At 37.3% G+C, this 72,089-nt stretch overlaps 3 protein-coding genes across 3 annotated transcripts in view; all 3 read left to right on the forward strand.

Annotated features, from left to right (window-relative positions):
• Positions 1-33,906: 33,906 nt before the first annotated feature.
• btr12 (bloodthirsty-related gene family, member 12) lies at positions 33,907-50,454 on the forward strand. The gene is made up of 7 exons (XM_059354660.1): positions 33,907-34,577; positions 37,446-37,637; positions 37,730-37,825; positions 42,222-42,455; positions 45,852-45,999; positions 47,393-47,419; positions 48,867-50,454. Exons 1-7 carry the CDS (start codon positions 34,092-34,094, stop codon positions 49,403-49,405), a joined length of 1,722 nt encoding a protein of 573 aa, XP_059210643.1. The 5' UTR covers positions 33,907-34,091; the 3' UTR covers positions 49,406-50,454.
• Positions 50,455-55,966: 5,512 nt separating this feature from the next.
• On the forward strand, positions 55,967-60,539 carry si:dkey-46i9.6 (E3 ubiquitin-protein ligase TRIM39). The gene is made up of 6 exons (XM_059354658.1): positions 55,967-56,997; positions 57,884-57,979; positions 58,065-58,295; positions 58,980-59,127; positions 59,849-59,875; positions 59,958-60,539. The coding sequence occupies exons 1-6, from the start codon at positions 56,089-56,091 to the stop codon at positions 60,509-60,511; spliced, it is 1,965 nt and encodes a 654-aa protein (XP_059210641.1). The 5' UTR covers positions 55,967-56,088; the 3' UTR covers positions 60,512-60,539.
• Positions 60,540-64,217: 3,678 nt separating this feature from the next.
• LOC131989441 (E3 ubiquitin-protein ligase TRIM41-like) overlaps positions 64,218-72,089 on the forward strand; it is a 9,485-nt gene continuing 1,613 nt past the window's right edge. Inside the window, exons 1-4 of the mRNA XM_059354661.1 lie at positions 64,218-64,796; positions 70,130-70,225; positions 70,309-70,542; positions 71,984-72,089. The exon at positions 71,984-72,089 is cut by the window's right edge and continues 42 nt beyond it. Coding sequence (XP_059210644.1) covers positions 64,218-64,796; positions 70,130-70,225; positions 70,309-70,542; positions 71,984-72,089 — 1,015 coding nt within the window. The remainder of the gene's footprint in view (positions 64,797-70,129; positions 70,226-70,308; positions 70,543-71,983) is intronic.

Genomic DNA, 72,089 nt, shown 5'->3' on the forward strand with positions numbered 1-72,089 from the left:
AAAAGTAAAAAGTAAAAAGTAAAAAAAAAAAGGCAGTAAAAGTTGCCAAGGACTTACCATCAAATAACAGTATTTTATTTTACAGATCATTTCTTTAAAAATGTGGATAATATAGAGTAAATGTCTGGATTTTAAAGACACATATCTGTAGGATGATATTTATTTTTCCTTTAATATGACAGTAAGTGTTTGGTAACTTTTGCTACCTGACTTTTTACTGTTTTTATTTTATTTTTACAGTAATCTAATATAATTAAACATAATTCAACTAAAAATTCATTCATTCATTTAAAAGTTAGATAAATTAAATAATATATATTAAATAAAGTGCAAGAATAATGCAAAAAAATTAAAAAAGTTTTTTTTTTACATTTCTTTAAATACAAAAAAATCTAAATGAATGCAGGATTTTTCAGCAATAAGTTTTTTTTTGTATTTTTACATATAATTCACTGTAATTAAACATTCAAGACCATTAAGGAATTGAATAAAAAAATCAATTTTTTAAAATCTATTTATCTATTTATTTTATGATTAGTATTTGTAATAAAATTAATTTATTTTTTATGGCATTTGCACTTAATGTAAGAAAAAACCTGTAAAATAAATATGGAAATAATAACAGCAGCTCCTATTAGTTTAAATCCATGTATAGAATAGTATAAATCATATAAATAAAATAAATATTAGGAATAAGAAATAAAGTAAAATTAGGAATAAAAAATGCATTGTGTACTTAAGACATGTATCATCTTGTTTTTAAAAAAAAAAATACAACAGAGACGAAAAATAAATAAATATTCAATTGCACTTAATGTAGAAAAAAAACAAGAAAAGTCCTGTAAAATAAAAATGAAATTAATAGAAATAATAACAACAGCTCCTATTAGATTAAATCCACATATACAATAGTATAAAAAATTAATAAAATAGGAATATATATATATATATATATATATATATATATATGTATGTATATATATATATATATATATATGTATGTATATATATATATATATATATATGTATGTATATATATATATATATGTATGTATATATATATATATATATATATGTATATATATATATATAAATTGTTTACCTAAGACATGTACCAACTTTTTTTGCAAAAAAAATACAGACAAAAAAACAGTGATTATCTAAAAAAGACAAGTGAAACAACACAGTAAATTTCTGTAAAAATAACTTACATTTTTTTTTTTACAGTGTACCATTTATTTTTTCCCACTGCCGTGACCTTTGTGTCAAGAGAGAAATTGATTGACATACTGCTAATAAAGTGAAATATTGACAGCCCGATCGATTCTCTAACCTCCACCCTCCTTTTTTTTTTCCTCCTCCGCCCCTCCAGAGAAGGCAACAGCGGCGAAGCCTCAGGAACAGGAGGAGGAGGAGATCGACATCGACCTGGAGGCGCCGGAGACGGAGAAGGCAGCGCTCGCCATCCAGAACCAGTTCAGACGTTTCCAGAAGAAAAAGAAGTAGAGTGACTGATTATCAGAGAGAAAATGAAATAAGAAAAAAAAAAACGATTAAAAAAAAAACACTTTCCGCAGTTGTACAGAAATACAGTAAATGATTGAGACGAGTGGTTAGGTGGGGGGAGGGGGAGGGGGGGTTCAAATTGTTCAGGATTTATCGTCATATTATGCAAAGTGTCATGAAACGCCTTTTTGCATGAGAGATCGATTGACATCAAGGGTGTGGACTCTGAGAAAGAAGAGGGGGAAGATGAGGGAGTAAAAAGGTGGAGATTTGGAATTTATAATCTAGCATGACGAAATATTGTAACCCTCTGTCACCAGATTAACCTTTGCAAATGTCCCTACATATCACCCGTGTGTCCCTCGTCCCTCGTCCTCGCTCGTCCCCGCAGCAGCACACAGAGACAGACGTGGTGCTCACACTTCTCTCTCTGCTGACTGACAGAACAAGCACACGTCCTTCAACAACAACGCACAACAACAACTAAAAAAAAACCCAACAGAAACAAAAAAAAACAGAAGCACACTCTCTAGTTTCTTTCCTTTCCGCCTCCTTTCTTTCTTTCTGTCTCTCTGCGAGGATGAAAATAACACCGAGTAACTGTCTCAGGTGTAAAATCACCTCTGTATGGCCTCCCGTGTGGGCCTGATATTGGATTGCCTCCGCCAGTCTGATCTCACAGGTGACGGTGGCGGCGGCGGCGGTGGTGGTCATGGAAACTGGCTGCTAACTCGCACAGTCGGAGGCAATTTGCTGCAGGCGAGATCAATATGTGATGGAAAGTAGACGCACGGCGAGCTTGCACGAGTCGTTAACACCTCTCCCAGCCAGTGATTGACACATTAGTGATCATCGGGTGTTTATGTGTCTCCGTCTTTTACAACCCCTCGCTGACACCTGATGCTGTTTAATATCAACCAGCGAGCCCGCTTGGAAAGCCATTCAAATATTCATACCTACTCATCTTAAAAACAACTCCTCAAATTGGCTTTAACGAAGCGTGTTGTCACCAGAGCTGGAGAGGTTTCAGCAGCGCCTCTGTCACCGATAGTCCGAGGACGAGACGTAATGATAAATAATTCCCTCTGTTTGTTTTTAATTTGATTGAACTAACAATGGGCTTTGGCACGGGAGAAGGAGACGTCTGGCAGTGTGAGATGATGTTTTCTCTCACACATAAAAACAGACTTTTCTCAGTGCCAGATTCAGTTTCATGTGCTCATTTCTGGCTGGTAGCACTTTCTCAGATGAGGCACAGGATTAATTTTAGCACGACCCCTGCAAGTCACGTGGAAGGAGTTTGCTCAAGTCATCTTTCCATCAATTCATTTCTATGCACCTTTTGCAAGATTTGCATTAGAAATAGCTTGATGGAAACACCAATATCCGATAAAACTTTTCAAAAATGTGCAAAAGAATTTTCCTGCTCGCTTGAGGTTGTTTTGTCTTTTTTGAAAAATTGTTAATGGGATAATGTTTGAAGAAGAAAACACTTTGTCTATTTTACTCTAAATGAGACCATAATTACCAAAATAAACATCATGCTGTTGAAACTAACAATGACTCCATAAAACTCATTAGAAAAATGTTTACTAAGGTAATAAATGTAAGAGAAGTGGGTTAATTTTCTCATAGACTCCTATACAACAGACTTCTTTTAGCAACCAGCGTAGTTACCCCTGCTGGCCATTAGACAGAATGCCGGTTTAAGGCACTTCAGCAGTGGTTCCACTTATTTTTTAGCCAATCCCCATAGACCCCTATGTGAAAATTTTAAACTTTACAGCAGAAATAAACATGTTTACAGCCTGGTACAAAAACATGGCTAATTTCCCTGGTCATGGCAACTACGGGGGTAAAAATTTTTAAATAAGTCATTTTATTAAGGCGTAAAGTTAGGCAAAATTAGAAGCCTTTACATTATAAAGAAATAAATAATCTCATATCTCATCTGTGCAAACTCCTTCCACTGACGGACTGAAATGCAGTTTGAAGCATTGGGAAAACCTCGTAAGGGGCCCTTGAGTAAAGGTCTGCCCCTTTAAAACGAGGGTTTAAAATGACTAAATAGAAAACAACATAGAAACTGGACACTGTGTGCATTGTTTTCATGCCACACTTTTATGGCCTCTTCTATCTTTGCACAACCAAGAATAGTTCAGACCAACTCTGAATAGTTTTGACCTCCAGCAGGCCCCCGAAGCCACGGATATAGAAAGACTCCTCCATACGACATACGGCATCGTATAGCTTCTCCGCCGTAACTCCCGACGACGACATTTAAACGGTGTCTGTCTACGGCTGAGAGCGCTCCACCACGCTCGGTGTCGGGTTACGCAGCGCACCCAGAGTGTAACCAAAAACCCTGTGCATCCTTAAATAAACTCTTGATAATGATTGGGAGCAGATGCCAGCAGCGAACTTGAGCCCCGTCACCTTTAGATTAGACAGAAAGACAGAGAGAGACACTGCAGCTGTCGGACCGAGACGGAAAGAAAGACACTAAACGAGGCTGCGGCAGTAAATATGAAGCACACTGTACAAATGAATGATTCTGAGAATAAACACACACACATACACACACACACTTACCCTGCTCCATCTCCTCTACCCCTTCAATGTATGTAGCACACTGAACTGCTTCGAAAAAGCCAGACTTACTCCTCATCGCTTTAATAATAATCTCACTAATTACTAGAATTATTATTGGAATGTAACCTCTTTTCTATTTTGAGGACCACTTCCTCCTTCCCTCACAGAGGAGATCTGTAGATGACATCACCTGAGTTTGATATCAAACCTCTTTTTACACCCTAACTGGATCTGACAAATTATTACCTGACACACACTCCATAAAACGGATTTAGGTGGATTTGACTGGAACAGACACCTCCAATAAAAGCACCGCTTGTATAAAAATGTTTGGAAATGAAATCTGTGCGGGCCTGTCCGCTGTAGATACATTTGTGTTTGAGCCGATCGGATTAAAATAGAGTTAGAAAACAGCTCAGATAAGCTTGCCGGACACCGCTGAGATTTAACCTCCTTTATGCGCCTGCACCTGCCTCTTTTATATCCAGCTGTTCGACATCACTCACACTACACACTCGGTTAGTGTTTGTACACAGACAAGATCCATTCTGAGACCTGAGAACATGCATTGGAAAATCCCATTGGATTCCTGTCGAGGAAGCCAGGAAACTATCAGATCTTAAGATAAATGGACTTATTTTGAGGTTTTCAGGGATTCTAAATTGGCAAAATGAATGTTGGCTATCAAATCAAAGAAATATCAAAATACTGAGCATCATTAACTTCACATTTAACACCTTATTCTGCACGTTAGGATTCTGACTCATCATCGTAGGACCCGTTCAGGATCCAGATCCGTGTAATAGAAAGCAGAGTCTCTGTCTGGAGGCTGTAAATAGCTACCTGTCAGAATCTAAAGAGGCTTAATTCTGCTTGGCAACAGACACAACTCAAGAAAGTCACGTCACGCTGGTCATTTCAATGTGAAATGTGACTTGTGATAAGCCTTGTGGATTTGAGGGTGTGAGATCATCAGGCCGGTTAGATAAAGGTGACCCTGCAACTGAAAGGTCACAGGTTGGATCGTTGCAGGAGTCTGCAGACAGGTTTCCTTACGGCATTGGACATCTTTTACTTGTAGTGGTAGCCAAGGATTAGTGTGAGCTAAATGCCTCGGCTTTAAATGTCACGTTTGCAGATGGATGCACAACTGAACAGGCCTACCAGGGCCTCCACTTACAAAATATCACACAAAGAGACACGTATCAGCCAGGAAGGGACTCAAAATGACCACAAAGACACATAAAACAACTACAAAGAGACAAGGAGAGACAAAAAAGGGACTCACGACTACTATGAAAATGGGCAAAATCTGCTACAAAAAGACTCATTGAGTATGAAAACATTAAAAAAACAACTACAAAGACACAAAACTACAAAGAGACTCAACAACCATGAAAAGGGTTAAACAACTACAAAGACACAAAATGACTACAAAGAGACACAAAAAACTACAAAGAAATCCTAAAAGACAACAAAGAGACACAAAATAACAACAAAGAGACGCAAAACAATTACAAAGAGGTGCAAAACGACAATAAAGAGGCGGCAAACCACTACAAAAGAGGTGCAAAATAACTACAAAGAGACACAAAACAATTTCAAAGAGACGCAAAATGACAACAAAGAAGCGCAAAACGACAATAAAGAGGCGCAAAACGACTCCAAAGAGATGCAAAACGACTACAAAATAACTATAAAGATGTAAAACACATATATGCTCCTCTGTAAGTCAGCGCTCCATTGTCTCATAAACCTCCCATTATTTTGCTGGTGTTTAGGGGTAAAAAAGAGGTTTCATACACATTCAGTATTAAACAGAAAGCTGATAAAGCCATCAAAGTTCACTACGCTCAGTCATGAGTTTGCATGTGGTCAAATCTAACAGTACACTTTAAATCCCCTAATTCTGTTCATGTGTAACTCTTTACGACTATCAGGCAGGGATATCACTTTTTTTCTTTGCGATATCACGACAGCCGTTACCTTTACCGATCCAGTAATTTGTTTCTCCCGAACAGCTAATTAACTGTCAATAAGCCATTTGTGTGGATGCACTTTGCTAACATTATCACGTGACAGATGCTGCTACTTCAGCATGTTGTTCAAAAATGTGCAAGATGTTTTCAGGTTAGATTTGTCAAGGCATCATATCACATCTTAATTTGCATTTCCGAGTCAGAGTTTGGGATCATTTTAGACTCCCCCCTATACTGCGCCACAATATAGCTTCTGAAGGTTTCTTTTTATTTCTTTGTCAATGCTGCGTTTTCGCTTTGCTTTGTTCGCCTGACCTCATTTTATTTTCCCCCACCCCCCTCCGGAAGGCAACCGAATGAGGGGCTTCGACAAGCACAGCATGGTCGCCATGAATGAGGAGGAGAGGACGTGGTGGAATAAAAAAAGCTTGTCTTATTGCTGTGATCATGAATAGTTTGTCCCAACATCCTCCTTAAAAACCTCGGCAGACAAGAGCTCGGCAAACAGCGGCCAAGGCTTTTGTACATACCATTTATACACTTCAACGTCTGTACAGTGTCTCCCCGAATCCACGCTTGCTGACTTAATATCCTCCTCTGCTTGTATATGTTTATCTACATCCACTTCTTATTATGCTTGACAAGAATATAATGTACTTGATAGTGAAAAAGTAATTGGTGCGGTATGCCAACGGCGGGTATTTGGGCACAGCTTTACAGCCTAGAAATGACATCAAAGCCATACTTTAGAGAACAAAAACATGTATATTTAGATAATCTTTCTCTTGTGCATCCCTTCTGTTCCGTCGTCTGTAGTGCCGCAAAGCAGTCGAGCAAACCCAGAAGAAGAGTAAGATCCAGTGCATCCCCGCTGAAATAACCATGCTGCAGATAGGAAGCATGTAAAGTAGGGTTTTAGTTTGTGTTCGAGATGATTGTACATTCATAATGTGGCGTTGCGGTGTGGGCTTACCCTTCACAGCGTGGCCAATCAGTGACCACCGTCCTTTCAGGGAGGCATCTGCCAATCAGGAAGCTCTACAGGGCCCCATCCCACAACCCACCAATCTCCTTATTGCCTCATCACTTCTTCTCCCATGATGATTTACGCTTTATTTATTGCTGGGTATATTGAATTATGTTCCTATGATTCGTGTGGATACCTACGTTGTTGTGAACTTCCTCTGACTTGTTTTTTTTGTGTTTCCTGACGTGAAGGCATGTGAAGTCCATATTTGTATGTTTTAGGCTATAAATTCCCTCTTGTGTATTTTGACATTTCAATCTATAATGTGTTATTGGGCTTTCAGAAATGGTGGCTAAAGGTGAGAATGCACAAGAACACTCCCTGTACTGTGTTTTCTGCACTAAATAAAATTTGCTGCATATTGCTTTGAACTCTATACATGTTGCTTTTGTCAATTTTGTCAATTTCTTGCATTAAACACATGAAACTCATTCATTAATGTATATTAATCTGGAACAATTCATGTTAAAATTGATTTTTTGAGTAACTTGGGGCATGATTAACATGTAAAGACTTAAATATCTCTGAATAGAACTACAGCCAATCAGAGCAACGGAGCGTGTAAGGTACTCTGTAAAAAAATTTTTTTTTTTTTTTTTTTTTAAATGTTAAAAAGACTGAGAGCAAAAGTTTACACTAAAACCCTAAAGTTATTTTATAGATAGTTATTTTATAAATACAGATAGTATACAGTAAATATCTGTATATAAAATATACAATAGAATAACAATAATAAGGGTTTTTTTTTTAACTTAATATGATTTCTTTTTTTACCGTTTTAAGTTTTACTGTAAGAATTTCAGCTATATGATATGAATTTTTTGTATTTTTTTTTCTTACATAGAATGTACTGTTATTTAACATTCAAGACCATAAAGCAATTGAATAATCCTGTAAAAAAAAAAAAGAAAATCTATGATATCCCATTATATTAATTTACGGATTTCAACGTCGATTCATCTATTAATGTAGAAACAACCAAACAACTGGTTAAAGAACTAACATCAGAGCGCAGATGGCACCCAAAACCAACAAAAAGTTTACAGCTATTAAAGTTTCAGGCCCTAAAACATACACTACTTCATTTACTCTAAATGGGACCATAATTAACTAAATGAACACCATGCTTAGGGTTGCAAAGGGGTGGAAAATTTCTGAGTTGGGGATTTTCCGAAATATTAAAAATAAAAACATGACATTTCCACAGATGTATTTGGAAGTAGACTTTTATCACGTTTTAATTATTTTATTGAACAATCAATTGTTAGCAGCCTGCAATAAGCAGTGTGCTGTGTGCATGTGACTGAGGAATAGCAGATATTCAAGTGTACTTGCATTAAATGTGGTTGTTTTAATCGAAATTATGCTAAAATATATTTTCCCCAACTACGTTTTGTAAATTCCCTGTTTATTCTCGTTAATTCCCATAAATTCCCGTTAATTCCCCTGGAAAGGAATTTTGCATCTCTAATCATGCTGTGTAGAAGAAAACTTTAAACTAACGAATGAGTCCAAAAACTAGTTAGAAATATGTCTGCTAAAGTAATAAATCAAGTGAGAAGTAGGGTCATTTTCTCATAGACTTCTATACAAGCTGACTTCTTTTAACAACCAATGGAGTCGCCCTCTGTTTGCTTCACTTTTCAGACCTGGAGGTTACGTCAAAATCTTAACAGTCTGTTACCAAACATTAAAAACACTGACAGTAATAATGAAGGCCCTTTTTATCGACCCCATTATGTTCCACTCCTGCAGGTGGATTACATGTTAACCCATTTAAGCCGTGAAAGCATTACCACATTTCTACCATTAAAACCGGGGGCGCTGTTGCGTTATTCTACCATTAAAGCCGGGAAAGCGGATATGTCGTTTTGTAGTATTTGTAGTTTTTCCATTTATTTTCGGTCTCTTGGCCAATGAAATGCATCGGAATACATGTGGGAGTGTCGCAAAGCAACATGGGACTTTTCCAGAACTGAAATCATGGCGGAAGACGACTATAGTGGAGGGAGCTCAGATATAACAGGTATAAGCTCTCGAATACTATTCAATTAAATACTAAATCTATTATTTAGTAGGCGTTGACACTTCTGTTGAATTTCCAGAAAAACTTCAGGTTTTAGGGGGTTATTTTAAAATCGCCCATAGGTTTTACAGGCATTTTTTCCAGGCGTTTTAGGCCTAAATTGGTTTAATGTAGAGCTCCTGATGTAAACGTTATTTTCTTGAAGAACATGCTCCTGACCTGGACCCTTCAGGGGACGCCAGTATTGCTATGAGGGTCCCCGCAGGAGCTGGTTTCAATCTAGTCCCCTCTGGGTGCTGTTCCAGTTCAAACTGGCTCCTGAATGACGCCACAGAACGTGGCTCCTTCATCACGCTGCTGGAATTTAGGAATTTGGAGCACTCAATTATGCACAGGGTAAATAGGACGCTTTGTCTTTGCATATCCCCTTGACACACATGAATGCGTGCATGGATGTGTCAGACCACCGGGGTCAGAGGGGCTGTGCATGTGTCAGAGGTCCCGCATAGAAATAGATTTGTGAAATACAATTAAAAAACTGTTTTCTTTAAAAAAAATCCCTGCAGCACAGAAGATCCATCCAGAATCCACGCAAGATTAAATATGAATTATGGTCACGATCTCCCCCCTCTCTCTGTTCCAGAGTTATGGGTTTTGAAAAAGGGCCAGAAAAGTATGGATTTTTTTCCAGAAGATTATGATGTCAAAGTTGACCTTTAACCTTTTGGATATAAAATGTCATCACTTAATTTCATGCTTAATTAGCGTATGAGTTCTTGAGTTACAGCCAATAACGGTGATTTGTGTGTATGCAGTGACCTTTGAGCACCAGATTCTCATTAGTTCATCCGTGAGTCCAGGGGAATGTTTGTGCCAAATCTGAAGAAGTTCCCCGGGGCACAGAAACCATACTGTCTCACTGGCATAAAATCATCATATAACCATCATATTAAAACAAGAACTGCAGCAAAAAGAAAAAAATCAGACGATGGATCATCTTCTTGTGGGTTTTTACAAACCAATAGAACTAAACCTGGACCCTAACCTCATCCTACTGACAGATAACTGCTTAACTGCTTAAATGGTGGCATGTGTTTTATTTAAAATATCGGCAAAAATCCCCTGTTTATCTAACAAAGAAACTGTAAAAACAGACAATATGATCAAAATTTGAACTTTCCAACAGTACTTGAATCATAGGTTGTAGATCATAGGTTGACGATTGTTTCCATTAGAAAAAGTAACCAAAATGAAGCTTAACATTGTGATATTTCCGTCAAAATCTCTTTATTCTACATTTCTTATTTAAAACGTTTCCAAAAATAAAGCGTTTTTAATAACTAGATCCTGTTAAAAACATTAAATTCTGCTCCTCAGCAACACTGTGAAGCCATGATTGATTCTGCTGAGACAAAAGGTCACATGACAAATATTCACTGAAAACCTGTTTACACAGAGCTGAGAGGAGAGGACAGGAGGAGCAGGGAAATAGTTCAATATATATAACATGTGGAGACAAAATGTTATTTTTCCAATGTTCATGACACTTGTGGACACTTGGAAAAGTGTTGTGTTATAATTTCCATTTTATTCCATTTAAAAAAATAATTTATCAGAGAAATTCAAGTTGCTTTTTTCTCTTTTTTCTTTTTTTTATAATTTATGTCATTATAACTGTGTAATTCTGCAAAGAGACATGTTTGAGTGGTTCCCACTTCTAGCCATGATTGTGCTGATTCCATAGAGCTGCAGGACTTATATATTTCATATTTATTTCACATATACTGCAGTGAAATACAAGGCCACAGTGAGTTAAGTATGAAAAGAGCAAAAAAAAAAAAAGTTTTTTCAATATTAAGCAAGCGAGTAAATCATCCTTCTTACTCGATTTACGATGAAAAATCCCACAAAATAGGCTTTGTGCCAAAGGCAATTTTTGTTATTTGCTTCTAAAAAAAGCTCCCAGCTGAAGTGCACCCTGGGTATCTTTTCAGGGGCCTAATATGCAACTGAATGCTAAAAAAGGCTAAATCATCTAAAATCTAATGCAGAACATAAACATAAAGACTTTCCAAAGAGACACAAACACACATCTTGGGTCAAAGTTCCAGGTTTGTGCCGTCCACCTCCATTATACTGTCCACTGTCTGCACGCTACATAAACAGACACTATTTTTGGGGGATTGCTACAAAATTCTAGACATTACTTTATGTGGAAATAACCAGGAACCGTTCATGAGAAAAGCCTGACAGACGAGGAGAGAAAGTACACTTTATCACACGAAAACATCTGGAATTCACTTGAACTTTTCCAAACAACATTTCCATTATTCTTTTTCCAGAGTCCATCCTGCATATTTATGTTGGTATAAAAGGTCAAGAATATACATCATCGTCATCTTATTTTTATTCTGTCCGACTTAATGATGATCAACAACTCAGCCGGCAGGATTTTTTGGCAACAGAGTTCTGGATGTATAAGAAAAGAAAACAGCTCCAGCATGTTTAAATTCCACTTCAGCCTCTGGCCTCAACTTCTCTCGACCGCTGTGGTGGTTTTATTTATTTTATTTATGTATCCTTAGTGTTCTGACGGCCCTGCAGACTTTTTCTTTTCTTTCCGAGGCTGAAGCAGACAGTCTGGTCTCATCTGAAACTAAAAGACCTAAGGAATTGATTTGTACCAGGTCATGATATCTTGTTGGAAAGGGAGTGAAATAATGATCCAAAGTGACATTTTTATAAAGGGATAAACTGAGATGGGCATTTTCAAAGGGGCTCCCTAACCTCTGACCTCAAGATATCTGATTAAAAACAGGCTCTATAAGTACCCACAAGTTTTCTCTTTACAGATATGCCCACTTTATGCCAATACCTTAGTTTTACCTAGTTTACAGTACAAATGTGATATTTTTCGCCTATTGTATTTGAATATTTCTGCAGACTGGGGTCCCTAAACAGCCTGTAAATTGCATAAATTGGGAATGACTGGAAAGCTAAGACTCTTGTGGATTCAATGAGCCCAATTTTATTCATGTGTGATGATTTTAGTCCCAGTAGTAGCCAGTTCATTGCAGTGAAACTTGACCTCAGTGTATAAAAAAGAGCTGCTGTGACCTCTTGGGTAATCACAGTATCATGAAACTTTGCAACCACAAACTAGAGACCTAGAGCATTTAGAGGATGTGAAGCTTTCCTAGGTATATTGGCAATAAGCGGGTTATGGTTGTTATTGGTAACGATCTTTTCTTTCATTTAGGTTTGAGATCTTCTTACAATCATTGCATCCCGTCTGAATGGTTTAACCCATTGACACCTAAAACTTCCTGTAAAACCTCTGGGCGATTTAAAAATAACCCCCTAAAACCTGAAGTTTTTCTGGAAATTCAACAGAAGTGTCAACGCTTCTACTAAATAATAGATTTTTCAGCCTCTGTAGCAGATAGAAATGAAATTCAAAACGTATTTGAGAGCTTATACAAATACTACAAAACGACGTATCCGCTTTCCAGGCTTCAATGGTTTAACTCATTTTTATTACAGATTCATGACTAGAACAACTTGGCACACAGTTCTGAGCTGCATCTCAAATCAATCTTCAGGTTTACAGCTTTCAGAGGATTTCCACCAAGTTGCACCTACTGTTGACCTGCTATCTCCCCATAAATATCCTCCACCCCTGTTTAAAATAGAGGGCAAACTGAGAGCATGGACGTTAAATATTCATACGGTGGCTGTGCTGGTGTCCTATCAATGTTCACCCTCCTGAGAATATTCTTTTCATTTTAGGATCAATTTCTGTCTCGAAGACCAATTCCCCTTTTTGTCAATTTCCTGGTAAAAGATCAATAAAGTTCTAACACAAAAGCGTAGACCCCCAACCCCCCCAAAACTCAAGTTGACGGCTTTTTAAGTTCAGTTCCACAGATATGCATTGCTCCATGGTAGCAAATTACAGCAAGGAAGCTACGCCTCCTTATCACATATTTCACTCTAAAGGGGACCATAATTAACTGATTGAACATTCTGCTGTATTGAAGAAGACTTGAAACTAAAGACTGAGCCCATAAACTCTTTAGAAAGATGTTTACTGAGGTAATAAATCAAGAGAGAAGTAGGGTCATTTTCTCATAGACTTCTATACCAGCAGACTTCTTTTTGCCGCCTGCTGACCATTAAAAAGAGGTCTGTATCAAACATTAAAAACACAGACTAATAATAAAGTCCTTTTTTTTTTTTTTTTTTAAATCGACCCCATTATGTTCCACTTCTGCAGTTGGATCAATTTTCCTTCTCGAAGATCAATTTCCCTTTTTGTCAATTCCCTGCTAAAAGATCAATAAAGTTGCATGTATGTACAGAGGTCAGAGGTCATTTGTGGAGCTAAAAAAGGTAAAATAACGAGGCCTGTCTATATTGATGTTTGGAATCATTGCTCAAAAGAAAAATAAAAATAAAACTCCTCAGCTGCTCTTTGATGTTTGTCTTTCACCACAAAAAGAAAATCCTACAAAGAATCATTGTTTTCAACTGAAAGGATTTGGATTTCACATGTTTATTGAACCACATGATCTCTAGCCTCAAAACGTCCCACATGATCACGTGACAATGGTCCCGGCCTTCAGTGTCTTTATCAAGACAAACGCGGAGAATATTTTCAGATTGTAAGAGATGACGAGAGACGAGATGGGATGAGACGGCATCAGATTAGATCAGATCACATCTGACGGGAGAAGGGTTAACGTTGCCGAGCTCGGCTGTTTAAGCTGTTTAAAGCAGGACATGGTTTAAAGAAAATCTGACATCGGCAGCTGAATGCACGTGTCCTCATGTCTCAATTACATCTGAGAGACGCGTTTGAGTCATCGGGGCAACAAAACCCGTGTGACGCATGGAAAGGTATTACCTGGTACGGATGTGATACAGATATTAGAGTGAAAGAATCCACACACACACACACACACACACACACACACAGACACACACACACACAGCAACAGGCAGCAGGGACTGATTTCACATACGGTCACACATTTCCAATGAAGGGAACAGAAAAAAACAAGCTAAAAATGAGAAGCATAGAAATTGTGGTTCTATTAACCACCGGGATGGTTTGGCTTTCCTTCTCTGCATTGATTTGTTTCACTTTCATGCAGCTGAATACATCCACACTCGCATGCAATAACAGTCTTTAGAGTGTGTTGATGTGAATGAGGACATCCTCTTCTGCACAAGAGGTGACGAATTTCATCATTTAACTCCGTCTGAACCCCATTAGAACGGATGTTTTCTTTGAACGATCGACAAAAACACACAGTTTATCAGAGAAAGAAACTGTAAAAACAGGCATTATCGTCAGAATTTGAACTCCCCGACAGTCCTTGAAGGGAGCATAGGTTACGAAAGTTTCAGTGAGAAAAAGTTTAAAAAGTGTCAAAACTAAGCTTAAAATTGTGATATTTCTGTCAAAATCACTTTATTCTACATGTCTCATTTTAAAAATAAAGCGTTCATATCATGTTATCATATAACCATCATATTAAAACAAGAAATGCTGCAAAAAAAATCTGACGATGGATCATCTTCTTGTGGGTTTTTACAAACCAATAGAACTAAACCTGGACTCGAACCTCATCCTACTGACAACTAACTGCTTAACTGCTTAAATGGTGGCATATGTTTTCTTTAAAATATCGCCAAAAATCCCCCGTTTATCTTACAAAGAAACTGTAGAAACAGGCATTATCATCAAAATTTTAACTTTCCTACAGTACTTGAACAGATCATATGTTTACACTTGTTTCCATTAGAAAAAGTAACCAAAACGAAGCTTAAAATTATGATATTTCTCTCAAAACCTCTTTACTCTACATGTCTAATTTAAAACATCTCCAAAAATAAAGTGTTTGTAATTGCTAGATCCTGTTAAACACAGTAAATTCTGCTCCTCAGAGACACTGTGAAGCCATGATTAATTCTGCTGAGACGAACGGTTACGTGACAAATATTCACTGAAAATCTGTTTACACAGAGCTGAGAGGAGAGGACAGGAGAGGCATGTATAGAATGTGGAGAAACATTTTTTCCCCCAATATTCACGACACTTGTGGGCACTTGGAAATGTGTTGTATACATAAATTGAATTTTATTCAAATTAAAAAATAATAATTTATTAATGAAATTCAACTTTTTTTATGTACGTCATTATAACTGTGTTATTCTGCACAAAAGACGTTTTTAAGCGACCATAATGTTCGATTGGACTTAAAATACATGACTGACTACTCCGACCATAAGTTTTACTTTGTTCCATTTTTTAAATGTTTGAAATCTTTTCAAAGTGGGGTCTGTGACCTAATGTGTATCTATATTGGGGTCCTTGCCAAACCATTTAACAACATCCATTTTCAGGGTTGAAATGTTTTCACTGTGACACTGGAGAGGCTTAAAAAATGGAAAGCAACTTGGGAACTGCACATGTGGATGTTTTATTGAAGTATATATGCATGATGTAAATATTTTTATTTTACTTTTTTATTATTCAGTGGGTTGGATTTTTCCCATGTATGTCTTACATTCTTCTATTTCATCTTATCTTATGCTATAGTTATGATTATTATCAAAGTTGTTTTCCATTAATTATGGCATTTTTTGCTTTATATAGTTATTTGTATATTTTGTGATAAATATCATTATTGTGAAGCACTTTGTGCTCATATCTTGTATGATAGGTGATTCACAAATCAGGTTTATTATTATTATTATTATTATTAATATTAATAATTAATCTATCATCCTATTTTTATGTTATTTTTACTTTTATTATCAAGTGTATTTAATGTAGTTTTCCTTTATTTATGGCCTTTTGTTGTTTATTTATTTGTTATTTTTATAACAATATATATATATATTTATATTTATTTTTATTATTCAGTGTGTTTTATTTTTCCCTCCTATGTCTTGCATTCATCTTATTTTATGTTATATTTATGATAATTATCAAGTGTATTTAAGGTTGTTTTCCATTAATTATGGCCTTTTATAATTTATTTATAATTTATTATTTTTATATTTATTTTTATTATGCAGTGTGTTCTATTTTTCCCTCCTATGTCTTGCATTCTTGTATTTTCATCTTATTATATTTATGATAATTCTCAAGTGTGTTGAAAGTTGTCTTCCATGAATTATGGCATTATTTATTTTTTAATCATTTAATTATTCTTATCATACAATCTCCTTATTGTGAAGCCCACATCTCGTGTGAAAGGTGCTTTAAGAATAAGGTTTATTACTATATTATCATTACCTTATTACTCGGTGTGAACGAGTCATTTAAGTGCACTGATTTTCACTGAGCACGAGCACAGGAAGCACTCTAATGGTTATTGATGCTGATGTAATTAACGTGTTATGTCACTGATGATCAATCAATCATACGGTCTGCACCAACACTCTTACATAACGGTTCAGCAGGGCCAGGGGGAGCTACAGAAACACCTTTTAAACTGCAGGCGTGAGCTCCTGGAAGAGAAACTGGGATTATTAAGAAGTCTGAGTGTGTTATTAGAAGTGCTGAGAAACGATCAGATCCAGGATGATTTCAGCTGTGGGTTTTGTCCTCCGGTTGCCGGGGCACAGCGAGGTTATCAGTAACATAGAAGAGTGAGACACTATTGTTCACACTGAGTAATAAGGTAATGATAATATAATAATAAACCTTATTCGTAAAGCACCTTTCTCACAAGATATGGGCTTCACAATAAGGAGATTGGATGACAAGAATTTAAGTAAATTAATAAATAAAAAATATAAAATGGCATAGTTCATGGTCGACAACTTTCAACACACTTGATAATTATCATAAATATAACATACAATAAGATGAATGCAAGACATAGGAGGGAAAAATAAAACCCACTGAATAATAGAAATAAATATAAATATATGTATAAATAAAAAATAAAATAAATAAACTACAAAAGGCAATAAATAATGTAAAACAACTTTAAACACACTTGATAATAATAGTGAAAAATAATAATAATCCTGATTTGTAAATCACCTTTCATACAAGATTTTCAGCACAACGTGCTTCACAATAATGACATTATATCACTAAATAAATAAATAAATAAATAATGGAAAGAAACGTTCAACACACTTGATAATTATCATAAATATAACATAAAATAAGATGAATGCAAGACATAGGAGGGAAAAATAAAACACACTAAATAATATATATATATATATATATATATATATATATATATATATAAACTACAAAAGGCAATAAATAATGGAAAACTACTTTAAAAACACTTGATAATAAAGTTAAAGTTAAAATAACATAAAAATAGGATAAAAGATCATAATAATAATAATAATAAGAATCCTGATTTGTAAATCACCTTTCATACAAGACAACAATCACAATAATGACATTATATCACAAAATAAATATATAAACATAAATAAATAAATAAAATAAATAAATAAATAAATAATACTGCCATAGATAATGGAAAACAACTTTCAACACACTTGATAATTATCATAAATATAATAAAATGCCAATAGAAGAGAGCAAGACATAGGAGCGAAATATATATATATATATATATATATATATATATATATATATATATATATATATATATATATATATATATAAGGGTGCATGAAAAAACACAATTCATGAATTTTGATGTGGCTGGGTGCTAAAAGTGTTCCAATATATGTAGAATCAACACATGCAAAATATTTTTCCAGTACATGATTTATGGATGCCACCGCACATCTGTTTTTGTTGGATAAAGTGGTTAACAGTACTCACTGGTCGCCATGGAGATCTGAGGTAAACAATACTACAGCTCAAGAAAACTGAGGTAATCTTTCTGCTTGAGGTGATCTTTCTGTGTTGGGTATGTATTATTACATATTAATATCATATCTGTAGTTGTGTCTTTGTATACTTATTTATCATAAGTCATTTAACTCATATTTATAGGTATTTGGTGCTCATTATATCTAGCTAACATTAGCTAGCAACAGTTTGCTAACCACAGTTAGCTATCTATGTTTGCTAAGCTATTAAGCTTAACATCAACAGTATTCTAGAGTGGACAATGTCATATTCAGAGTATAGACAATAATAGTAATAATAATAGTAATTATAGTAGTAATTATAATAATAATAATAATAATAATAATAATAATAATATATTTATTCATAAGCGCCTTTCAAAACACCCAAGGACACTGTACAACAAAACATAAAATTATTAAAAAACAGTGGCAACAAAATAAAACATCAGACAAACTACAAAATGCCATACATAATGGAAAACTACTTTAACACTTGATAATAAAAAGTTAAAATAACATAAAAACAGGATGAAAGATCATAATAATAATAATAATAATAATAATAATAGTCCTGATTTGTAAACAAAGTGCTTCACAATAATTACATTATATCACAAAATATATACATAAATAAATAACGCCATAATTAATGGAAAACAACTTTCAACACACTTGATAATTATCATAAATATAATAAAATGACAATAGAAGAATGCAAGATATAGGAGGGAAAAATAAAACCCACAGAATAATAAAAAGAGAATTCCCCCCAAACTGGGTTTAATATAAAGTCAGAGTGTGTTATTAGAAATGCTGAGAAAAGATCAGATCCAGGAGGAGGAGAATGATTTCAGCTGTGGGTTTTGTCCTCCGGTTGCCGGGGCACAGCGAGGTTATCAGTAACATAGAAGAGTGTGACACTATCCGCACCGACTATCAATAATGCTCACTAGCGCTACCGTATCCCCTGAAGGAGGTGAGAGCACTGATACCCTCTCGGAGAAACTGGAGAGCGTCGGGAGGAAGGCAGAAGATGACACAGAGTGAGCGAGGGGGGGAAGGGGGGGAGGAAGGGGAGGAAGCAACATGCTGAGATGAGAGAAAACTATATGGAGTGCACGCTGCAGAAGAGCCGCAGAAGAGAAAGAAACAAGCCATGAGACAGGTGTTTATTTGCATGGCGGTGCAGGTTTTCTTTAAGTTAGATTAGAAGGTAGAAACAGTGCAGCCAGCAGACTCTCTGCCTGCCTGATGCTGGATTGCAGGGAGAAAACAGAAAGCAGCAGCAGCAGCAGCAGCAGCAGCAGCAGAGAGAGAATAAGAGGAGGGTATAGCTTCTATTTATAAACCCTGAAAGAAAACCCCTTGGATTGGGTTATGGAAAATAAGACAGAAAGAAAGAAAGAAAAAAAGGGAGACAGATGGATGAAAAAAAAAGATGAAAAGAGAGAGCTGGAGCTGCCGGAGAGGAAGAGAAAAGGGGGGAGGAAGAAGAAAAAAAAGGGGGGGAGGGAGGAATACATTTACCTTGACTGACACTGCGACAGGGAGAGAAAGCAGAATCCCCCACTCCAAGAAATTGTAGCTCCACAACATCATGCGACACAATCTCTGCAGTGCTTTAGGGCTACACTGAATATCACAGCGTGCACACACACACACACACACACACACACACACACACATGCACAAATCACTAATGCAAAGGTGCTGGTTGCAAGCCAGCAGGTAAGTATTTGCAGCAATAATAAAAATAAAAGTTATGTGTTTTTGGACAAGTTGGGGAAAAAAGGGAAAATTCTGCTTCCGAGTGTTGAGTTTCTCAATAGAGACTGAGTGAAATGAAGACATGTCAAAGGATCAATAATATGCAACAGATAAATAGAGATGCAGTGACATTTACAGGAAGTGGGCAGGATCAATATCACGTCTCATGGAGCGGGATCATTTTTAGAAAGGGCTTCTTTAATGTCTCATTGAGTGATCAGTGCTGTCAATACGCTGCAGTGCAAAGGAATCAATCACAGCAGGAGCTCGCTGGTTGATGGATTTGAGGGTCATGATTCAAAGTTGTGCAGCAGCAATAGAAGGGGATTACATTAACTGCATCGGGATATGGGTTCTACAGCATTTTGATCACTTTTAGATATCTGTCTAAAGATATCAGCCAATACAGAGTCAGCTCTATAGGGTAAGAATGCAACGTGAATGTAAAGTGTCTGGGGTTCCCTCTCTGCCAGACAGAGGCTGCCCACTAGTGGTGGAGATGAAGTACTGCAGCTTCTAATGCATTTAACATTTCTGCCTGCACTGCATTGAAAACTTTAACTGTTTAATGTTCTCTGAACCCCAACAAGCGGTTTCAGGGCGTTTTATTGCTCTTTTTACATGTTACTCACTGTGACCTTTTGTTTCACTGCAATGTATAAAATATATATACAATCTATAAGTCCTGCAGCTCTATGGAATCAGCACAATCATGACTGGAAGTGGGAGCAACTCAAACATGTCTTTTGTGCAGAATAACACAGTTATAATGACATAAAACCTAAAAAATGAAAAACAAGTTGAATTTTTCTGATTAATTAAAAAAAATTGAATAAAATGTAATGTATATATACATATACTTTTCCAAGTGCTCACAAGTGCCATGAATGTTGGAAAAATAAATTTAAGTCTCCATATGTTATATATATTAAATTATTTACATGTTTCTAGCCTCTCCTGTCCTCTCCTCTCAGCTCTGTGTAAACAGATTTTCATTGAATATTTGTCACTGTTCGTCTCAGCAGAATCAATCATGGCTTCACAGTGTCTCTGAGGAGCAGAATTTAATGTTTTTAACAGGATCTGGTTATTACAAACGCTTTAGTTTAAATGAGACATGTAGAATAAAGTGATTTTGACAAAAATATAACAGTTTTAAGCTTTGTTTTTTGTGTTACTTTTTCTAACAGAAACTTTTGTAACCTATGATCTGTTCAAGGACTGTCGAAAAGTTCTAATTCTGACTAAAATGCCTGTTTTTACAGTTTCTTTTTACGTTTTATTTTTGTGCAGAACAACACAGTTATTATTAGTATAGAAAGTTTTTTACTAACCCAACAAGCAAACACACATGGCCAGGAGTGAGATGTTTGTTTCCTTTTTCTTTCTTTTAAAAAATGTAACATCTGTAACCTGTGATCCGTTCAAGGACTCTCGGAAAGTTCAAACTTTAACGATAATGCCTGTTTTTAGTTTGCTTAGTTTGTGCGTTTTTCTGTATTTCTGCAGAATATCCAAGCGCCCTTCTAGTTATTGAATTATATTCCCTTCTTTTAGTTTGTGCTGATTTATTAATACAAATTTTGACCCCTTTAGGTTGGACTTGTTTTTTATTATTTAACCCTTTTGGACGAGTAATATGTCACTATCTTCTACTTTTCTAAATATAATAGTTCTATGTTAATTGTTCCCTTTATTTCCGACTAATCTTTTGATGCGTTGGATATCCCAAAGTACCTGAAACTCTGCTTAGAATTTAAAATGAGAACTTAATAAAAATGGTTGCTCATTATTCCTGACTCTGCGTCATTGTAGGTTGTTTGATGAAAATGCACATTTAAAAAAAAAAAAAGAAGAAGAGTGATAAATGATGTTGTCACTATGGATGATTTGAACACTGCAGGTGATTTGATAAATGGAGGTATTTTTATTAATTTAACTACTCTGTCATTTATCACTAAACACATCAAAAGTGTCATTTATCACATCACTAATTATGGTCTCTTCCCCCTGCAGAGCTGCAGAGAGCAGCTATTTGCAGGTTTGTCTCCCATGAAGTTGGATGTTTTTGTGTCATTTTTAGTCCAATTCATCCTAAAATGCGATCCTGCTCAACTCAAATGTTGCATGATATTTTATAAGAATTAAATGTTCAATCGTCACATTCTGTCTATTCAACACTTTCTCCAATGAAGACATACAGTTGGCAAATAGACAGAAAGTTCAAACTGCATTTAGCATTACTAAAAAGAAAAGATGCAAAACGGCTAAAAGTAGAGGTAAAACAATAACACGGACACACAAGGTTACTAAAAATAGATGCAATAAATCACAAAAATATGCAACACAACTAAAATAGATGGTAACGAATCACAAAAGGATGTGAAATTACTTTTTAAAAAATAGATGCAAAACCATTACAAGGACATGCAAGATGAATAAAAATAGATGCAAATGCACAAAAACAAGATGTGAAATGGTGATAAATAGATTCAAAACTATCACAGAAAGATGTGAAATGACTAAAAGTAGATGTAAAAAAAACATTAACAAGGACATGCAAGATGTCTAACAATAGAAGCAAATGCACCAAAAAAAGATGTAAAAGGAGTAAAAAAAGATGCAAATAAATCCCAAATATATGTGAAATGAATGAAAATAGATGCAAAACATCAGAAAAAGATGTGAAATGAATGAAAATAGATGCAAAACATCAGAAAAAGATGTGAAATGACTAAAAATAGATGAAAATAAATCACAAAAACACGTGAAACGGTATAAAGTAGATGCAAACAATTCCCAAAAAGATGTGTAATTACTAAAAGTAGATACAAATAATTCCAGGAAAGGTGTAAAATAACTAAAATAATTATGAAGCTATAACAAGAACGTGCAGGAAAACTTAAAATAGATGCAAATGCACAAAAAAAAATGTAAAATGACTAAAAATAGATGCAAAACAATCAAAGAAAGATGCCAAATGACTAAAAGTAGATGTGAAACAATAAGAAGGACATGCAGGAAAACTAAAAATAGATGCAAATGCATCTAAAAATCCAGAAATTATGTAAAGGTAAAGGGTAAGGTTAATTGTAAATACAACCATGAAAAGGTTTGAAACGACTAAAAATAGATATAAAAGCAATTTCAAAATGATGTGAAATGACTGAAAGAAGATGTGAAACAATAACAAGAACACACAAGATAAAAATAGATGCAAATGCACCACAAAAAAAAGAAAAAAAAGATGTAAAAGGACAGTTGGTAATAAATCACAGAAAGATGTTAAATTACTAAACATATGTAACTAAATCCCAAGAATATGTGAAATAACTAAAAATAGATAGTAAAACCATTACAAGGACATGCAAGATGAATAAAAATAGATGTAAAAGCACCAAAAAAGGACTAAAAATAGATGCAGATTAATCACAAAAATATGCAAAACAACTAAAAACAGATAGAAATAAATCCCAGGAAGATGTGAAATAACTAAAAAAAGATTTAAAAAAAAACCATTATTGTCATGGTTGACTAGAACTGGACCTATGATGCAGACACTGAGTCAACGAAAGAGTTGCAACAAAAATCTCTTTAATGAAGGTGAAGGAGTTAGCTGGGGCTGGAGCTGGAGCTGGAGCTGGAGCGGTGCAGTGCTGGGGCTGGAGCTGGAGCAGAGGTAGTTGTAAGAGTCCGGGGGGGAAGCAGGCAAGGGCAGGAACTGAGGACAGAGAATTCGGTGGGATTAGCAAGCAAGAATATCTATAAACAACGAGAACTACAGAGCCAAAGTTCGTCTCACTATTACTGAGCAAAGTTGACAATCTGGCGACGAGTGCTGAACTGAACCAGGCTTATATCCAGGGGAGAGTGGAAGTGGCTGATAGTTGGCAGGTGGCTTGATTGAAGATGGCTGATGGTGAGCAGGTGTGCAGGTGGCTGATAGTTGGCAGGTGGCTGATTGAAGATGGCTGATGGTGAGCAGGTGTGCAGGTGGCTGATAGTTGGCAGGTGGCTTGATTGAAGATGGCTGATGGTGAGCAGGTGTGCAGGTAAGTGGTAACTCCAGCTCCGCCCAGCTCCAGACAAACACACACACAGAAGACAGGGAAACCAAGACAAGACATACGCCCACAAAAGGGGAGGGAAAACAGGGAGAAACACTAGGATCCTGACAGTACCCCCCCTCCAATGGGAGCCTCCTGGCGACCCCCAGGCTTGGTAGGATTGGCATTGTGAAAGTCCCTCACCATATCCGGGTCGAGAATGAGGGCCCGAGAGATCCAAGCCCGCTCCTCTGGGCCATATCCCTCCCAATCAACCAGATACTGGAACCCCCTACCTCTGCGGCGCACGTCCAGGAGCCTGCGCACCGTATACACAGGGTGATCATCAATGATCCGGGGAGGAGGGGGAGGAGCGGGTGGAGGGCAAAGGTCACTGCTGCGGACAGGCTTCAACTGAGAAACATGGAAGGTGGGATGGACACGGAGGGACTTGGGGAGCTTGAGGCGAACAGCAGAGGGATTGATTATCTTGACAATTTCGAATGGACCAAGGTAACGGGGGGACAGTTTCCGGGAATCTGTCTTGAGCGGGATATTCTTTGAGGATAACCAAACTGACTGACCTGTGTGATACTGGGGGGCTGGGAGGCGGTGTTTGTCGGCTGCTTGTTTGGTCTTGGCAGAAGATTGGAGAAGAACGGCTCGGGTCTTGTTCCAGATGTGTTGACAACGACGGAGATGATGCTGAACTGAAGGAACTGAAAGTTCTTCCTCCTGGGAGGGAAACAGAGGAGGCTGATACCCAAGTGATGCTTCGAAAGGTGACATACCTGTGGCAGAGCTGACCAAGGAATTATGGGCGTATTCAATCCATGGGAGGAAGGAAGCGGGGTTAGAGGCAGTGATGCAGCGCAGAGAGGCCTCTAGGTCTTGGTTTGCCCGTTCCGTCTGTCCATTCGACTGAGGATGAAAACCAGAGGTTAAACTGACTGTTGCACCTAGGCCCTGACAGAAAGCATGCCATACCTGTGATGTAAACTGCGGTCCCCGGTCAGAAACAATGTCAACAGGGATGCCATGGAGGCGAACAACATGGGTGGTAAGTATCTCAGCAGTCTCTTTGGCTGTGGGCAGTTTGGGGATGGCTATGAAATGTGCAGCCTTGGAGAAGCGGTCAACAATGGTAAGTATGGCTGTGTTACCCTGGGAAGCTGGGAGACCAGTGACAAAGTCAGCAGAAATGTGGGACCATGGGCGACCGGGAACAGGTAGAGGACAGAGCAGACCAGCAGGAGATGAGTGGGAGGCTTTACCACGGGCACAGACGGAACAGGCTAGGACATAGGATCTGGTATCCCTATCCATCGTAGGCCACCAGAAGTGACGTTTGAGGAGGGATAAAGTTCGGTTGATTCCAGGATGGCAAGAGAACTTACTGGCATGCACCCACTGAAGAACTGAGGACCGGACGGAATCAGGAACAAACAGCCTGTTGGGAGGGCCTCCTCCGGGGTCTGGCTGGGTGCGTTGTGCCTCCTGGATCTGAGACTCTATCTCCCAGGTAATGGGTGCCACCACTTGAGAGGCAGACAGGATGGTCTCGGGCTCAGTTGACGTCTCCTCAGCACTAAACTGCCGAGACAGAGCATCCGGCTTGATATTGCGGGAGCCAGGACGGTAAGTAAGGGTGAAGCTGAAGCGGCTGAAGAAGAGGGACCAGCGGGCCTGCCTGGAGTTGAGACGCTTAGCCGACTGGATATAGGCAAGGTTTTTGTGGTCGGTCCAGACCATAAATGGCAGCTCGGATCCCTCCAGCCAATGCCGCCACTCCTCGAGAGCCATCTTGACAGCCAGTAACTCACGATTACCTATGTCATAGTTCCTCTCGGCCGGGGTCAAACGTCGAGAGAAAAAGGCATAGGGATGAAGTTTACCATCTGGCTCTCGCCTCTGGGATAACACCGCCCCGACTCCCATATCAGATGCGTCCACTTCCACGACGAACTGTTGTGCTGGATCAGGTTGGATGAGGACTGGCGCTGAGGTGAACAGACCTTTCAACTTGGAGAAGGCCGAGTCTGCTTCGGGAGTCCAACAAAACTGCACAGAAGAGGAAGTGAGGCGAGTTAGAGGGATGACCACACGGCTGAAATCCCGGATGAATCGCCGATAGAAATTTGCAAACCCCAAGAACCTCTGTAGTTTCTTTCTGTTCTCTGGAACTGGCCACTCTGCCACAGCTCTCACCTTTTCTGGGTCGGTTTGAAGTTGTCCCTCGCCAACAATGAAGCCCAAAAAACTGACCTCCCTGGCGTGGAATTCACACTTCTCAGCCTTGATGAATAATCTGTTCTCCAACAGCCGTTGCAAAACGAGGCGGACATGCTCCTGGTGTTCCTCTATGGACTGAGAAAAAATGAGAATGTCATCCAAATAGACGAACACAAACCTATTCAGGAAGTCTCTTAGAACGTCATTGACAAGAGCTTGAAAAACGGCTGGGGCATTGGTGAGACCGAACGGCATCACTAAATACTCAAAATGACCTAATGGGGTGTTGAAGGCTGTTTTCCATTCGTCTCCCTCCTTGATCCTCACTAGATGATACGCATTCCGGAGATCGAGCTTGGTGAAAACTGAGGCCCCCTGCAGAGGGGTGAAAGCGGCGTCAAGCAGAGGTAAGGGGTATTTATTCTTGACAGTGATGTTATTTAGGCCACGAAAGTCAATACAGGGTCTCAGAGTCGAATCCTTCTTTGACACAAAGAAAAAAACGGCCCCCACAGGAGAAGAGGAGGGTCGGATTATACCTGCCGCAAGGGAGTCTCTGATGTACACCTCCATGGCCTCACGTTCAGGTTTAGACAGGTTGTAGAGACGACTGGAAGGCAACGGACCACCAGGGAGCAAGTCGATGGAGCAATCATATGGTCTGTGAGGGGGGAGAGAGAGGGCTTTGTCCTTACTGAAGACCTCTCCCAGGTCGTGGTAGATCTCAGGGACCTTGGAGAGATCTGGTGGATTGGCAGGTTGTTCAGGAGAAAGTGGGTTGACCCTAGCTGGGGACAAAGCAGATTGCAGACAGGTTGCATGACAAAACGGACTCCACCCAGAAATCCTCCCTTTGGCCCAGTCAATGTCAGGGTTGTGTTTTACCAACCAGGGGTGACCAAGGATTAATGGAGTGGAGGGAGCAGAGATTATGTAAAGTTGAATGGTTTCTCTATGGTTGCCAGACAGGACGAGTGTGAGTGGTTCCGTCAGATGTGTAACACGAGCCAGCAGGCGTCCATCCACAGCCAATGCAGTCTGGGGTTGCTCCAAAAGCAACAACCTTATACCTGTCTGTATCGCCACCTGCTGGTCCAAAAAATTCCCCTCTGCTCCAGAATCTACTAGGGCCAAAAGAGGCAACGACAAAGCAGGACAGTAAAGAGTGGCAGAGATCTGAAAACGGGACTTACGGACAGAGGGGGATCTTGCTTGGCCCACCAGTACCCCCAGAGCTACTGACGGGCCCTGTCTTTTGGTCGAATCGGGCAGTGAGAGATGAAATGACCTTTCTTGCCACAGTATAGGCATGCGCCTGCCTGACGGCGCCGTGAACTCTCCTCCTGGGAGAGATGGCCCCGGTCAAGCTGCATGGGCTCCTCAGGTGGTATTTGAGGGGAGCCCAGAGAGGGGTCCTGAATGGGAGTGCAGACCAGAGAGGCAGATGTAGGCTGTGGTTTGGAAACTGGGGACATCGCAGCTCTCTCCCGACGGTGGGAGCGGAGACGGTCATCGATCCTATTAGACAGAGAAATCAGAGTCTTCAGGTCAAAAGGCTCATCCCTGGAAACAAGTTCATCTCTGATTTGAATGCTTAAACCCTTCTTGAAGGCTGTCTTCAAGGCATCATCAGTCCAATCCACCTCAGCAGCCAGAGTCCAGAAGTCAATGGTATAATCGGAAACTGGACGTAGTCCTTGAGAGAGGGTCATTAGGCGCATGGAGGCATCAGACTGGTAATCCGGGTGGTCAAACACACCTTTAAACTCCTCAACAAAATCACCATAACTCATGTCATTAAATGTTTGCCGGGAAAACCTGGCTTCAGCCCATGCCAGAGCCCTGCCCCTTAACAGACCACAAATATACTGAATCCGGGAGGTGTCTGAGGTGAATGATGTGGGTTTTAACTGAAAAACAGACGTACACTGGAACAAAAAACCTCGACAAAGACTTGGCTGACCTGAATAAGGATCTGGGTCCGTCGCTCGGGAATCCTGCCGTGCTGGTGGAGCAGAGGCTGCAGGATGGGCAGAAGCAGTTGAAGCTGATGAAAAAGCGGAGAGTAGAGCTGAAACCTGTGCGGTTAATGAAGATACTTGCTGGGCAAGAGCCTGGTTGTCCGCGGACAGGACGCGAATGCTGTGTTCGTGTTGTCCAATGATCACACCCTGATGACTGACAGCTCGCTGGACGGGGTGTGCTTCAGAGCCGAGGTCTGCAGGGTCCATGTCATGGCCAGATTGTTCTGTCATGGTTGACTAGAACTGGACCTATGATGCAGACACTGAGTCAACGAAAGAGTTGCAACAAAAATCTCTTTAATGAAGGTGAAGGAGTTAGCTGGGGCTGGAGCTGGAGCTGGAGCTGGAGCGGTGCAGTGCTGGGGCTGGAGCTGGAGCAGAGGTAGTTGTAAGAGTCCGGGGGGGAAGCAGGCAAGGGCAGGAACTGAGGACAGAGAATTCGGTGGGATTAGCAAGCAAGAATATCTATAAACAACGAGAACTACAGAGCCAAAGTTCGTCTCACTATTACTGAGCAAAGTTGACAATCTGGCGACGAGTGCTGAACTGAACCAGGCTTATATCCAGGGGAGAGTGGAAGTGGCTGATAGTTGGCAGGTGGCTTGATTGAAGATGGCTGATGGTGAGCAGGTGTGCAGGTGGCTGATAGTTGGCAGGTGGCTGATTGAAGATGGCTGATGGTGAGCAGGTGTGCAGGTGGCTGATAGTTGGCAGGTGGCTTGATTGAAGATGGCTGATGGTGAGCAGGTGTGCAGGTAAGTGGTAACTCCAGCTCCGCCCAGCTCCAGACAAACACACACACAGAAGACAGGGAAACCAAGACAAGACATACGCCCACAAAAGGGGAGGGAAAACAGGGAGAAACACTAGGATCCTGACAATTATATGCACATGCAAAATGAATTAAAATAGATGCAACTGGACCAAAAAGATACAATAAAAATCCAGAAATTATGTAAAATGACTAAAAACAGAAGGTAATAAATCACAAAAATATGTAAATGACTAAAGAATGAGGCAAATACACCCAAAAATTTGTAAAATGACTAATATCGGATGCAAAAAACTATCAGAAAAAGATGTCAAATGACTTAAAATATATGCAAATAAAATGATGAGAAATAGATGCAAAACTATCACAGAAAGATGTAAAGATGACAAAAAAACCAGAAGGTAAAATGTAAATACAACCATGGAAAGATTTGAAACTATTTTTGACTAAAAATAGATAAAAACAATCTTAAAAACATGTGCAATGAGAACATGTGAAGACGGACAGTTGCCAAAGAATCAGAGTTCAAAGTGGCCCAGCGAGGTTCACAGAGAGAGCTCTGGCTGTAACTTCAGACAGACACACTGGTGGAGACACTCAGCTGGGAGTCTGTCTGTCCCCGTGAGGACGAGAGGACACGTCGCTTCCTCTCGGCTGCTGGACGGCAGGTCACAGAGATCGAGGACAAAACTTTGTGTACATGCAAAATCCATTTCCTCTGCTGCCGTCTGCGCTCCCCGGAGGGCCGGGAGTCTGTGGGCGTCGGAGGATTGCATCACATCTTCATCTCACTAAGTGCAGCTGCAGACGAGTTCACCCCCAATCTGATCACAGCTCGGCGACAGACAAGAAGGAGTTTACTCCTCCGAGAATTAAGATGGAGAGCGAAACAACTGATTTAGATTCAGCAAGCAGAACAAAAACAAACAAACAAAGATATCAGGTAAACATCAGAAAATCTGAAAAAAACAGTAAAGGTCAAATATTAGTAAACCACAGTAATATATATATATATATATATATGTATATATATACACATGTATGTATGTAGCTTTTTTAAGTAGCCAAAAGAAGGTTAAAAAGTGTTGCAATAACTAGATCCTGTTAAAAACAAAAAATTCTGCTCCTCAGAGACACTGTGTAAAAATGTAAATAGTTCAGTATGTATAACATGTGGAGACACAATCCGCAGCTGTATTGAAAGAAAACTAACATTCACAGCACGGCAATTCGCACACAGGTATGGTGCATTCAGTAGCGTCTAAACGGCTTGGGTGCGTTCAAGAGTGTGGGACATATGAAAACTTACAGATAAACAAGTTTTTACTGAATGGAACTTAGTTCAATAAACAAGTTAACAAAAAATTAACAGCATGGGCTTTCTAACAACAACAAATGTCACAATTTGTTTATCTTGGGTCTTGAATACCTGCAAAAACACTCAAGACTGTAAAGTAGTTCACTGTGTTATTTTATATTTTCCTACATTTGTTGTACTGTTGAGTAAAAATTGTTTTTGCATTTTTCTTTGTTACATACTTTGTATGCAAATAATAAAATATTGAACTAATCTCTAGTTTCTTTAGTTTTCAGTACAGATGCTTTAAAACTGGCAGTTTAAAAAAAAATTGGAAAAACATCCAGAAAATATGTAAAATAACTAAAAATAGATGCAAATCAATAATTAATAGATGCAAATCAATAATTAATAGATGCAAATGCACCAAAAATATGTGAAGTAACTAAAAATAGATACCCATTGAGTGACCCATTGACATCCATTCATATGGAGATATTTGTTTTGTTGCACCTCTACAGCACAGAGCCGTAGAAATCACAGTGTGATAACAAAGGCAGAGTGTGTGAGGATGTCTGGGTGTGTCTCAGTGAGAGTGGGCGGGACTCTCCGGCAGGTTTCAGGAAGCAGCAGCACCTGTCGCTGTGTGTTCACAGCAGAGTGTGTGAAGTGAAGGGTCAAACTGCTCCACGTCAGACAACAACATGCAGAGTAAGTTACACTTTATCTCACACGTCTTTTAACATGATCATGTCTTATTTTGACTTCATGGTGTCTTGTGTGAATCTCTGGGTGAGTACAGATTTATAGAGTCTGTTTAGTGTCTTCAGGAGAGTAGAAAACAGGAAAGGAAAGGGAGTTCTTCACAATAAAAGCATTTTAAGTGACATATATTAATGAAAAAAATATTATATTTATAGCTGACTTACAGTCCTGGATTGTCTGATATGTTTAAATCTTTTCTTGTTGATTGTTACATAACACAAACATGTAATAATCTGCTTTACTGTCAGCACATTTAGTTCTACAAAATGTATTAAATACTGATGTAAATTCTTTTTCACAAGCTTTTTAATCTCCAGTATAAAAGCCAACACTGTTTTTTTGTTGTAGCAGCTTCAGTTTTAAGTTTCCAGTGTTTTCTTTCAAAGTGAGGCAGTAATCTGCTGTGAGGCAGAAGGTCCGGAGTTTCTGCATTCCTCAGATACTTTGTCACCTGCCTCTGGACACAATGACGCTTAAATCCACTTCCTGCTGTTGTGAAAAGACTTTGTGTTCTCTTTTATGACGTGATTCAAGGGCCAAAGTAGCAGCAGCAGATAGTAGCTGTACACCTGCAGTCAGACTGTAGGTTTTCATTTAATGTCACAGACGTGCAAAATGGTTGAAAAGAGATGTAAAACCAACACAAAAAGATGCAAAATGACTAAAATAGCTGCAAATAAATCAAGAAAGATGTTAAATGATGCAAAAAAGATCCAAATTAGTCACAAAAAGCTGTAAAATTACTAAAAAAAAGATCCAAAATGAATCTCAAAAGATGTAAAATTACTTAAATAGCATGCAAATAAGTCAGAAAAAGGTGTGAATTTACTAAAATATATGCAAATAAGTCAGAAAAAAAGATTTTACACGATGTAAGATAGACGCAAATAAAACCCAAAAGATGTGAAATTATGAAAAAAGTATGCAAATTAGTCTCAAATACTGTAGTCAGTGGTACGCCTCGAAAGGTTTCCATCAAATCTCTTTTGAAACAGTTTCACAGTAATTCACACTTCAATTCATGTCAAATGTGATCTAACTAACCATTACCCATGTGGGTGGCTATAGATATGCAGAAACTGCAAAAAGATGTAACAATACTAAAAATACATGCAAATAAATCACAAAAAGAGGCACAACGACTAAAAGTAGATGCAAATAAATCAAAAAGAAATGTTAAATGACTAAAAGTAGATACACAACGACAGGGAAAATGATTAAAAATAGATAAAACACACAAAATAATGCAAAATGGCCTAAAATATAGTGAAATTACTCAAAAATAAAACAATCACAGGGACAAGCAAGATGACTTAAAATAGATCCAAATAAATTACAAAAAGCTGTTAAAGACTAAAAATGTATGCAAATAAGTCACAAAAGATGTATGAAATTACTATAAGTAGATGCAAAACAATCCACAACAAAAAGATGTGAAATGACAAATGAAAAATTGTTGCAAAACAACCTTAAAAGTGAAAATACTAAAAGTAGATGTAAAACAATCACAAGGACAAGCAAGATGACTAAAAGTAGAGGCAAATAAATCACAACAGGTGTAAAATGATGACAAATAGATGCAAATTACTCACAAAAAGTTGTAAAATTACTATAAATAGATGCAAAACAATCACAGACATGCAACATTACAAAAACATAGATGTAAAACCATGACTCAAGAGATGTGAAATTACTAAAAATAGATGCAAATAAATCCCAAAAGGTGCAAAATGACGACAAAGAGACGCAACATTACTAAAAAGGGATGCAAAATGGAGCACTTAGTCTGGAAACATACACTGAAAAAATTGGAATAACATTTACTTAAAGAAAGCTAGGCAAGTTTTTCCACACAGAAAGTGTTTGTAATCTTTACTCAGGCTGTTTCTAAGTAATATTTATTTAATAGAACCACTTTTTTTTAATGAAAATACACAAGTACATTGCAGATTCACTGATGTCCCTCAATTACATTTTACTTGGAAATATCAACTAATTAAGCCAATGAACTGGTTTAGTGAATATTACTTGGAACGAATGATTCAATTTACATACAAAACTGAGGACACAAAATAACAAACAATCACTAATTAATGCACTACATGAAAAACTGCTATTTTAACCCTTTGATGCACAACATATGGACAACCCTTCTAATGCACAACATGGGTAAAAAATGACTCATTCATCCAAATTTGATTTAAAATTAAATGACCTAATACTATAATAATAGTAATTTGTTTCAAATAGTTACTTTCCACACTCATATATTTAATATATTTAACATGTTTGTGTTTCATTTTGTCACACATACAGTGCATCTTGTAGGTTTTCACTGCACTTCACTTTTTCCACTTTTTTTTTTTAATGTTTCAGCCTTATTCCAAAATTGATTAAATTCATTTTTCCTTAAAATTACACACACAATATCCCATAATGAAATTTTTGTCCCATGCTGTGCATTAGAAGAGTAGTGATACAAAAAGGGTTTTTATTCAAAAAGTAAGAAATGAAAACAAAAAATTAGGATGTATGATGATCAAAAACAAGTTGATTTAGGAAAACCTGGAATACTGAATAATGGAATTAATTTATTGTAAAGTTATAGAAAATTAAAAACTCAGTCGGGTCACTTTAGACCAGGGATCTCAAACTCAAATTACCTGGGGGCCGCTGGAGGCAGTATCAAAATGACCAAAAAAAGACACAAAATTACAAAAAAAGACAAAATGACTGAAAAAACACTACATTACGTTAAAAAATTACGTTAAAAAGACACAAAATGACCAAAAAGACACAAAATGACAGAAAAAAAAAAATAAATTACTAAAAAGAGTCACAAAATTATTTAAAAAAGACACACAATTACCAAAAAAGAAACAAAATTATTAAAAAAGACAAAATTACCCAAAAAAGTAATAAAAGGGACCTTCCACACACAACACAGTAAAGTGTGTAAAAACTCACATTAAATTTTCATATCAAGGTGGGGGCCACAAAATATCGTGACGAGGGCCGCAATTGGCCCGCGGGCCGCGAGTTTGAGACCCATGCTTTAGACCCATGTTGTGCATCAAAGGGTTAAAGTAAAAGCACTGAATTCGTATTTTGTTGTAGAATTTATATAGAAAAAAAATCTTTTTTTCCAGTAAGACTGGTTTTAATCTGTATCTCTCTCCTCCCAGGCATGAACTCTCCGGGAGGCCGCGTCCTCTCTGAGGACCAGTTCAGCTGCTCCATCTGTCTGGAGGTGTTCGTGGAGCCCGTCTCCACTCCCTGCGGCCACAGCTTCTGCAAGGCCTGCCTGCAGGGCTACTGGAACCACAGCAAGAAGTTCCTCTGCCCCATGTGCAAGAAGAGCTACTCCAAAAAACCCGAGATGAGCGTCAACAGGGTCCTGGCCGAGATCTCGTCCCAGTTCCAGGGGCTGATGCAGGCCGGAGGAGCTGCGGCGGTGGACGGGGGGACCGGGGGGGGCTCCTCTCGGGGATCCACGCTCAACCTGAGCTCAGATACGGGCCGCGGGAGCTCCCCTGGCACCGACAACGGGGAGTTCGCCCGGGCCGGGGAGGTCCCCTGTGACGCCTGCATCGGGAGGAAGGTGAAGGCGCTCAAGTCCTGTGTGAACTGTCAAGGATCCTTCTGTGAGACTCACCTCAGGCACCATAAAAAGGTACAGCGTCGGTCTTCTTTGGGAATATTACATTCAAAAAATATTTGTCTTTTTTTCTTAGTAATGCCTTTTTGTTTTTGTTTTTTCTCTTTATGACCTCACTCGAGGGCCAAAGTAACAACAGTGGCCTTTAAACCTGCAGTGAGACTGTAGTCAGTGGTTCACCTCAAAAAGTTTTCATTTAATATCACAGACAAACAAAATGATTGAAAAACCATCACAAAAAGAATAAATTAATAAAAATAGATGCAAATAAATCAAGATTCAAAATTAGTCACAAAAAGCTGTAAAATGAGCAAATAAATAAAAAAAGCTGTGAAATGACTTTAAAAATGCAAATAAATCAGAAAAAATATGTTAAATTATAAGATATGAATGCAAATACATTAAAAAAGCTGTGAAATGACTTAAAATATATGCAAATAAATCACAAAAAGATGTAAAATGACTAAAATAGATGCAAATAAGTTAGAAAAAAAAGTGAAATGACTACAAATAGATGCAAATAAATTACAAAAAGCTGTGAAATAACTAAAATAGATGTAAATAAATCACAAAAATCTGTGAAATGACTGAAATAGATGCAAATAAGTCAGAAAAAAAGAAGTTAGATGATGAAAATAGACATAAATAAAACCTTAAAGACGATAGATGCAAATAAATCACAAAAGCTGTGTAATGACAAAAATAAATGTAAATAAATCACAAAAAGCTGTGAAATTAATAAAATAGATGCAAATAAGTCAGAAAAAAAGATGTCTTATGACTAATCGATCTAAATAAATCTAAATAAATCCCAAAAGCTGTAAAATAATAATAAATTCATTAAAATCAATCACAAAAACATATAACATTACTTAGATAGATGCAAATAAATCACAAAAGCTGTGAAATGACTAAAAAAACGTCATTGGAAACGTCTTGTCCAGGATTTGCACTGACAGGCTACGGTCAAGGATCATAATGTGACGGGAAAATTAGTTGTTTTATGCACATGGACTACTTGCACCGTGTTGATGGTAATGGAGTGCTCCTGTCCACAGAAGGCTTAAAACATTTAAATAGAAAGAAGAAAATACATTCACAAATCACAGAAGTTTGCAAAGAAAAACAAATGCAAAATTATTTCAAATAGACTAGGGATTAAAAAAAACGACAGAGATGCAAAACAACCACAAAACAATTAGAAAGACATGCAAAACCACTAAGAACAGAGGCAAAATGACTCAAATCTGATGCACAACCATTAAAATAAAAGGCGAAAAATGCATGCAAGATAATCCCAAAGTTTAAATTTGACCAAAAATGATGCAAAATCCCTAAAGGAATCCCTAAATTGACTAAAAGCAAACTATTTTAAACTCATTGTAATCCTGTCTCACAAGTCTGAAGCAGCTGAGATTTGATTTATAAATGTTACATTTTTTTTATTACATTGTGTTATAATACAATACATATAAAATATAAATGATAATAATTGTATTACATTTTTAAATTATTTTATTTTGCATTTCATTCATTTTTGTGCTGTTTGAGTTTAGAATAATGAACTGAAATGGTTGTTTGAACATTTAATGTTAAATGTTACAGTGATACTGTGTTTTTAGTGTTATCATTTAAACTTAAATTATGATAAGTTGTTATTTCTATTCATTCATTTTTAATTCATGTCTTATTTCTGTTTATTTTTCTTATTTATTTTATTTCTATTTCATATTTCTATTTCTCTGTTTCAATTTCATATGTATTTCAATTTTTATTTCTGTTTATTTATTTATTTTGTCCTTTGTGACTCATGTAAAGCGTTCTTGGGTTTTTTGAAAGGCTTCATATAAATAAATTAAAATATTAAATTAAATTATTAAACACCAAATACGACTGAAAATTTCAGAATTTAGAAAACGATCATCCCAGTTTAAATTAGAGAATTAATTAGAAAATCGATACAGCATAGTATCGTGATATTTTGCGCATTAATATTATTATTATTATTATTATTATTATTATTATTATAGGAATATACTGGAGATACTGGTATCATACGAAACTAAAAGATCAAGGGAAACTATCCTGTGTGTCAGGATATCGCTGCAAAGTTCAGCTTTTTTTATGTTTCATTCAAAAAAAATTGACAGCAGTGAAAGTTGAGGAAAGTTTGATAAAATGCTGCAGTTGTTGTCATCCAAACATGTTTGATATCAGTTCAGTTCAGTTTGACTGAATACTTTGTTGGTCAGTCTGTGGGTTTGACTCTCATTGTGGAGAAATAAAAAGACTGAAGTGAGATGAATAGACTGAGAATTTTCTTTTAAATGACAAAACAATTCTTGATTGAATTTAAATTTTTTGGGACACAAACTGCAGTTAAACAGTTAAATCGCAATATATTGTATCGCAATACTCATATCGCAAAATGCTTAAATTGCAATAATATCGTATCGTGACTCAAGTATCGAGATAAAATCGTATCGTGGGGCCTCTGCTGATTCACACCTCTAGTTGTTACACTACTTTCAAGCAGCAACTTATTGGCCTGAAACTAATGCAATAAATCTGCATTATTTCAAATGGCCAGCAGGGGGCGACTCCACTGGTTACCAACAGAAGTTCCTGACACTAATGCTGCAATCATGAGTCAATTATTTTGTCAGTGTCAAGAATGGGTATCGCAATACTCAACATATCGCAAAATGCTTAAAATCGCAATAATATCGTATTGTGACTCAAGTATCGGGATAAAATCGTATCCTGGGTGATTCCCACCTCTAGTTTAAATAACCAGCGACTGAAAGCCAAAGTACTGATGTTTAAGATTCCTGTTCAGTGGGTAGATTTTATTCCTTGTCTAACGGCTCTCTTCCCTCCCAGGTGAAGTCTCTGATATCTCACCGTCTGATCGAGCCCACTTTCCACCTGGAGGAGAAGATCTGCAAGAAACACGAGCGTCTCCTGGAGGTCTACTGCCGCACCGACCACACCTGCATCTGCACGGCGTGCGCCGAGGCCTCGCACAAGTCTCACGACATCGTCTCCACCGACCACGAGTGGAAGAAGAAGATGGTGAGCTGAGAGGCCCGTCCCTGGGTCGGCACTAAGAGCTGTGTTAAGATCTGTTCCACTGAGCCTCAGCCCTTTGTTATTGTCTCCTGCAGAGTAATCTGGGTAAGAAGAGGTCGGAGCTCAAACATTTGATCAAGGAGAGAGCCAAGAAACTGGAGGAGATCAAACAATCCATCAAGGTCATCAAGGTGAGTCTGCTGAGGGCCGAGAGGAGACAGAAACCAGATCTCACCTGGGACGCCTTGTTGTTATTAGAGATAAGTGAACAAATCATGGCAGGCTGGACAGTTTTGGTGTCAAATTTCAACTCTTTAAAGTATAAGACCCGTGGGAGTTACACGTTTTTTGTGAAGATAACTAAACACTGTAAAAATAAATAGTAAAAAAGACGGTAAAAGTCAAAACACACAAAGAACAGAAAACAGCCACAACTTATTTTACAGACAGTTTCTAGCCTACATTAAATATCAGTATTTTTTAAGATATACATCTGGGTTTTTTTCCGTTTGGCGACTTTTGCTGCCACACTTTATAACTCTTTTTATTTCACTTTTTTTAAAAAATACATTTTTTTAAAGTTCAATTTAACATTTTTTGTAAGTAAACAGAATGCTTCCATAAATTTGCCTACAGCAATATGATGTGTATTTTTTGGGGGTACTTTTTACACAAAATTCACTTTAATTTAACATTCAAGACCATTAAGTATCTTAATAATACTGTAAAAAAAAATCTTTAAAAAATTACAGATTTCAACTTTTATTTTACGGCTAATATTTGTAATAAAAGTAATTTACCTGTTCTATGGCATTCGCAGTTAATGTAGAAAAAACAAGAAAAATCCAGTAAAATAATATAGTAAATCTCTGGAAATGTTTTTTTCCCAGTGCACAGTAGCTCCCATTACATTAAATCCACATATAGAATTGTATAAAAACATTAAAATAAAGAAATGTACAAATAAATAAATGATATCCTAAAAGATTTATGGATTAAATGTGTAACGACAAACTGTCAAACAAAGAGGAACAGCTTGCATCTGGCTTTTAATTTCAAAATAAAAGATAATTATTACATTTGAAGGTAAAAGATCGAACCTGATGACTGTTTTTTCTATAAATCTCTCAGAAACTTATATCTAAATTGTTTGGTGAAGTTTAATTTTTGTTAAATTAAAGACGTGTCACAGTTCACAATATGAAACATTATATGTTGATTTTATTATTTACATTATTTACATTATTATTTATTATTTACATTAAGTCCATTCTATAATACGTGTGTTATAAAAACACTTCTAGTCTTTTTCTAGTAATTTTTATATTGATTTTAACAGCAACTTTGCACGGCCGATATTCCACTATATCTATATATTTGTGCACAAAAGTACAGTACACCTGAACAAAATCTCAACAGCGGAAGATTAACACACATCAGAGAAAAAGATAACAGATGAAAGGAGTCTAGATGTTGTGTAAGAGCGATTGATAACCCTGATAGCAGAGTACTTTGTGCCGTTCTAAACATGCAAGTCGCATGTTTTGTCTGTTGATCGTGGCCGTATGCTGCTGTACTTTCATTCATGTGCATTACTGAATGTTAAATATTTGCCCAGGCGTCTCTAATGTAGCAGGGTAAAGCTTTATTTGCACTTCAAGCAGCGCTCTGATCCAGGCGAGCACACAGAAAAACGTGAGCAGGCTGTTACCAAAAGGCTGATAGTCACAGACCAAGCTGTAGATTTAACTAGTAAACCTGCAACACGTTTCATCCAACATGATCTCACAGAAATCCGTGAAATAGCCACGGATTTCGCTTAACTCAAAATCCGTGGAATAGCCACGGATTCGCTCAAATTTCCGTGAAACTGAAACGGATTTGGCTACAATGCAAGTTAATGACATAGTCATATCCCGTGGCTATTCCAACATACAAAGTGATGATGTACATTCACTGAGTAAATAATTAGAAAATAAAACATATATTTATGATCAAAATCCATTTTTATGCAGAAACTAAGTCAAAATATAGATTTTTCACTAAAAATGAGAGAACTGTCCGCCATGGTTTTTGTTCTGACCGCTGGGACCTTGAAAGTCACGTGACTTGGAACAAACCAATATCCACGGGATATGACTGTCATTAACTTGCATTGTAGCGAAATCCGTGTCAGTTTCACAGAAATTTGAGCGATTCCGTGGCTATTCCACGGAGTTTGAGTTAAGCGAAATCCGTGGCTATTTCACGGATTTCTGTGAGACCAGGTTGGTTTCACCAGGACGTCGGCCACCACGTCTCTCTTGTTCTGTGTAGTGAACGCAGCTTGTTTTTGTCTCACGTACAGTCTCAGATCCATGTCTGAGGCCGTCCAACCGGTAGGACCAGGATACACATTTACTTTTCCCACACCCTGTTTTCAGCCTCATGACATCAACACTTACCTCAAGAGTAAGAGAGTTTTAAAAAGAGGGATTAAACTGCTTTCAAAATTAATCTATGATGATTTATGTTATTTCTTTTTCATTATTTCAATTTTTTTATCTCTTTTATTACTTTATTTCTCATTTATATTTATTTCTTTTTCATTTATGTCTCATTTCTTTATTTCTAAAAAAGACGGTAAAAGTCAAAACGCACAAAGAACAGAAAACAGCCATAACTTATTTTACAGATAGTTTCTAGCCTACATTAAATATCAGTATTTTTAAAATATACATCTGTTTTTTTTTTCGTTTGGCGACTTTTGCTGCCACACTTTTTACCTTGTTTTTACCTGGTTTACTTTTTAAAGTTCAATTTAAAAAAAATTTGTAAGTAAACAGAACGCTTCCTTAAATTTGCATACAGCAATATGATGTGTATTTTTTGGGGTGTTTTTACATAAAATTCACTGTAATTTAACATTCAAGACCATTAAGTATCTTAATAATACTGTAAAAAAATATATTGTATTTATTTTCTTTCTATTTCTCTGTTTCAATTTCATATTTATTTCATTTTTTATTTATATTTCTTTTATGTCTTTATTTCTATTTCTTTATTAATTTTGTCCTTTGTGACTCATGTAAAGCGTCCTTGGGTATTTTGAAAGGCGCTACATAAATTCAAGATGTTATTATTAAACAGAGCAATAGAGTAAGTATTAGAGTAAGAGAGTTTAAAAAAAGGAGGATTTAAACTGCTTTTGTTCATATAAATGCAAGGAATTTAAAAACGATAGTTCCATAACAGTCATTTTTTTAAGGTTCAGTGCTGCTCTTGTTTCTTGGCATGCTGACATATTCATCTGCTTTTTTTTAAAAATACAATGAGAATTAAGTTACCATATCAGGATGTCAGTGTGTGTGTGTGTTTACTGTACAAACACACATGTGCATGCTACTGATTTGGACTTGGAGATGAAGCTGAAAACATGACGTTTTTACAAGCTTTAAACACTGTGTAGTTTTCTTTATTGGAGAATAAAAACATAACAGACGATTGGAGACTAATATAGAAACCTGTGTAGGTTAATGAAACGAAACTTTTGGTGTTTTTCCCACTTGGCATGAAAAAGACGTAACCGGTTGGTCCAGTTTTACAGGCAGTAGACAGCAGACGCATTAAAGAGCTGTGATTACTAAAAACGGCGGCATTTCACACGTTTGTTAGACTCTAATTAGTTCTAATGTTTTATTTTCAGCCTAACCCTGGCAGCCACAGATATGGAAACAATGTAGCTGTTTTAAGGCGAGGCTAGTCTATTTGTATCACACCCTCGACAGCATGGCATTCAAAGTTGTGTATACATAATAAGACATAAAATAATTAGGAGATATATAAACACACCGAAATATTATTTAAAGTGGTATCAGCTTAATAATGGGAAACAACAAATAGAAATGTTAGAATAAAGTCGAAAATTGTAAGACAAGGTAAGATTGAGTATTTCCCTAGTAAGTTCATTCAGGAAAAGTGTGGAACTGATTTCGACTTTAAATAATAATTACAAAATCAAAGCAAATTATGCTTTTCTCAATCCTACGTTTCCCATAATGCAACTAATAGATTATTTTCTTTAAATCCTCTTTGCCTGATAAATATGGAAGAAGGAATCTGCCAAAAATCTACTCGACTAAATTAAAAAAGTAGATAAAAAAGTGACTTGATAAGTGAACTAATATATCAATATATTTGCCAAAAATAATATTAAAAACAAATGCCAAAATTAATTAATTGATAAAATGTGACATGAATTGATATACCTGCCCTAAATATTTTGTATACCTTTGTATTAACTCCCCTATTTATTGACTATTATATTTTCTTTCTTTCTTTATCGATTTATGTTAATTTTATTTTTCAGTTTTATTCAAAATTCTTTTAAATGTATTTTTCATTTTTTTTTATTTATTTAACAATGTATTTATTTACTTTTGATTTTAGCAGCTTCCATTCTTCATAGACATCAGGATTTTTTTCTCAGACTGTTATAAAGCTTCTTCAGAGCCACAGAAGGCATTATTGACTTGATTTTTACTTGAATTTGAACTTGACTAACGGCGGTTCTGAACATTCCTCTAAACTATGTCCACTCCGTTGCAGGCCAGCTCTCAGAGGGAGCTGGAGGAGAGCTGGCAGGTGTTCGCGGAGCTGCAGCGCATGGTGGAGCAGAGTCAGGCGGAGCTGGTGGAGCTGATCGCCACGAGGCAACGCGAGGCTGAGCGTCACGCTCAGGAACTGGCCAGAGGTTTGGAGAACGAACTGAGCCAACTGAGGAGGAGGAGCAACGAGCTGGAGGCCTACGCACAGACACAGGACAAAGTTGTCTTCCTGCAGGTAGCACAGACTTTAAAATGACATAAAGTACTCGGTACAGACTCGGAACAACATGACTAACATAACATTATGTTGAGGCTATAAGTCTGTTGGAAACACCTGCATCTTGTACAGGATTCACACTGACAGGCTACAGTCTAGGGTCACAATTTGATGGACAATAAACACCTGTATGTATCTTCTAACATACATTACATAGGATTAACACAGAGCATACAGTCTAGGATCACGACCTAAAGAACAATATCAAAACCTGTAGACTTCTTCTATTATACATCATACGGGATTTACAATGACAGGCTACAGCCCAGGACCATGACCTAAAGAGCAATTTCAACACCTGTACATATTTTCTAACATACAGGATTTACGTCACAATAAGATTAAGATATTCCCAAATTTGTAATCCACAGAGTGGGCAGTGATAGTGACTAGCCACGCCCTAAAACCTCCCCTGCTTTATAGTTATTGTTACTCTAAATAGGATCATAATTTAGTAAATGAACAACATGCTGTATTGAAGAAGACTTGAAACAAGCGATTTAGACCATAAAGTCATTAAGAAAATGTTTCCCGAGATAATAAATCAACTGAGAAGTATGGTCGATTTCTCATAGATTCTATACAATCTAATTTCTTTGTTTACAACCAGTCACCCCCTGCTGGCCATTGGAAGGAATGCAGGTTAAAGGGTACGTGGCTTCACTTGTAGGTTGCAGCTTATTTGTTGCTTGCTTTTCTGAAGCTTTTGGTGCAGCTCATCCATTTCTGCTCCATTACTATTAATGATCAGTATTTGAAATCAAGACCAGACTCCAACTGCAATTTTTAAAAATGCATGCCGGCATATTAAGTATCACTTCATTAGTCATTTTTCCAGAGTGTAGCCTACATACACAAACACTTAATATGCATTTAGGACAGCAAGGGAGCCAATTAGTTAAAATGATAGACATAGCTGCAGCTGCTGATGCTCCAATTTCAATAAAAGATGTCCACCTCAACAGACTTTATATTGTTATTAATAATCTTACCAAGCAGCCTGGAGGAATATATATAATCTTTAACATATCTCTTATTATTGTCAGTATCTATTCAAATAAAATCCACACAGCCAATTATCCAGCAGAGCTCCGTGGCTGCACCAGCTGCAGTTGATAGGAGATTTGTAACACAACATCAAAAGCCTCCATGAACAGAGCCAGCTGTTGTGGAAGTTCCCCCTTGTGCATTTACCCTGGACTGTTTATGTAGATAAAATGTTGATTTTTCTTTCATGAAAGACGTCTTTGAAGTTTTTTTTCTAGATAGTATGGGGAGAAGCAAAGGCGTGCAGCCACAGGAGTGTATCTGGAAGTCTTTTGATGCTTTTATAGAGATAAATCTGCATACTGTCAATCTTTCTTTCACCCAGTGGCGGACAGAGATTATCCAAACACACATACCGTTTGGTAGCCACGAGCTAACATTAGCTAACAATAAAAGTTGTTTTAACCCTCTGGAGTCTCCAAAAGCACTAAAGCATGACTTCTTCATGACATCCAGACTAGAAAACGAAGCAGCGTGGAGCCCTACTGTAAATTTACCTCTAAAGTTCTGGCTGTAAACTCCATGAGGCCAGTTTCAGTTTGATGATCATATACCAAGTAAAACTGGAGACAAGCTCAAATATATTTAGTATCAAATGATAGAACTGGATGTAACCCTCTTATATGTTATATTTGCAACCTTTGTTCACATTTGAAACATTTCAAATTCTTTATTGAGCAAGATAGTGTTTTGAAAATAAAAAAAGATTCAAAATCACATTTTATGTTGGACTAAAGGACTAAAAAAAAAAATTTGACCAAATAGACAAAAAATGACTAAAAAAGACAAAATGACCAAAAAGACAAAACACAAAAAGACACAAAAAAAAGGACACGAAATGAGAAGACAAAATGACCAAAAAAAAGACACAAAAAGACACAAAATGACCAAAAAAGACACAAAAAGACTTGAAAAGGATTCAAAAATCGACAAAATAGCCCAAGACTCCATAGAGTTAATCACAAAAAGCTACTATTGCTTCCTGTCGTTTAACACATGCAGCTTTCAAAATTATAGCACAGTGTGTTAAAATATAAACATAAAACAACCCTCATTCTCCTTTAAATAATTCTGAAAAATATGCAATGATCAAGATCAGTGTATATGACGGGATAGGGGCATCAGATTGTTTTAGAGGCCACCAAATTTGGGCTTTTATGGGAAAAAAATTCTCCGGAGGGACATGCCCCCAGACCCCCGTAGCACTGGCACAGACACTGGCTGGCTAGTGGAAAGCATGTTAACAGCAGTTAAAATTGACACAGTAGGATATCAATAAATATTCTATGATACGGTATCACCCAATTGTGAAAAATGTTATGTGAGGTGTTTGCTTTCATTTAGCTCTCAAGGTGCACAAGATTAATGCATTTTACTTTAAAAAATGTACAAATTTGTACGCATGTACAGACTGGAAGAATATGTTAATAGACCAAATCTCGATGGAAAACATGTCAGCATCAATTAATCACAATATACCCTGATTCAACAAAACTTGGTCTACATTTATTCAAAAATTCACCTCTACAAATGCCTGATCCCAATTCCACAGAACTTTGCAACACATCTCTTTTTTCCCCCCTGAAATATCCACACATATATACAAACACTTACAAATACAAAGTACACACACACACTCACACACACACACACACACACACACACACACACATACACATCTATAGCATTTACATAAAATTCCCCCATCTGTCTGTCTGTCTGTCTGTCTGCTTATTTCCTTATCAGCATACATGTACGGCCACTCAATAACCCTCCTCCTACTTCTGATTAACTATCAGAAATCAATGTTAACAACAACTGGTGTTGTAAATATCTACTCTTTATTTTTTTGATTATTTACCTTATTTTCTGTTTAAGTTGCTTGACCTCTTTTTGTTCTCTTAATAAAAATAAAGTTGTCCTAGGGCACCCCCCTAGATGGTCCGGTTTAATGGTTTTAATTGTCAGTACCATATCAATAATTACTTTGATCTGGATCTCCTTTTAGCTTAATGCTAATCTAAATCAAGGATGAGGACTATTTTATCAAACATGATGCATCACAGCTTTTTGCACACTGGTGGGGCTCCATGTTGTGCAGAATGTGCCTTTTATATTTTTATATTTTTCGCCCCCTGCCCTTCAAACAGTCTGAGTCCACCACTCCTCACACCATAACGCTGTAAACCATCATATTTAGTGTGTTCTCTTCACTGCAAAGACATTACTTCCCCTGAGGGATAATTGCACTTTAATTGCTCTCATTTCCTACCGTGCATGACCTTTTTTCTCTTCTGTTTCCTGTAGCACCTGTCCACACTGTCCCCCCCTCCCGAGCCCACCGATTGGTCGGCTGTCAGCATCAACACCGACCTCTACCTGGGAACCATCCGCTCCTCCGTCAGCAGCCTCATGGACAAGTTCCAGGAGGAGCTCAAGAGACTGTACGGGAAAGGTGAGCACAGGAATTCCCACTCTGTTACCATAACATTCATTTGTAAAAGGTTATCTATTATTATGACATCACATTTTTTATTCACTGTGTCAACAAAGAAAATCAACAGGAATTTATCATCATAGTGATTTAATTTAATTTAACATTTTTTGGGGAAAATCTGCTTTCATGTAATTTATGTGATTTTTTTTATACATATATTGAGGGAAATCAGGTTGCAGCATGCAATCTACTTTACCTCAACTTCACTCAAAAAGTTGACTTTATTCCCGTCATTTTGACTTTTTTCTCAACATTGTATTTCGACTTTATTCTGGGCATTTCAACTTTTTTCTTATTATTTCAACTTTTCTCTAGAAGTGCATATTTAATTTATTTCCTCCTCTCTTTATTTTTTTTCTCCTACCTTGCCCTTGAAATTTGGAATTTGCAAGTATTTCAGTGCCCTGCTAAGGGTAAAATAAATGGGTAATGCTTTATATTAAGGTCCTTGTAATAACCATTAATTAACAAGTAATAAGGCCCTTGTAAGTCCTTACAAGATGCTTATTAACATTATTGTGTGTTTATAAGCTTATATAAGTGTTAATAATGGCATTATAATACAGCTAATAGCAGGCTATAAGAAAGTTATAAGCACTAATAAGAAACTTGTAAACAGTTTGCAAATGCTTAAGAACATTAATAAAAGCCTCATGAGTATCATATAATTGTTCATAATAGCATTACAAACACCCATGACCCACCCATTATGTCTTTGCCATGCCTTTATTAATTATTTTGTTTGCTTATTGATATTAAAATATACTTTATTGCTCATCTATTATAAGTTAACTATAAGTTAACTATGCTTTTTGCAACTACCGGATCTAAAGCGAGAACAATGGCTTATTACTTGTTAATTAACGGTTATTAAGGACCTTATTATAAAGCGTTACCAATAAAGGATCTGTAAAATAACTTACGGTACTCTTTTGGTGCTATTTGCTGCAAAGTTACAGTAAAACCAATCCTTGTCTGACACCAAACACACTTCCTGTGCAAAATCCAGAACATATATGTAGGCCACTGTACGAGCACTTTGAAATAGAAATGTGACTCATCATTGCACCAGACCCCCCCCCGGCCCCCTCGACCCCCCCGGCCCCCACCACACTCACACGTTCACACATACAAGCTGGTGGGACAGATGGAGATAGTGTTGACGCCACGGTTCACCCACTTGGACTCAGCGGAGAGCTGACTGACAGCAGCACATGCTCCGAGCATTTACAGCTCTGGATGAGATCGACATGTTTACCACCCACACGTGCCATCTGCTTTGACTTTGACTGTTTAGCTGAATGACTTGCTGACTCACTTCTCTTTTATTTCTCTCTTATGTCTCTCTCAGAGCTCCGGAAGGTGCAGAACTATTCAAGTGAGTAAGACTTTAAATTGTCAGCTTCGCTTCCTCTCACGCTTCCTTTCTTCGAGGCAGTCTTTGATTTTTACAAGACAAGTTTGTAACAATCTTGGTTAGTGCAGCTGAAAGTTAATGGTCAGTTCTTCACATTGTCCACCAGATGGCATCCCTTCTTCAAAACACAGACCAGCCCACACCTCACAATTTTGCAGAAATAATTATAGAATAATTGTGGGAATCATACAGTCTGGGTCCAAATCTTCAAATAAAAAGTACTGGAACTACACTGTAAAAGGAAAAAAACTGTATTTTTATTTGTTCAGAAATGTACTGTATTATTTTAACAATGTTTTTGTTGTGTTTCCCACATTAAGTGCAAAATGCCATAAAAAAAAAAAGCTATATTACTTTTATTGCAAATATTAAATATAAAATGGAAGTAGGAATCTGTAAATTTGATCTTTCCAACAATAGATATTATATTATTAAATTGTTTAATGGTTAATTGAATGTTAAATTACAGCAAATTCTATGTACAATTTTTTAAAATAAACCTTAAATGCAAAATTAAGGCAACTTTTAGTTTTCTTATCGTAAAATTTACACTTACTATCGTTTTAAAGTTGAAAAAGAAATGTATACAGATATTTACTGTATATTAGTTTTAGTATTTAATATTTTAAAAGAAATTACCTGTAAAATAACTTTTTTTGCCAGGCTTTTTATCATTTTTTAAGATGTTTATTTTTCTTACAGTATAGTTTATGGTCTTGAATGTAATAAAGTACAGGGAAATCTATGTAAAAGATAAAAAACTACACATATTTTAATGAAAAAGAAATCGTAAAAAAAATTAAAAATAATTAATACAGATATTTACTGTATATTATCTGTATTTCTGTATTCTAAAATAAATTATCTGTAAAATAACTTAAGGTTGTTTACAGTTATTTGGGGGTAGGCGTTTTGTCCTGCCAGACTTTTCACCATTTTTTGTTGTTTATTTTAGATTTTTTTATTTTTTACATTATTATTCAATTGCTTGTCAAAAATAAAATAAAAAGTACATTTCATATTGTTTTTTTTACTATTTTTGTAAGATTTTGATAAGATTTTTGTAAAAAAAAATTGTAAAATTTTTTAAACATTTTTTTTTTAAATATTGCACTATTTTTATACAAACATTTTTTTACCATTTCTTTTTGTTTTTTTTATGATTTTCCTACAATTAAAAAAATATGATTTCTTTGATTTTTTTTTATAATTATTTTTGATGATTTTTTAAATGGATGATTTTTTTAAATGATTTTTTTTAACGTTTCCTTTTTCTCAGCGTAGTCCTTATGCAAACAATGTCTTTTCACTGTTGTATCGAGCAGACATCTTCAGGCATAGAACACCTATGGTGAAAATCTGTCATTTTCTAATGATCTCATTTCCTGCTTTGATCGGTTCTGTCCAGGCGAGGTGATTTTGGACCCGGCCACGGCCCAGAAGCACCTGGTCGTGTCCGACGATGGCCGCCAGGTGAGATACGAAGAGCGTAAGACCTCCCACTCCGAGGGCCCCAAACGCTTCAGCCCCGCCCTCTTCGTCCTGGGCCGAGAGGGTCTCAACTCCGGGCGCCACTACTGGGAGGTGGACGTCACCCGCAAGACGGCCTGGACGCTGGGCGTGGCCAGCGCCTCGGCCCGCCGCAAGGGCGAGATCAAGCTGAGTCCGGAGGGGCGGTACTGGTGCCTGTGGCTGAAGAACATGGAGGTGAAGGCTCTGGCGGCGTCCCGCCTGCCTCTCCAGCTGCCGGCCCAGCCCAGTAAAGTGGGAGTCTTCCTGGATTACGAAGGAGGCCAGATCTCTTTCTACGACGTGAAGTCGCGTCTGCATCTCTACACCTTCGTCGACACGTTCAACGAGGCTCTGTACCCGATCTTCAGCCCCTGCCTCAGCCAGGAGGGGAAGAACTGCTCTCCTCTCGTTATCACTCCAGTTAAACAGACCTGAGGCCGACAGCCAATCAGAAGCCAGCGAGTCGGTCGGGTTTAGGTCAAGGAAAGTTTGGTGCAAGGTGCAAATACTTGGTCTTGTTTTTACTTCTCAGTGAACCAACTTTAAGACAGTTTTTCCAGTTTGCGAAGCACTTTATCAAACAGCTTTATCCCTCTATGGTACGCATTATGATGCCAGTTAGGAAAAAAATGGTTGGAGTGTTTTTATATATATTCTATGGTTTGTTGCCTGTTGCCATGTGTGGAAGTTATAAGCAAATAAGACATGCAAAGTTCACTATAATAGTAGACTATGGTAGACTATAGTAATAGCCTGAACTTTACTTTACTGCAACCAACATCAAATATATCTCAATATATCTATTAGCTCAGGGCAACAGTTGCATTTAACAAGTTTTCATTATTTAATTAGAAAATAAATCGCATGAAACTATCAAAAATGAAGGTTTACTCACCTATTAGTAGGAATGTATTTTTTTCCAGATGGAAAAGGACCAGGAAATTACGTTTTGAGAGCTGTTTGTGGCACAAAATGGCAAAGCTGTTTCCTTTGGGAAAAGTCTGCAAAAAAGTGTTTCAATATGGCCTCCTGGAGGTCATGTGACAAATTAAAGCATTGCTATTGGTTCATAATACTCTTCCCTCTTTTTTAAAGTAATGCAAAACTCAAAAAGATGCATTGTAGAAATTTGACAGGCAAAAATGGGTTTGTTGCCTGAGGGCAACACCATACCATAGAGGGATAATATAACTCTGAATGTATATATGAATATGCTCTGAATGTGGCTCAATACAGAGTCACTGCTACAACTAAAACCTGACCAGTATGGGATAAAAGATAGAGGGGACAAATTAACTGATGATGATATGCTATATGGTATGATATTTCGCAGAGGAATGAAAATAGACCTTTTTTTATGTAGATTTTGCACCAATATGACTTTGCAAAGGTTGAAAAAGAACTTTATTGAAGAATATTTAACACTATATTTTGTTATTAATACAATCTATTATATTGTCACTCAATTCTATAAATGCAATTTTAAAAATAATAAAGCACAAATAAAAATAAAATAAATCGCTAAATAAACATTGATACTGTATGTTTAAATACAAAACAATAAATACAAATAAAAATGTTTATTTATAATTTTTATGTGGATTTTGCACCAATATGACTATGCAAACATATAAAAGGCTGCTTTTTAAGAAAAATTAAATTCATTAAAGAACCCAATTCTATGAATACAAATTAAGAAAATTAAGAACAAATAAAAATAAAATAAAAAGCTAAATAAACATCAGTACTGTATTGTTAACTCAATTACTGCCCATGAGGAAAAATGTTTATAATATGTTGATTTTGCACCAATATGACTATGCAAAAGTATTCAGAAAAAAGCTTTGTTAAGCAAGTAACATTATTAAAGAATATTTTAAATGATTATACCTTATCATAGGTATATGTCTATTATATTGTCCAGCAATTCTAGAAATGAAAACTAAGGAAAATATAACAAATTAAAAAACAAAAGTATCAATCAATAAATTACGATACAAATTTTTTTTTAAATGTATTTTTAGAAACCTTTATTATTATACATTATAGGCATATATATAGTCCACCAATTTGAGAAATAAAACTAAGAAAAACAAGCTTAATAAACATCAATACTGTAAGTTGAGTATTATTGAATAACTGAACATTCAAAATGAAAACAATAAATAAAATAAAATAAAATGAACATTTTCCAAATCAACCCAAGCATCATTTTCTATATTATATGATCTAAAAAAAATTAAAATAAATAATGTTGGTGCATATCAGCATATACATATACACTGATAGAAATGAACCAGTCAGGCTCTAATTTCAATGCAATTACATTAAATGCAATAGAAACATGGATATATTGACTGATTATACATCACACAGGAATTTATTCACAGTTTAGTTACTCAAAAGTAGCCAATAGATCTCCAACTGTATATAGAATGAACAGATATCTTTAAAACATGAAGGAAGGAGGGAGTTGGGTCTGCTGTACTTCTGGCACTTTCCTTACTGTCTAATGCTGGGCTTACACCAAACGATTTCCCCAGTCCCGGACTAAAAACTGAAAGTCTTTAGTAAATCTAGGAGTCTTACTGGAGTCACAGCGCGCTCCCGTCATCCCGATCGTTAAGTGTAAGGTAGTAATCGGCGCTGTTTCATATCAGTCTTTTCCTAGTCTTTGGTTTGCGATCATATCAAACGTGTTTGATATTATCGCAAGTCGCAGTGACGGAACACAATCAACAACCAATAGATGAGCAGACCGGCCAGTAAAACCACTTCGACAGGAAAAAGTTACATCACAATAATGTTAGTAAGCTCAAGCCTAAATACAAATATAGAGATGTAATATATTTACGACCACAAGCGGGATTTTGGGGGCGCTATTTCATAGTAAAAAGAATAGTAAGCAGACCCAGTTAAAATGTATAAATAAATGTATACATAAATAAGTAATAAATAATTGATGATTAATGTGTGATTAACTAAATGAAAGTTGATAGAGCTGATAAGTATAATTATTCTTATTAAACAAATAAATTAAATATAACTAAATAGGACATAAATGTATATCATGAATTCTTTTCTAAATTTTCCTTTCCTTTATTCTTCCTTATCTATTCTTCTTGTCTATTTTTACTGTAAAATAGTCAACTTTTCATGTCAGAAAAACAGAAACCCCTTTTCAGCTTTGTGAGGGGCATTTTGTGGCGTCTTCTTTTCTTTTCTTTTTTTCCAACACAAACCACTGCACACACAAACATTGCATGGTAGGTAAAAAATGCTAAAAGAATCTAGTTGTAGTCTTGTAAATAGTGACCCTGCAAGATTCACAGTCTTTGTAGGATCTCAGTCTGAGACTAGGCTGGGACTAAAAACTCTAAACACTTGTCTTTAGATGTGAGCAGGTGTGAGCTGATAGTCTTCAGGAGTCTTTTCCAAATCTTTTCAAAGTCTTCTGGTGTATAGGTAGCATAAGTCTACGTTAAACTGTAACTTTAAGGCTTTGGAGACTTTACAGATTGTAGAAATGAAGTATAAAGGATATAAAGTTGCTCTGTCTGTCTTGCTTCGTCTCGGGGACCAAAGGAGAGGTTTTTGTACATACTGTTTGAAATGGGCATTTTTTTTAAATCTTGATGTGGATCCAGGACCATGAAAGTGTGTTCTGTGTATTTTTTTTAATATCAAATGTTTTGCTTTTGTACCTTTTTTTCCTGAACTTGTTCATTAAAGATGATCAGTCACAAAGAAAGTGTGGGATTTGTCTTGTATGGAGAGGCGGCCTGAGCTGGAAAGGAGTTGATTTTCCTCCTCAAGGCTGCACAAATCAACAAACAAACGATCAAGTAACTACATCTAATGTGAAAGCTACAACCCCCCAGAAAATTTTCACCAGACTCCCTTCATTGTTTTGGCTTTACAACTGGAAACTTTGCAGTTCATCAATTTTTTATTTTTTCATTTTTTATCATTTTTCTGGTCTTTTATGTCTTATTTTGGGTCATTTTATGTTACTTTTTTGGGCTTTTTACCCTCAAATCTATTTACTTGAAGCTTCAGGTAGAAAGTGATTATTTCTTTTGAAAAACATTTTTTAATCTATATCATATCATGTCCGGCTTAATTGTTTCACTAATTTGTGACTTTTATGAGATTGTTAATCATACAAAAATGGAGCCAAAATGCAACATAATTTGCAGGAGGTGGACAAAATATAAGATACACCTTACAATACAATAAAGTGACCATGCAGTACTTTTTGGTCACTTTATATCCTTCTTTTGGTCTTTTATGTCCTTTTTTGGTCATTTTATGTATTGTTTTTGGTCACTTTGACCTTTTTTGGCCATTATGTCATTTTTTGACCATTATATGTCCTTTTTTGGTCACTTTATGTCCTTTTTTGGTCATTTGTCTTTTTTTTTTGGTCTTTTATGTCCTTTCTTTGGTCTAATGTGAAAGTGACAAACCCACAGAGAATTTTCACCAGACTCCTTCACTGTTTTGGCTTTACAACTGGAAACTTTGCAGTTCAACAATTTTTTCATTTTTTTTTTTGTCATTTTTCTGGTCTTTTATGTCTTATTTTGGGTCATTTTATGTTCTTTTTTGGGGGCTTTTTATCCTCAAATCTGTTTACTTGAAGCCTCAGGTAGAAAGTGATTATTTCTTTGAAAAACATTTTTTAATCTATATCATATCATGTCCGGCTTAATTGTTTCACTAATTTGTGACTTTTATGAGATCTTATACATTAACCATAGAAAAATGAAGCTAAAAATGCAACATAATTTGCAGGAGGTGGACAAAATAACAGAAACACCTTACAATACAATAAAGTGACCATGCAGTACTTTTTGGTCACTTTATATCCTTCTTTTGGTCTTTAATGTCATGTTTTGGTCATTTTATATTTTGTTTTTGGTCACTTTGTCCTTTTTTGGCCATTATATGTAATTTTTTTGTTCACTTTATGTCCTTTTTTTGGTCATTTGTCTTTTTTTTTGGTCTTTTATGTCCTTCCTTTGGTCATTTTATCCTCAAATCTATTTACCTGAAGCTTTCCCTATAGAGGGAGTGTCAGGCTTAATTTTTTCACTAATTTATGACTTCTATCTGATTCTGAAATATTAACCATTTAAAAATGAAGCCAAAAATGCAACATCATTTGCAGGAGGTGGACAAAATATAAGAAACACTTTACAGTACAGTAAAGTAGCTATGCAATCCCATTTCAAATGACACAAATCACAGATTGTGGCTTTAAAAATAACTTGCAATTAAAGCCATAAAACATCAACACTGACAAACATGATGAACTTTATCAAACATGGACTTCTTTTGTTGTTTCCCCTGCACCGCTGCTGCTCCCCGAGGGGTTAAAGCCGTTCCTCCTGCGAGGGTCAGGGGGTATAAATTTGTATCTAGGCTAAAAGGAGAGGGAGGGGGGTGTATTTTGGGTCCTAGGTGTGTGTGTGTGTTGGTGGGGGGGTTGGAGGTGCAGTGTGTCTCATGTGTCAGTGTACAGCGGAGCCTCGAGGCAGCTGCTCTCTGGTGAGTGTCCCCATATCTCTGCTTTTCTGTCGTCCATTTCCATTTTCATTTCTATACCATCACATCTGCTTCTCTGTGCAACGCCAAGTCTCTCAGGGGAGTGTTGTTTGATTTTTTTTATTAGTTTGGCTGCAAAGGAGCAATTACCTGAGCTTTTTTTCTGTTGTTGTCAATCAAACAAAGTTCAAGAGAAGACTTTAATCATAGCTGCACATTTCTATTTGATTAAAGCATTGTTTTTTGCAATGCCATAATAATCCAGATTGATTTTTCAGAGCAGAATTACTGCAGCAGAGGTCAGCGGCTTGAGCAATATTTTTGGAAAGATGTTAATCCGGTCGGGCCTCAAGCCGCTCGTGCTAAAAGTCACTTATTTAAAGCTTCACAGCATGCAAGCTGCACTTAAACTAATTAAACAAGCTGCAGATATTTAGCTGCAGCTTCATGTAAAGACACACATGTTTTGTTTGAAAAGCAACAATCTGCAAAGTCTGAAACGACGCTGAATCATTTGTGATATTACCATTATTATTATCAGTGGTTTAGATATTAATACATGTCAGCCATTAGGCACCAATAATGACAAAAATATATTTTAGGTAACTCTAAAACAGTGTCGTCATTACACAGTGTGTCCACCTGAGAGCGCTGGCAGGTTTTACACTTATTCAGCTGTTGCTGACAGAATGTTATGTGTTTATATATATATATATATATATATATATATATATATATATATATAGTATATATACATAATAAGAATAGTTTTAATTGTCAAATAGAGGAGTTTAGAGTTAGAACTAAATATATAAATGCCTACCTATTTATATGAATAAATGCTTAGAATAAACGAATAGATAAATATTACATAATTTAATGCTTAATGAACATATATATTGTATATTAAATGGTTAAATAAAAGAGAAAATGTTATAATTGAATGCTTGATTTATATATACATAATTTAAAGCAATATATATATTGCATAATAAATGCCTAAAAAGTGTATAAATATACTTTAATGCTAAATTTATATATACATTTTGTATAATAAAATGCTTAAACAAATAAATATATATATACTTTAATACTTAATGAACACACACACACACACACACACACATATATATATATATATATATATACTGTATATAAATAGTAAAATAATATTTGATTTAATACACTCAATTCACCTTAAATAAAATAAAAAACACAAATTAAATGAGACAGTAGATGTATTTAATTTTTTTATTTATTTATTTATTTATTTATACTTTCATCCATCATGCTCTTCAACATGGATATGGATTGGCCTCAAAAGGTATTAAAAAAGAAGAAAAAACACTCCCCTGAGACTCACAAGGGCTCATTTATTACAACAAAAACAACAACTATCTTTTCATATATCTGGCTTAACTGTGGAGTGATAAATGAGCCCTGCCATGCTTTGCTGAGTGAATTTGCATGAAAATGACCCCGAATAAAGTCCCGCCATCTAACCCGAGCGACCTCAATATCACAGCAGGTTTGATGCCCCGGTCAGAGCCCGGTTGCTTGCGCTGAAAATGACCCTGCCTCTCCGCCGTGCAGGAATGGCCTCCACTGGGAACCTTTCCGAAGAGCAGGTGCATTGCTCCATCTGTCTGGACGTCTTCACCAACCCCGTCTCCATCCCCTGCGGACACAACTTCTGCCAGGGCTGCATCCTGGGATACTGGAAGACCAGCCCCCTGTACCAGTGTCCCATGTGCAAGAAGTCCTTCTACAAAAGGCCCGACATCAGCATTAACACGGTGCTGAGGGAGATCGCCGAGCAGTTCAAGGAGATCCGGGTTAAAACCGCGGAGGAAGATTCGAGCAAGGAGGAGTGCGACAAGACGATGGAGAGGAGGAAGAAGGAGGATGAGGAGCGGCTCCTGGAGGAGGACCTGAAGCAGCAGCTGGTGGAGGAGCTGAAGGAGAAGCAGGAGGAGGAGAGGAGGAAGAAGAAGCCTCTACCAGAGGAGCTCCCACCTCTGATCCCCAGAACCTCTCCTCCACCGTCACCCCAAGCCTCCGCTCAGGAGACTCCACCACCTCCGCCTCCTCAAACATCTCCCCCGCCCTCCCCTCAAACCCCTCAGGCCTCACCTCCACCTCCACCCCCACCTCCCCTCGCTCCTCCTCTTCTTATCTGGGAGGACGTCCTCTGCGATGTCTGCCTTGGGGACGGCAGGCCCAAGGCGGTCAAGTCCTGCCTGGTGTGCCTCACGTCCTACTGCGAGGGCCACCTGAAGTCTCACTCAGCCAGGTTCACCAAGCACAAGCTGATCGAGCCCGTCGCCAACATGGAGGACAGGATGTGTCCGAAGCACGAGAGGCTGCTGGAGCTGTTCTGCAAGAAGGACCAGACCTGCGTGTGCGTGCTCTGTACGGAGACGGACCACCGATCGCACTACACCGTCCCCGTGGAGAGAGAGTGGACAGAGAAGAAGGTGAGGCGGAGACCAAGGTCAAAGTTTTAGTGACACAAATATCATTGGTAGAAACTTGTCTGATAGAGACAAAGACATTTTACATGAATACAGACATTCAAAACGTTCCTTTAAGTCACTCAAAGTGTTGATAGGTCAACAAAGACCTCACGAATGAGTTCTTAAACCTCTCCTCTCAAAATCAATGAGGATTTTGATTTTTTTGTGGTTACATGCCTGAAATAAGTTCTGAGGACTGACTTTATGCTCTTTTATGTCCTTTTTTGACATTTTATGTCCTCTCTCTCTCTCTGGTCACTTGATTATTATTTTTTTTTGTGTTTTATGTCATTTTTTTGTTGATTTCATGTCCTTTTTTTGGTCTTTTATCTCCTTTTTTTGTCACTTTATGTTTTTTTTTGTCTTTTATGTCCTATTTCGTTCATTTTATGCTATTTTTTGCCCATTTTAAGTCCTTTTTTGGTCATTTTATGTCCTTATTTGGTCTTTTATGTTTGTTTTTGTGCTTTTATTTTCCTTTTTGGTCACTTTACGTCCTTTCTTTGGACTTTTGTGTCTTTTTTTTTGGTCTTTTATGCCCTTTTTTGGTCTTTTATGTCTTTTATGGTCACTTTATGTCCTTTTTTGGTCTTTTATGTCCTTTTTGGCAGCAAAATTTTCTTCTTCCTTTTTTATTGTCCTTCTGAGACAAATGTATGGTTATGTGTTGTGAATTATAAGAAATCATGCCTGTACCTTGCAATAATTGTGTTTTTTTGCTGTTATCAAAATAAGACTGAACCTTGGCTAATGGCTAAATGTCTAAAACCAGAAAGTAAAAGTAAAGATAGAGATGTTGTGTATGTGCCTGTCATCAGCCTTGTTTGTGTGAAATCTTGCTGAGCAGGCGCAGCTGAAGAGGACAGAAATAGACGTGCAGCAGATGATCCAGGACCGAGTCAAGAAGGTGGAAGAGATCAAACTCTCTGTGGAGCAACACAAAGTGAGTGTGGTCACAGACACAGCCTCCTGCAGGAAATGCATTCACACACAGATCATTATTCAACACATTTTTCTGTGTTTTACAGGCCAGTGCTCAGAGGGAGGTGGAGGAGAGTATCCAGGTGGTGTCGGAGCTGGTGCGCTCCCTCCAGAAGACTCAGGCGGAGCTGGTGCTGGCCATCGAGGAGAAGCAGAGGCAGACGGAGAGGTGGGCCGAGGGCCTCGTCGCTGAGCTGGAGCTGGAGATCACCGAGCTGAAGAGGAGGAACACGGACCTGGAAAACGTGGCTCGGACCGACCACATCCACTTCTTAAAGGTGGGAGGGCAACCAAGCGGCAACCTCCGGGTCTGAGCAGGAGGCAAACCAGGAAGTGCCTTAAGCTGCATTCTACTGAAAATTCCAACAGGGGGCGCTGAGGGCGGCTGCAGAAGCATTTGGGTCCATTCATTTCAATGCAAAATGAGAAAACTTCTCACTTGATTTGTTACCTCATACATTTTTTTAAGGACAAGACTATGGTCTCAATCACCAGTAAAAAAAAAGCTTCTTCAAGACAATTTGATGTTAATAGTTCTAATAATGGCCCCATTTAGAAGAAAATAGAAGATAAAGAATCTTGGGTGTGAATTTGGGGCGTGGCTACCTTTGATTGACAGGTCACTAACAGGGTGATCATCAGGACTGAAGCAAAGCAATGCGTATCCCTGGCAACGTGTCAGTAAAGTTATATATTTCAATTTATTTATTTATATAAAATATATTTTTTTTATTTTTAAGTTTTACGATTTGGCTATTTTTTTTTCGGATTTAAAAAAAATAAGTTTTAAGTTTTGGCAAGTGTTTACTTGTTTTTTTTCGTCTGAAGCTTTTTTCTTTATAAGAGGATTCAGTCCAAAAATTAAAGTTTTGGAAACAAAGATGAAAACAGTAGCAATTTCTTTTTTGCATTAAAATGTGGGGATACTGTTGTTTTCAGTGACTTGTTTCCTCTCCCTGCAGAGCTTCCCGGCCCTGAACACTCCTCCGTCGGTCAAAGACTGGTCTGGGACCAGCGTTCCCACTGACACGTGTGTCGGCATGATCAGGAGATCTGTGTCCAAACTGGAGGCAACCTTAAATGAAATGATCGGCAAACTTGCTGACAGTGGTAAGATTCCTTTCACATTATCATAAATCTGTCTATCTAGATTATGTCAGGTTTTAAGCCTATAAAAGAGGAAAAACAAAAGAAGAAAAAAGACAATTGTTTTCTTACTGACACATTTTCTGCCCCCTTTATTCATGATTTTTGCAGGGATTGTCTTTTAAGGTTTTGGCAGGGATTCATTTTTTTTCAGGATCTTTTTTTTTTAATAGGTTTTAAGTTTAAGTTTACTGTATGCTGTGTATTGTGCACAATATACTGTATGTACCTTGAATTTAGAAACAAACCCCATCAGATTTAGAAATTTTTTCTCTTACTGGCCTTTAAGGGCTTCCATATAGTTTATGTCCTTTTTTGGTCACTTTATTTCGTTTTTTTTGTCATTTAAAGTCATTTTTGGGGTAATTTTATGTCATTTTTTGGGTCGTTTTATTTCCTATTTTGGTCATTTTATGTCATTTTTTTCCTTTTATGTCCTTTTTTGGGACATTGTATGTCTTTTTTTGTCTTTCATGACCTTTTATTAGTCATTTCATGTCTCTTTTTTGGTGATTTTATGTTTTTTTTGTTGTAATTTAATATTCCTTTTTGGTCATTTTATGTCCTTTTTTGGGTCATTTTATGACCTTTTTTTGGTCATTTTATGTCCTAAATCTCTATATATCTCTATAATAAAACATTTCAAAGAAGCTGGACATAATATATCTTTCTTTGAATTTTACAGAAATCAAGAAGATCCTGAAGTATACAGGTAATCTTTCCTTTTGAATTAGTTTGATGTTTTCATCTTAAAACTCTCCAGCAAATATAAACTCTTCATCATGTTTGTGCAGTGGACGTGACTCTGGACCCGGACTCGGCCAACCCGTGGCTGCAGCTGTCTCAGGACAGACGTCAGGTGAGACACCTGGGCGCGTGGCAGGACCTCCCGGAGAACACCGACCGCTTCGACACGGTGGTCATCGTCCTGGGACACGAGGGCTTCACCTCGGGGAGACATTACTGGGAGGTTCTGGTGGGGGAAAAGGACGACTGGTACTTGGGCGTGGCCAGGGCTTCTGTCAACAGGAAGGGGAGGATCTCTGTCAGCACCACCCAGGGCTACTGGGCCCTGGCCATGAAGAAAGGCCAGGGGTACCGGGTGTCAACATCCCCACCCATACTGCTCCCCCTCGACCCCAAGCCCAAGAGAGTGGGTGTGTACGTGGACTACGAAGAGGGGCAACTGTCCTTTTACGACGTGAAGGCTCGGACCCATATTTACACATTCAAAGATACGTTCAGGGAGAAGATCTTGCCCTTTTTCTACCTGTACTGCTGCGACAAAGCCTCTGACACCATAGTGATTTGTCCTGTAAATGAGAAAAGCCTGATCAAGCAAAGCTAAGGTCAAGTTTGACTGTCCGGACTCCTTAGTTTCACAATTTAACACACTGGATCGTCCTTTAGTTTCATTTTACACTCTGATAAACTTCTTCAGACCTCCTGCAAAGTCTGATACACGATGTGAGACCGCAGCCAAATGTTTTTCTGCTGCGATGATATTTGACGCTTAGGTTTAGGCACCAACATGACTTGGTTAGCTTTAGGAAAAGATCATGGTTTAAGTATAAGAAACAAACATAACAAATAAGTATATTTGTTATGTAGATTACGTCCCTGTGTTTGTTTAACCCTCTGAACCCTAACAAGCTGTTTTCAGGGCGTTTTTTTGCTCTTTTTACATTTTACTCACTGCGGCCTTGTATTTCATTGTGTATATGTATAAAATCAGCAAAATTTTGCAGCTCTATACAATCAGCACAATCATGGCTAGAAGTGGGATCAACTCTAACATGTCTTTTGTGCAGAATAGCACAGTTATAATCATCAAAAAGAAAAAAAAACATGTTTTAAAGTTGAATTTCTCTGATCAAGTACAATCATTTTTCCTGCTGTTTTACATACATTTTACCTTTCTTGGGCCAGTTAGCTTAGCTTAGCTTAGCATATACGTTAGAAACAGACAAACATTTAGATTCAAGATTCACTTTAATGTCATTTCAATTCAACCCTGAGTGTTTTCATACACTTGAGAAACAATTCCTCCCCCGCTTCAATCAGTACATTAAAAGACAGTCATACATATTCAAAAGCATGTTTAATAAATGTGTTTAAAACATATTTAGCCTGGCACTGTCCTCCAGCACTTTTAAAGCTCACTTATGGACACATTGGAGGTTGATTTGATAATTGCATGTTTATTTCTAATGAAGTGTGATTGATTCTGCAGAGGCTGTATGCTGAAGAGAAGTGTGTTCATGATTTATAACAATAAATATTCTCAAATGTCACTATGCACTCCTGGCTTCCTGGACTTTTGGGGAAACACTTTAAGTTTCATTTCAGCAAAATGAGGTCACTCGACCACGCCCACCACAGCAACCAGAGCCGCCTCAGCTACTGACGGCTTGTCTTGAGATGCTGAGTATTGAATTGTTTTTGGTGCTATAATAGCTGCATCCTGGTCTCTGCCGCATGCGAGAGACGGCTCAGGAATCTCTCGGGGAGCAACAGAAGAGCTACGGAAGGTCAAGTGAGTCAATATCACAACATTTCATCACACATTTTGCAGTTTTTCTGTTGTTTTTGTTTTTGAAGAACCCAGAACTGTAAGAATGTGATGCGGAATAAATAAATGCAAGCTGATTCATGTGACAATGAGTCATTGGGCGGGTCAGGATTCAAACTGTAAACAGCCTTAAAATAGACTTGATTTGAAAGACTTATCTAATTTTTATTTCGTATATTTGGTGTATTCAGTTAACCCCTCGTGTCTTCTTAACTTTCTGTTATGACCCGCCTTCACTTAACCCCTTAAATAAAGCAGCTTGATGGAATTTTAAAACCCAAATCTATTTTGCATGAAGAAACAACCCGTCATTCATCACAAACTCTGTGAATATCGAGGTTTTCCCTCTTTACCGTGCAGAAAAACTGGATTTAATCAGTGGAATCCACTCGTTTTTTTATTACAGCACACCTGTCATAATTGGTTTACTGTTTTACTAAAGTAGGGGGTTATTTGTTTTATTGCTGAATGTACTGCATAGGTGTAAACACATTTTTTGAACAAGCATGCATGGTTTTTATGGGTTTTTGTTATGCAAACATAATTATTTAGCAAGCGTGCATGCAAACATGCATGCAGGCATGGTTTTTATGATTTTTGTGGTATGAAAATTATTTTATAGCTGCAGGGTAAAAAATGACCCCAAAGACAAGATTTGTACCCTCTTGGTGTACAGCTTTCATTGAAATATGAACAAAGGCAATGTTTGACTTTTTCTCATGTTGGGGTCAATTGAGGAAAAGTCATCGAATTTCAAGTTGAGAAAAGATTGTTAAGGAGGTTTCCTCTGCTGTTAAATATAGTGGTAGGACATTTTTGACCCCTAAGGATGCTTTCACAACCCAAAGTTTAGTTTGTTTTAATCGAACTATGATGCGGTTAAATCCTTGTTATGATTCGTTTGGTTACTTGTGAACGCTCTAATCGTACTCTGGTACCGTACACAGTGGATTCTGGGCTACCTGGGCAGGAATTTTGTGAGATGTACACAGATAATAACATAAAGATTAAATTTGTGTCCTTCAATGTCACTCTGCAGGCTACCACTGAGCTAAAGCTAATTTGTCATTTCAGAATTGTCAACATATTGCTCAAAATAACTTAATATTTACCTTTGTGGTAGAAGCAGATGGTGGTAGGAGCATCAAGGCTCGCCTTCTCTGATTATACAGGTGTCTGACACATCGTCTGTGGAAATAATGAATCAACACATTGTTGACAGTGTTGCCAACTCCTCAGTAAGGAAAGTAGCTATTGGCTGTCCAAAAAGTCACAAGACGTCACTAAATGACGTCATCACCTAATTTGCATAATTTGCCATGTGCATGTACTTGTAATGGACGCTGTAGGAATAACGTTGTGGGGAAGACAAAAAGTTATGTTATATAATAAAATATGTTTGATAAAATATGTTATGATAAAACTAAATATGTTTAGAACTACAAGTGCACTGTCTTCTGTCACAATTTCAACCCTCCTCCGGCTAAAGTGACCCAAAAGAGAGAGAGAGAGAAAAGAGTGTATACCAGCCAGCGGCAACTTGACGCTAAGGGGTTAACATCCCCTCCGGCTCTGTGACTGCAGCTAGGAGAGACTGCTGTTGGAGGACTGTGCTGCTTCGACTCGTTCTTACTCCTCTTAACGTCTCCTCTCTCTCTCTCTCTCTCTCTCTCTCTCTCTCTCTCTCTCTCTCTCTCTCTCTCTCTCTCTCTCTCTCTATTGCCCCCCCCCAACCTCTATCTACTCTTCTCTGTTGACCTGCCCTGTACAACGACATCTATTGCACGTCTGTCCGTCCTGGGAGATGGATCCCTCCTCTGTCGCTCTCCCTGAGGTTTCTTCTTCTTTTTTCCCCTGCTAAAAGGGTTTTTTAAAGGAGTTTTTCCCTGGCCGATGTGAGGGTCTAAGGACAGAGGGTGTCGTACCATGTACAGTCTGTGAAGCCCTTTGAGGCAAATCTGTGATTTGTGATTTTGGGCTATATAAATAAAATTGATTTGATTTGATTTGATTAACGAGCTGCGGGGGCCGTCAGCTCTTTAAGAGGCTTTTTAAATTGTTTTTTAAAAAGCAATGAAACTCTGTTTTTTAGTGTTTATTCCTGTTTTATTTATTTTATTGTTCTTGTTTTGCTTGTTTATGTACAGCCCTTTGTTGCTCTGTTCCACGTTGCTTTGTTTACATTTTCACCGCTTTTTAACCAAAAAGACATAATAGTGGTAGTAGATTTCCAGCCCTCCACCTTCGTACATGCCCCTCTTCAAAAAAATATTTTTTGGTCCACTTAAATTTCTTCAAACCAGAATAAATACCATATGAACCAAATGAACCAAATCAATTTTACTCTGATTCGGACTAACCAAACAGACTTGGGTTGTGAAAGAGCCCTGTGACAACACAAGGGTTAAAGGCCAAAACATGGTGTAAAAGAAAGCCAGAAGTGACGGATTGAAATCACATTTTCTCCCACAGAGATTAAAAAATGTCATCATTCAGTCTCCTTGCTTCATTGCCTGAGGAACATTTCCAGTGTCCGATATGTCTGAACGTCTTCAACGACCCGGTTACAACACCATGCGGCCACAACTTCTGCAAGACCTGCCTCAGCGAGCACTGGGACCAGAGCGATTTATGCAGCTGCCCGGCGTGCAAGAAAAGATTCCACATGAGGCCTGACATCTCCACAAACACGGTCATCGAGGAGATATCGGTCCAGATAAAGAGGAGGAAAGTGGAGACGCCTGAAAGTCCCGACGCACCGTGGCAGGTGAGGTGCGATGTGTGCGAAGAGATGAAGTTCAAGGCCCTGAAGTCCTGCCTGGTGTGTCTGACGTCGTACTGTGAAGTCCACCTAGAGCCTCACCAGAGAGTTCCCTCCCTGATGAGACACAAGCTGGTGGAGCCGGTGGAGAACCTGGAGGAGAGGACGTGTGAGAAGCATCAGAGGATCCTGGAGCTTTTCTGCAGGGACGAGAGGGAGTGCATCTGTGTGCTGTGCAGCGAGACGGACCACAAACACCACGAGACGGTGCCTGTTGAAGAAGAAGGGGCTAAACAGAAAGTAAGCAAGTTATTGTATCGTGTGTGTAATGCCTCAACACTTAAAGGGATAGTTCAGATGTTTTTAAAGTGGGGTTATATTAGGTATTCATCCACAGTCAGTGTGTTACTGGGGATTTCCACTTTTCCACGCGAGATAACGAGAACACGCAGTAATCCTGAATGTACGGGAGGCCGCGAGATCACGTGATAAAGTGTGTGTATAAAGTAAACAACAACAACAAAGAGCTTACTTTGCTTCTCCGACGTGGAAGATCAGTTGATCTGACCATCTATCCTTATAAAAAGAATGTGTTATGTCATAAATGATAGTATGCTGTTCCACTTCAACAATCAGTCTCTCATCGTCCGTGTCGCAGACCCTCTGAGACCCTTTGATTGATTGATTGATTGATTGATTGATTGATCGATTGATTGATTGATTGATTGATTGATTGATTGATTGATTGATTGATTGATTGATTGATTGATCAATCGATCGATCGATTGATTGATTGATTGCTGATCTGGTGCCCCGGTCAAGACGTAATGTTGATGTGAAGTAGTTTTAGGCTGCATGAACTGCGTATGGTGTTTTATTTTGAAATGGGGCAGAAGTGTAATGCGTTGATTCTGTGACGGATTTCCTGTCTGGTGCAATCTGCTCTGTTGAGCTTGACGCGGTTTAGCAACGGCTCGTGGCAAAAATATAAATGCTATGGATTGATTGCGCTGCAGAGCGGAGATCGGTGGAAATGGTCTCATTGATTAGAGTGGCAGCGATCAGCAACGGTGACCGCGGCGCAGTCGTTCCGCTCCCCGTGGAATCAGGCTTTACACCTACACCAGATGGTGCTCAGCCTACACCCAGTTTGGAGAAGTAGACGGGAATACTGGCATGTGCTGTTTTTGATGGGGGCAGCAGCAAAACATATTTTAGCCACCCAAAGAAAAATCTAGCAGTTTAAGTGTACGCCCTGTGTAGGATGCATTCATTCAAAAAAGGCACACTGTGTATCTTGGTTAATTGAAACATTTCTGTGGGGTTATGTTAAAGATATTGTGTATCGAACAAAGATATGGGACATCCCTGACCTAAAGCAAAAAATCACTGATGCTACTGAGAACATGGCAAGAAATCGAGTACCGTCTTTATGTGCTTCATGCAACTAATGGTGCCCATTAAGAGGTGTATTAAATGAGGCAAAAAACTTAAATATCTACTTCTCATTTTGTTATAATGTCCACATATTTTGTCTGTTCATTTGCTTTTGTAATACATTTTTTAAGTTGTACAGAGACTTTATGGACACCCTGTATATTCTCTTTAAAGCCACCAGACTCCATTGATAAAAACAGCAATTTTACCTCCGTGGGAGTTGCTGATCTACCGCTGCCTTGATCGGTTTGTTTGTGTAATTGTGTGACTGTGAAGTGTTGGTTTGATGGTAAAAACTGCGCTGAAAACCCTTCATGAAAGTGAAAACTGACTGTTGTAGCCAAACGTGTTGTGATGAAACCTTGTTTATTCATGTCACCTCATGGAAGTTGTAATTAAAAAGCTAAAACTAGTAGGCAATTAGCTTAGCATAAAACCTGGAACAGCTGGGACAAGCTAACATGGCTTTATCCAGATTTCAAAATAATAGATTATATACCCACAAGCAACTCTAAAGCTCACCATTTGAAGGAAAGTTTGACATTTTGGAAATCATTTTTGCTGCTTTTTTTTTTTTTTTTTTTTTTTTACATACATTTTACATCTCTTATATTCCCAGCTGACATTGGGCCAGTTAGCTTAGTTTATCTTAGTTACTTATCTGAGCATATAAGTTAGAAACAGACAAACATTTAGATTCAAGATTCGCTTTACTGTCATTTCCCTGAGTATTCTCATACACAACTACGGAAATAACGCCTAAAAAGAAACACAAAGCTTTAGCCATGAGATTAGAAACAGTTATTTCCACCTTAATACACCCCGACCAGACAGGATTTATTAAAAAAAGACATGGCTCTGACAATACAAGAAAATTATTCAACATCATCAATCTTGCACAACAAACTCAAACCAAAACATTAATCGTATCACTAGATGCAGAAAAAGCTTTCGATCAAGTAAACTGGACTTTTTTATTCCATACATTGTATAGATTTGGTTTTGGGGAGTTGTTCATTCATTGGATTAAAACACTATACACCTCACCTAAAGATACGGTCACCACAAACGGGATTACGTCACACACCTTCACAATACACCGGGGCACCAGACAAGGATGCCCACTCTCTCCATCTTTATTCGCTATTTTTATAGAACCACTTGCTGCTGATGGATCCACCAAACCAACCACAATACCTCATGGTCAGACCTAGAACAACACTATTGCCAAAACATCTCACTCTCAGATCTACCTTTCCTAAATACAACCATCAAACGACATCCCTGCTTCAAAAACACAGTAATCTCCACTACTCTGACAGCCTGGTGGAAAGTCATTAAGATCTTCAATTCCACTCCAGCACCATGTAAATACACACCAATATGGCACAACCCTGACTTTCAACTCCACAACAATCCTCTTCACTATCACACATGGGCACAAAAAGGTATCACACATCTCCGCCATCTTTTTAACAATAACCAGTTGATAGATTTTAAGGACCTCATACAGAACCACGGGATTGACAGACAATCAATTTTTAAATTACTCACAACTGAAATCCATACTCAAATCAAAAATAAACATAAATGACAACCCACTTGAACCCTCTGAAATAATTCACAACATAATTCTATTAACAAATTTAAATAAACTAACTTCCAAACTATACAGACTATTATTAGCTTCAGATGACTCAATAACTCTCCCAATAGACCACCGGAGCGCTGACCTGAACATCTCTCCTTCATCAGACTTTTGGATAGACATAAATAAAAATATATTTGCCATGACATCCAATACAAACCTTCAGCTAATCCAATACAAAACCATTCATCGAACACATATCACACAATACAAAATGCAAAAAAAGGGATTAGCAACCAGGAACAACAGATAACTACATTCACGCACTCTGGGCTTGTCAACCGGTTTACCCTTTTTGGAACTCTGTCACAGAAAACCTCTCCTCCATATTGGACTGCAGAATCCCTTCATCCCCACAGCTCTGCTTACTAGGAGACACTTCAGTAATCACCATACCCAACAAATACAAGAACAGCTTGCTCATTTCTCTAACTGTCGCTAAGAAAACAATTCTCCTAAACTGGAAATCATCACAATTTCAAACACACACGCACGCACGCACACACACACACACACACACACACACACACACACATATGTCTACGTATGTGGGTGTTTCTGCAACTACGGTCACTTTTGACTCTCCCAAATTAAAAAAATCAACCTTGATGAATTTCAATTTTAACCATCAGAGTCTGTAATACATATTAACAGGTACACAAAATTGTATATAATCGTTAAGATGTTAATCTGGAAAATGTTTATTTTTTTATGGTTTTCATCACTTTTTCTTACAAAATGTCCTTACCGCAACATTAAAATAACGTTCATTTTATACATTTTCCTTTTTGAATTTCTTCAAAATTTTAAAACATTTACACTTATTTTCATCAAGTTTTGTGCATCATTGTAAAATCTGATATAAAAAAAATAATAGAAATTAGGGGATTGCTGCGGTAATGACATCTTGCGTCACAATGTGAATGGCAAATGTTAATAATGTAACATTAAGAATAAGCTACTGTAGAGACAAAACAAGGTATTATTATGTCAAAGATAGTAGAGGTATTGCAGTTAAGACATTATTAGAAAACTGTTAATTAATGAGTTATTAATGACTTATTAAGTATTTGTTAACATTTGTTAAGGATTTATAACTATGCCTTATAAATAGTTAAAAGATCATTAATAAACTGTTAATGAGTTATAAATCCTGAACAAATACCTATCAAGTCATTAATAACTCATTAATTAACAGTTTACTAATGATCTATTAACTAGTTATAACGAATAGTTATTATAAAGTGTTATCTATAATGGAATTTGTCTCTACCGCGACAAAAGGTCTTTACCGCAACACGTAAAGCTGTTGCGGTAAAGACATGTTGCGGTAATGACATTTTTGCTAATATTGCAGATAAATGGCAGCTAGCAAGGTCTGCTACGTTAGCGTTGACTCTTAGCATCAAATATACATGAATTCAACAGTAAAATCAATTTATTTTTAAAATGTAGTTCAAAATACACGATTACTAAGCTGAATGGTAAGGACACACAATAAATACTTCAGAGGAAAAGATGCTGTTAACCTTGTTTTTCTTGATATTGATGGTCACCTAGTGTGGGGGGCCCAACTGGTCATGCATGAGCTCACATGCTAACTTCTGTTTCCATAGCAATTGGACTTTTTTTGCTTTGAAAAAACGTTTACTATTTCATTTTGTTCAGTGTTGCGGTAAGGACTCAGAAGTGTGGGACAGGCACATTTAGATGAAAAAAATCATAAATTATCAGTAAGCAAAAAAAATAAATAATAATATGGTGTAGAGTAATGTTTATATGAAACTATTTAATTTGAAAAAATGTCATATTTTAATTGAATTGGCTCATTTTATGTATCTCAACATTGAGACCACAGTTGTGGGACATGAACAAAAGTAGTGTTTGGACCCATAAAATGCTTTATAAATTGTATTAAATCACATTTTTTATTTTTTATTTTTCAATGTCAAGATGTGCAATAACACTGTGTATATATTTATCAAGCACCATAGGACAAATTTTAACATAAATCCAAAATTTCACTGCTGGGACTTAAAAATGCCCGTGGTTGCAGAAACACTCATGTACGCATGTGTAGCCTATATATATCAATATATATATATATTATTTGTTTATTTACTTATTTATTTATTTATTTTTTTCCCCATTTATTTTATTATTATTTATTTATGTGTGTGTGGATGTATATAGGTATATATATGCATATGTTTTCTTTCTCCCTTGGTTTCTTGTTTTTCGGATTTAAATATTACTTACTTTTTATTTATTTATTTATTTTTTAATGTATTTATTTATTTATTTTTATTCCATTTGCTCTTCCTTCATTACCATTACAATTAACTTAATTCTTGTCTTTTCGTTACTACTGTGAGTATGATTATTAATATTCTCTTCTAACAGAGGGGGGGGGGGGGGGGGGGGTCAATACACTGACGGTGGATAAGTATCTCATACAACTCCACTTCAAACTATCCAAACTATTCCTTTAAATAATAAAATAAATAAATAAAGAACTCAATCACCTTCTTGAAATTCTATATTTTAGGAAAATATTGAGTCAAAGAAAGCACAGATCAAACTGATGATTGAAGACAGGATGGTAAAGATTAAGGAGTTCACCGACACTTCTCAAACGAGCAGAGTGAGTACTGGGAAACATTTTGCACATGTGCTATTTTTTAGACTGTGTTAATGACGTGATTTTTCTGTATTTCCTTTTAATAGGAAAAGGCGAATCAAGAGCTGGCTGACAGTGATACGCTCTTCAACACTCTGATGGATCATGTACAGGTGGCGCAAGCTAAGCTACGATCAAACATCGAGAGCAAGCTGCAGAAATCACAAGAGAAAGACGAAGCGATGATCGAGGAGCTGCAGGAGGAAGTCGCCCGGCTGCAGGGGAGACACTCGGAGCTGGAGGAGCTTTCACAAAGTGACGACCACCTTGACCTGCTGCAGGCCAGTCAATGCTTAATTTCCTTTTCTTTCCAGACTGGTCTCCCCTCAAAAACAACCCCATAGGTCGTTTGTACAGGCGGCAAAAAAAGGACAATTTTACTTTTTACTCAACTAGAATTTGCATCATAGCTTACGAAAGTCTACAGCCCGGCACCTTAAATCTCTTAATTTTGCCAACTTATTTCGTCGGCCTCCCCTTTGCACTTGGGGCCTATAGCTGCATTCTAACAAAATCATACTGAAAAATGCCCATTATGACTTGTTAGTAACTTTGGTCGGATAATATAGAATAAAATAAGGTTTGTGGCTCCATTTAGACGTTTTGTCTCTTTTTTTGGCCAACAATGGCTCTTTTGTTAGTAAAGGTTGCAGACCTCTGACCCCGGAGAACAGGGTTTGTGTCCCATGTGAAATCAGAAGTAAGCAATTGGGATTTAAACATCACAGAACTTCTGAGCCTTACATTTTGTGCATCACGTTTTTTATGTAACTGTCACTTCTGGTATTCATGTCGTCCTTGTAGCTACTAGTTCCAGCATTTACGTGCATGTGCAGCACCTACTGTTCAAACTGTCTAACACCAAACCAGGACTTAGATCAGTGGTTTTGTGCACTAATTGAACTCACTTTTACATGTTCCAGGCATCGTTTCCCAGAGCTTCAGGTCAAGAGTTACATGTTACTAAATCAAATTGTGAAAAATAAGCTTCTCTCTGCAAATGAAGCTTACAGTCAACACACTGCCAGAAACAGACAAACCACTAAAGAAAAGTAGAGAAATCGCTGTGCTGCTTCAATTGAATTCACTTTTCCATGTTTCCTGCATAGATATTTGTTTTCCCAGAGTTTCTATGCAAAAGTTATGCATAAGTCAAAAATGTGAAAAATGAGGTTCTCTCCTCAAAATGAGTTTAAATTTACACTTCACTTTCTTAGCTCGCTCAACTTTAAGATGAGATGTAAGAAAAAAGAGATAAATCAAGGCGACGCAGTAAATAAAGGGAGACCCAATCTATTTGAGGTTCTTGAGGAAAATTAGAGATGCACCTGATTAAATAATATTTACATAATTGCCTGTAAAGTATTCAATGGTCAAATTTTTCATCCATGGTGTAGGGCACACAATCCAATACATTAATGTATTTTAATTCCCATCTCAGCTAAATATTTAATCTTTTTATTCTCATTTCTAGTTCTAGTCCCATTTTACACTGAGTTTTTTAGTTGCATAAAAATGGTGGCTGGTTTGTTAGCTGACAAAAAAGTCACATATATGATGTATTTATTAAATAGCTTTGGGAAACCGTTTCTAGAGACAGTGAAACAGTGCGTCAAGACACACAAGTTAAAGGAAATGACTTGGCATTAATGGTTGTGCTTAAAAAAAACATTAAATATAGCCCGACGCCACTCATGATCATGTGTTTGTGAATCATTTCAGACTCTGCAGGCCCTGGACACGTTGTCAGACACGAAGGACTGGTCTCAGATCAGGGTTTACTCAGACCTGTGCGTGCAGACGCTGAGGAGATCCATGACTCATCTTG

This window comes from Centropristis striata, chromosome 17, assembly GCF_030273125.1.
Source record: "Centropristis striata isolate RG_2023a ecotype Rhode Island chromosome 17, C.striata_1.0, whole genome shotgun sequence".
In the NCBI taxonomy this organism is placed as follows: Eukaryota; Metazoa; Chordata; class Actinopteri; order Perciformes; family Serranidae; genus Centropristis; species Centropristis striata.

Bases quoted from the DNA above. Each gene is read 5' to 3' on its own strand.
- btr12 (XM_059354660.1), top strand. From the start codon at position 34,092: ATGAACTCTCCGGGAGGCCGCGTCCTCTCTGAGGACCAGTTCAGCTGC. The intron at 37,826-42,221 runs GTGAGTCTGCTG...ACTCCGTTGCAG, and splicing joins AATCCATCAAGGTCATCAAG to GCCAGCTCTCAGAGGGAGCT. The intron at 47,420-48,866 runs GTGAGTAAGACT...GGTTCTGTCCAG, and splicing joins GAAGGTGCAGAACTATTCAA to GCGAGGTGATTTTGGACCCG.
- si:dkey-46i9.6 (XM_059354658.1), top strand. From the start codon at position 56,089: ATGACCCTGCCTCTCCGCCGTGCAGGAATGGCCTCCACTGGGAACCTT. The intron at 57,980-58,064 runs GTGAGTGTGGTC...TGTGTTTTACAG, and splicing joins TCTCTGTGGAGCAACACAAA to GCCAGTGCTCAGAGGGAGGT. The intron at 59,128-59,848 runs GTAAGATTCCTT...TGAATTTTACAG, and splicing joins CGGCAAACTTGCTGACAGTG to AAATCAAGAAGATCCTGAAG.